The 72,089-nt window shown below is 41.4% G+C and overlaps 2 protein-coding genes across 3 annotated transcripts; one reads left to right on the forward strand and one right to left on the reverse strand.

Annotated features, from left to right (window-relative positions):
• Positions 1 to 8,037: 8,037 nt before the first annotated feature.
• Positions 8,038 to 11,831, forward strand: LOC133916415 (scarecrow-like protein 9). 2 transcript variants are annotated; one of them, XM_062360073.1, is made up of 3 exons: positions 8,038 to 8,370; positions 8,950 to 11,298; positions 11,434 to 11,831. In XM_062360073.1, the coding sequence occupies exon 2, from the start codon at positions 8,986 to 8,988 to the stop codon at positions 11,185 to 11,187; it is 2,202 nt and encodes a 733-aa protein (XP_062216057.1). In that variant the 5' UTR covers positions 8,038 to 8,370; positions 8,950 to 8,985; the 3' UTR covers positions 11,188 to 11,298; positions 11,434 to 11,831. The 2 variants fall into 2 exon arrangements, with proteins under 2 accessions (XP_062216057.1, XP_062216056.1); XM_062360072.1 differs by lacking the exon at positions 8,038 to 8,370 and adding an exon at positions 8,395 to 8,664.
• A 29,851-nt stretch (positions 11,832 to 41,682) lies between these two features.
• On the reverse strand, positions 41,683 to 43,684 carry LOC133916416 (phosphate metabolism protein 8-like). Its single transcript, XM_062360074.1, has 8 exons — positions 43,529 to 43,684; positions 43,182 to 43,267; positions 42,982 to 43,047; positions 42,780 to 42,877; positions 42,551 to 42,676; positions 42,196 to 42,465; positions 42,021 to 42,086; positions 41,683 to 41,909 (listed from the first exon to the last, which is right to left on the reverse strand). The coding sequence occupies exons 2-8, from the start codon at positions 43,240 to 43,242 to the stop codon at positions 41,754 to 41,756; spliced, it is 843 nt and encodes a 280-aa protein (XP_062216058.1). The 5' UTR covers positions 43,243 to 43,267; positions 43,529 to 43,684; the 3' UTR covers positions 41,683 to 41,753.
• Between the last annotated feature and the right edge of the window lie 28,405 nt (positions 43,685 to 72,089).

Consider the following 72,089-nt stretch of genomic DNA (forward strand, 5'->3'; position numbering starts at 1 on the left):
TTTTGGATAAAGATGCAAAATGGTCGATTACAACTCAAAGTACAAAAAATAAAGATTAAATAGGAGTAACAGGAGGAGAAAAGAGGGAGACAAAAACCTTCAAAGACCTAGAAACAATTCAAACTTCAAATCAATAAGATACTAGAGAGTCTCAGGTGAAACCGAACAAAATCACCAGATCTACTGTGCATGCAGTAAGGTTGAGTCTATTATGTACGCACAGTAGCTAGCCAGCTCTTATAACAAAACTAAGTCATCAGTGACGAGTTGGAATATAACCCGTTACCGATAACAATCATAAATGATGTGTCATAACATGACCCGTCACTTATGACTGCTACAGGGAGACTCGTCACTTATGAACATGACCCGTCACTTATGACTGTTCTAAGGAGACCTGTCACTTATGACTGGTGTAGAGAGACCCATCACTTATGACCAGATAATAAGTGACGGGTGTAATTATGATCCTTCACCAATGTGATAAGTGATGAGTAATATTATGACTCATACTGATAACCTATTATCAGTGACCTATCAATGTCCGATCTCAACCTAAGACTACATAAGTGACAAGTCATATAATGACCCATCACAAAATTGTGTCTCATTTGTCTGTTTTTCACGTAGTGAACCTGGGAACCTTGACTTGAGCTCTGACCACACATGGGCAGCGTGTGAGCTACCATGGGCTCGCTCCTAGTCCTAGCCCCAAATAAGCTATGCATCACGTGATGCAGAGCATCACACGATGCAGGGCATCACACGTTGCACATGAATCAACCTAACCCACTAGGGCACCTGATTCTGGGAGTTCTGTGGGGATGCTCCCTCAGGGACTAGGGCTGTCAGTGAGCCAAGCTCAAGCAATCTTGCATTATCAGGCTCAATAAAAGATCAAGCCAAGCTCGAACAAGCTTATGATGGTGGCTGAGCTTGAGGACAGGCTAGAGCTTGGCTCGAGTCAAGCTCGAGTGAGCTCGAGTTCGGCTCATTTAAGCTCGATAACAGGAGAAACCTCAAGTAGGTTTTATCGTCTTGGTTATTTGTTGTGACGTGGTCATCTAGATATGCTTGAGGATGACCTTTCCCTATTGGTCATTGCAACGTCTCCTTGGGCCTTTGAGATACAAAAAGAAAATTAAGGTCATATAGACTTGGTAAGGTGATAAACTAAAATAAAAATTGCAATATTCATTAACTCGATCCTTATCGAGCCTTATCGAGTTCGAGCTCATGAGGCTCGTGAGCCTTGGCCCAGGCTCAAGTTTGGCTCATTTTGAGATGGATTCGAGCTCAAAACAAGCCTATAATGAGTCGAACTCGAGTAGCTCGCGAGCTTCGAGCTTTTTTTGACAGCCGTACAAGGGACAAATAGGGTGTAGACAAGAAAACATCATCCGATGCCAATTTCCACGTTAAATAGTAACATAGCTAGTGCATCTCAAATCTGCAAAAAGAGAAAAAAAAACATTATGCCACACTAATCAAATATCAGCCTCGCTGTAATCATGTACTCATCATGTGGGATCATGTATGATGAAAAATTGGATTAGTGTTGAAATTGTCAAAAAAAATAGTGGTTTAATATTATGGCATAAGTGATATATGGATGTGATGCTAATATATTGATTGGATATGCCCGTGGTTGCATATTAATATTTGTGATTTTGGTATATGCAATAAACTCACGTGAGTAGTGCTGTGTGGATTGATGTGAGTCAAGTTTGGATAAACTTGTGCTTAGAATTGGTTATTTTGTTTGTTCATGTGCATGTGTGTCCTGAGGGCGAACTTGGTCGGTGACATTGACCGGGACTAGATTTAAGGAGGAACTAAGGTAAAGGCGGCAAAGAGGTCATGCGGGAAGATCGAGCTAAAGAACGATGCACGTTAAGATGATCATACTATGGCACGTACGTGGAAAATATATGAGCTATGGTGTGGTAGAAATGAATCGCACCATGAGAAATATATAGGAGATACATGATCTATGTGAAAGTGCATCTAGACCCCCTATGTGGATTTTGGATAATTGATGACAAGCGATTAAGAGACTAATGAAGTTTAATAAGTTTATGAACATGTATTAGTCCCATGAAAAAGTTAAAATACGCTAGGAACCCTCAAAAAGGAAAAGAGAAGTAACATGTGTTTACTCAATAGATTTAAATTTATTTTAATTTGAATTTGAGTATATGTATGTTGTACTACCAAGAGGGATACGTATAGATTATCTTGAGGATGTCTCAGTGCACAAAGTACCCATATAACCTAAAGATGAGAGACACAAAACACCCCACGAACACTGGAAATCTCTAAGCTATTTTCTATATCCAGATGTTCCGGGTGCAATTCGGAACATCCGGGTTGCTGAAACCTCCGGATGGGGCTCCGGGCAAGGGTGCTTGGTCTGGTTTTTCAAACCAACCCAAAAGTTTCAGTTTGATTCGGAAGTTCCAGGTAGCCGGAACCTCCAGATTAATTTCGGATTGGGGTTCTCGGGTGCTCTTAGTGTATGGATCTGGAATTCAGATGGGTTCGGAACTTCCGGAACCTGGTGATCTTAATCCGGACCTTCCAGATGGAGTTTCGGGTTGGGGTCCTCTGTGTTGTGTTCTTGTGTCAACCCGAAAGTTCTAGGTTATACTCAGATGTTGATTTAAACCATAAAGTTGTGTAACGGCTAGTTTTGGGGGGTTGGGTATAAATACCCCCTCATCCCCTTTCACTCATTTGCTACTGACCTACCACGATACAAGAACACTCTAAGCCATTCAATAGCTCTTCTAACTCCCTTTGTCTTCAATTCTTGCAAGAATTTGAGAATTGGGTTGAGAGACTGAGATTGAGTGCTAGTGAGCTTCACTCTCACCTTTGAGCACTTAAGTTCTTCGTCGAGCCGATTGATCCCATGCTTGTTACTCTTGGAGCTTTGAGCTCCTAGATGGCTAGGCGTCGCTTGTGAGAACCCAAGCTTGTGGTGCGCCACAAGATCTTCTGTGGAGGCTTCTCCTCGCCTCTGCAAGGGAATAAGACATTGAGTAAGCTCAAGCTTGCTCTTGGTGGTTGCTTGGTGAGAAAAAAGAGTTGAAAGAGACCTAACTCTTTGGAGCTCCTCAACGGAGACGTAGGAACCTCTTTGGAGGGGTCCGAACTTCAGAAAACAAATTTGTGTCTCCTTTGCTTACTCGTATTCATTCTTATGTGTATTGACTTTTGGGCGATTTGCCTTGATCTCGTGGTTGTGAGTTTGTAGCTGTAGGTGAATGGTGGAAAAGTCTCAGAGACATCATTTGAAACATATGGTAATACTTAGAATCAATTAGATTTGCTTAGGTATACTTGAATTTTGAATTCGTGCTTTGTAGCTGGAATCCGGGTTGAGCTCAGAAGTTCCGGTACCCCAGAAGTTCCGGATTGAACCCCGAAGTTCTGGACTGAATTTAATCCGTTGTGGAGTGTTAATTTTCAGGAACACCTATTCACCCCCTCTCTCTGAGCGACATCTCGACCCTTCAATTGGCATCAGAGTCTAATCTCCTACAAGGCTTCACTGTTTGGATAAATTGAAGATGTCGGCATCCGGGGAGACAAGTCTGAAAAGCCCGAAGAGTTCTAAGGATGATTCTTCAAAGTTGGGCGACGATAAGAACAAGGGAGTAGAAATCGGTTTTAACTATGATAAATTAAATGCATCTCATTCTTATATTTCTGTGCCATCCAAGCATGCATCATATTTTGATGGCACGTATTACGCTGCTTGGAGGCACAAGATGAAATTTCATCTAATATATCTTAATCCAAGTGTTTAGAGAATTGTTTTCATAGGTTTTGAGCTACCTGATGAAGACATAGAGCTCACTCCCGAATAAGAGCAAAACCTCCACCGCAATGCACAAGCCGCAAGCATGCTACTTAATGCCTTGAGTCCCGAGGAGTTCAACAAGGTGGATGGACTTAAAGAGACCAAAACAATATGTGGCACACTCCAAGTAGCACATGAAGGCACCACAAGTGTGAGAGAATCAAGAATAGAGCTCTTAGAAGGTAAATTGGGAAGATTTATGATGGAAGATGATGAAACCCCCTAAGAGATGTATGATCGCATGATGGTGCTTTTGAACAATATTTAAGGGTTTGAAAGTGATGAGCTAGACGACCACAAGGTGGTAAGAAAATTGTTGAGAGCTTTCGCACCAAGGAATCCCATCTTGGAAACACTCATCCATGAAAGAAGGGACTACAAGAGACTCATGCCAAGTAATGTGCTTGGAAGAATTCTTGCTCATGAGCTCATGGAGGAGGAAGCTATGGAAGTAAAAAACCTTGTCAAGCAAATCTCATGCTCCAAAAACAAAGATGTTGCATTGAAGGTAAGCAAGATCAAGCAAGATGAAGAATCTAGTTCAAATGAAGAAGAGAGCTCTGATGATGAAGAAATTGCTTTCTTTGTGAAGAAATTCAATAAAGTCTTGAAGAAGGGTGGCTATAGCAAGTACAAGAAAGACAAGTCCAATAGAATATAATCCAGGAGAGTTTGCTATGAGTATAGCGAGGTTGGCCATTTTATAGCCGAATGTCCTAACAAGAAGAGGAACAAGAACAAGGAAGAGAAGAAGAGCAAGTTTTATAAGGAGAACAAGCTCAAGACCCACAAGAAGATCTATTTGGGTCAAGCTCATATCAGCGAGGAGTGGGACTCAAACGACTCTGACTCCAATGATAAAAGGGTCACCACAATCGCCATCTGCTCCACTCCACCGACAAGTTTAGTTTTTGGTGACATAAGCAACGACGACGACACACCCATTTGTCTTATAGCGAAAGGGCGCAAGGTAAAATCATAATTCAAGCTCTTAGATAGCGATAGCGATAGTGATAGTGGTTGTGAAAACTTGCTAAAATATTTAAGTAAAAATTCCATAATTAAAATGAAAGAACTAATAGAGACAATAGAGAGGCAAGAGAAGATTCTCGACAAGCAAAAGGACTTACTTATCCTTGAAAAGAAGAAAAACCTTAAACTCAAGAAGCTCATTGCTAAAGAAAAGGGGAAGGTTGGGGAGTTGACCAAGCAATTAAGGTTGGCCAATAAATCTATTGCTAGTGTAAAGAGTAGCGATGCTATACTTCAAGAGAATTTTAAATGTTTGGATGAAACTCATAAAACTCTTGAAGTGCAATTTTATGCCATTAGGAATAGTGTTTCCTCCTCTAATGATGTAGCTTTCTTCTCTAATGCTTCCACTAGTTAAGGTCGCTCTCGTTGCTATAATATTGATACAAATGCTTGTGCTACTAATGCTCAATCTTTGCAAGTATTACAAAAGAAAAATGAAAGGCTAAATGTCTTGGTGAAATATGGATGCATCAAGACTTATCAATCTAAGGATAAAAATAGAGAACTCATCTAGAGTTTGGGATTTCATGCAATCATTGTAGGGATGTTGTATAGATGTATCTTGTGAACTCATCTATATGATGAAGATCGTATTTCGTAAGTCGATGGGTTGTTGATTTGATTTTTCTCTTTGTTCATCATTCTTGTCTTCCAGGTTTTGGTTTTAGAAGATCTTTTGGTTTAAATTAATTTGTCTTAATTTGATCCATCCAAAATCACCCTAGAGCATCTAGGTAAGGTTCTAAAAAATTTAAATGGTTGAATTTTCGTAATTCTGGCATAATCGTGAAATTAGGGTTTAATTAATTTTCATCAACACTGCCATAGTCTGCTTGCGAGGGTCATAACACTAGATCTAGGAATCCGATTGACCTTATTCTTATTGAGTTAGTTTCTAACATTATATAGCTTCTACTGTTAAAATTTGAGGGCAATCGGACGTACAACTCTTTCTATATATCATTTTTAGTGACATAGTAGTGGTTTGTCTAGGACAGAATACGAGAATAATTTGGAATTTTTTACTAAGGTGATTTAAATTTTAAATTTGTCTTCTACCATCATTCACCATATTTTATTGCAATATTAGGGTATGTTTGGTTGGAGAACAAATTTGGATGAAATATGACCATCCATGTTTTGTTACATACGGTGATCCAATTTCTTCTTTGCTAGTATGGATAGAGCGACCTAATTTTTTATTTGCTCGGATGGATAGAACTTAGATGTGATCAGTCAAAATTTTATAGGATCCTCTTATAATATATTTAGTTTTTCATCAAAATATAATCATATGAGATCTTGTTTTGTTGATTTAATTGCAATGAATACAATAGTATAATTGGATCACAAATCGGATAAATAGTTTAGGAGATAATATCATTTAAAGTGCAACCAGAATATACTATATCAGTATGGATAAAACTCATCTAGAATATGGATGGCTTCATTCGGCCAATTTCATAGAATGGATTAATGTAGCATATGAGGAGAATATTCTCTTTAGGTGGTTATCGGAGTATTGAGTAAGGGGTCATCATAGCTAACGAACCCCACGAGGGATATGCCAACCAACAGAGGATATTTTCTGAACCGTGGCCTATGGTGCGACCAGGTCCAAGCTCGTACGATCAGCGCAAGACTTGCGCGACCAGCCTCTTTGCGACATTATGAGATCCCACGACCAGCTCTTGCTGATCATAGAGCCGATCCTTACCTAACCCATCTAATCATATTTATTACTATCTACTCAAGTGTTTTTCTTCCATAGGCATCTCATCATGTGAATAAAGTCATGGTCGGCGTAGTTGGGCATTGTCTCGTCCCATAGCATTAAATACTACGAATGGAGCCTTACGGGCCGACGTAGCACCGCACGGCTGACGAGACTGGGTCTGCAGAACGGCCAGGCAAGTGGATAGTTTTGTAGGTAGACTCGCGGGACGTAGTGACATGACACCTTGATAAACGATCTTACAGCGCATGGCGATGGGGCAGGCCGGGCGACCAGGGGAGCCAGGTGTGGAGGCGTTCTGCGGTTTGGACAGTCACTCAAAGCTCTTAGGGTAAGTTAGGCTCACCCGGTTCTCACGGATATGATCCAAAAGTAGAATATCTAGCTACGTATGAGGTTTGCTAATCATGATCCACTTGTAAGTTCTCTATACTATATAAAGAGAGGAGGATCCGGTTTGTAAATTCACACGTATTCATGATAAAATACACAGGATGTATGGTTGTTATCCTTTAAGAGGTCTAAATCTGGATAACTCTGATGTTTTTGAGTTTAGTACACATCGACGAACACACACCTTAAACGTTGTTCACGCATCCTTCAACCGGTATACCTTAGAATTATTGCCAGAGATTAACCACTCGATAGTGGTCATCCCATTCAATTTGCCCTCTAACCAAACACACCAACAAACTGAATGATCATCTCATATCAAAAATATCCCTCCTACCAAAAAAATAGGTCCTACACATCACCCCTCGATCCCTGCTAACTAAGAAAAAAATAGGATAACAGTGGCATCAACTAACTACGATTCACATGCACCACACATCTTTAAAGGATACAACTTGATATAAATTTGAGAGGTATCCCTCCTACCAAACACGAGTAATAAGTCTTACAGATCACCCTCCGTCCTTGCTAACTAGGATATCAGATGCATCCACCACTGACCTTCTCGTGTGCCACACATCTTTGGCTGGTACTACTTGCCGTGGATTTGCGGTGACCGGTCGTCGCATTAGGAAGGCGCCGCTTGAATTCAGAATAAAATACTCGCTAAACCCACATGCCACCGTGTCGCTCATACTGAACCTGTCCTTTTCAGTAGGAGTAAGACGCTGATTTTCTAAAACAAAAAAGAGGAGTAAGACGCTAATTTTCTCAAAAAAAAAGTAGTAAGACGCTAACGTGCTAGCACCAGCGCTCGCTACGTGCCAGATGAGACCCGCCCGAGGCGATCAGATAACCAAATTTTCTACAGCCGCAAATCACCGTCGGAGCCGGCGGGGCCCACCGGTGGCGCGCCGAGGTGGCGCGCCGTCACTGGACCGCGGCGCCGCTCCGCTTTCGTTTTCTTTGCTCCCGACCCAATCCTTCCCGCACCCGCCGATGGACCGAGGGCTGTGATCGCGCCACGCCACCCCCGGCCGGGCCCCGAGAAGGCTCGGGTGTCCCCGCTTTTCTAATCCCAGCACACGGAGAGAGAGCGAGCTCGCGCCCATCTCCGCATTATTCTTTTTGGATTTGCTCCATCCTCCACGCCCGTGTCCATCGCGAGCTGCATCACATCATCGCCCACGCCCAGCCAGACCCATCAGTAGCGGCGCCGGCGCCGGCGCCATCACCAGCCGCAGCGCAGCCGGAGGCGCCCCCCCCCCCCCTCCCAGCGCGCGGATTACACGCGCTTCCGGGGCTGCTCGTCCTCGTCGGCGTCTCCTGTCAAGTTAAGGTCAGCTTCGTCTTGGTCTTGCTCGTGTTGTGTCGCTTCTTTACTTTGCCGGTCAAGCTAAGCAAAATAGAGAGCTGGGTCTTCGGGTGGATTCTGGTGCCCTGATCTCTATGATCCGAGGAGGAGAGGTGCTGTGATCGGTTCTTGGTAATAGTCCCACGCCGAATATGTGTTGGTTTTAGCCTTTTAGAAGGGGATGGGGACGAGTGAGGAGGATCTGCTTTTTTTCTTGATGTGGTAGTGTGGATCATGCAGCTCAAGGGTGCTTTTCATTATCTTCTTGTGATCAGAGAGGTATGAACATCACGAGAGTCCCTTCCGACTTTATCCGCCATGATTTAGCACCGATTGATCCGTATCTCTAATTGGTTGTTCATTCATTGAGGAATCAGTTAGTTCCTGATTTTATCGGTGAATTCAAATATCAAACATATGTGTGGTTATTAAGCAAGATCCATCACTGCACTTACAGATCGCTAGCATTTGTAGGATTTATAGTTGACGAGTATTTGTGTGGATTTATATTTGTTTGCCTTGCCAAAGGTGACAATTTGTGACTGACTGCAAAAGGTGAAACAGGTCTTCCGGCGAGGTTTCTTGAATCGAAGACCATCAATGGGTCTGGATAATACGTATGGCGAGCTATCTGGCATGTTCTGTGGAGGCCTGTCTTATGATGGTTGCACAGACCACAGCAGTCCGAGTGATTATTCCAGGTTCACTTATCCGCAGCCTGCGGTCGTGCCCCAGATGGCCGCAGAACCCAGTTCCAATCCTTCTTCCACTGTCTCGAGGGCCAACACAGAAACCGACAATCCGGAGGATTGGGAGTTCATCTCAGATGAGTCCCTCAACTATATTAGCCGGATGCTCATGGAGGAGGATATTGATGAGAAAGTTAGCATGTACCAGGAGGAGTCAGTGGCACTCCGTGCTGCTGCAAAGCCGTTCTATGACATTCTTGGGCACAAGTTTCCACCGTCTCCTGACCGGCAGCTGATCCAATGGTCCATAGACAGCCCCAGTGAGAGTGGCAATAGCAGCCATGCTCAGTCCCTGGCGAGTACTGTTACTAGCAGCAGTATTGGTGGTGCGGTGGATAGCAATCAGCGCCATGACATTGGAAGTGGTGGGCAGTTGGAAGCTTATCGAGGCTTATGTGGTCAGTCTTCTCAGCCGCTGGTTGGTCCATCAAGTGGTGCTTGCAGTGCAGCGGATGTGCTAGAAGAACCTTTGATAACGAATGGACGGATTCCTGAGTATTTGTTTGAGAGCCTTCCAACTTGGGATTTCAGGAGAGGTGTCGAGGAAGCACGGAAGTTTCTTCCTTGTAATAATAAGCTAGCCATTGATTTAGAAACTACTGGAGTTGCAAGACCCCAAGAAGCAAGGAAAGAAGTTTCTTTCAATGCCCGAAAGGCAGAGGTGTTGAATGCCAAGAAAAACAGACAGAGTGAAGACCTTGACCTGATAGAAGGACGGAGCATTAAACAGTCCGCATTTTGTTCTGATGAGCCTGATTGGATCGAGATGTTTGATGATTTGCTTCGACAAACAGAGAAGAAGGCCACTGATCTGCGAGAGATGATGCGTAATGAAGCCTCAAAAAATTCTCAGGTCACCCAGACGAAAGGCACAAGTGGGCCACGGCCACGGGGAAGGAAGCCAACAAAGAAGGACGTGGTGGACCTTAGGACCCTCCTCATCCACTGTGCACAGGCTGTGGCAGCAGATGACCGCCGAACGGCTAACGAGTTGTTAAAGCAAATAAGGCAGCATTCCAAGCCAGATGGTGATGGTGCCCAGAGGCTGGCACATTGTTTTGCAGATGGTCTCGAGGCTCGCTTGGCCGGCACAGGGAGTCAGCTTTACCATAAGCTTGTGGCGAAACGTACAACTGCTTCTGACATGCTCAAAGCCTACCATCTTTACCTTGCAGCATGCCCGTTCAAGAGGCTTTCACATTTCCTGTCCAATCAAACAATCTTGAGTATGATAAAAAATGCATCAAAGGTGCATATAATTGACTTTGGCATTTACTTTGGCCTCCAATGGCCATGCCTAATTAGGCGGCTCTCCAAGGAAGGCAGTCCACCAGTACTGCGCATCACTGGAATTGATGTGCCTCAGCCAGGCTTCCGTCCTACCGAGCGAATTGAAGAGACTGGGCAGCGGCTTGCAGAATATGCTAAGAAGCTTAATGTCCCTTTTGAGTACCGGGGAATAGCATCAAAGTGGGAAACCATCCGTGCTGAGGATCTCAAAGTTGGCAAGGACGAAGTGGTGATTGTTAATTGCCTGTACCGGTTCAGAAACCTTATTGACGAAACAGTTGCTGTAGACAGCCCTAGGAATAGGGTGCTCAACACCATAAGGCAAGTAAATCCAGCAATCTTCATCCATGGAATTGTGAATGGGTCATACAGTGTTCCCTTCTTCATCACACGTTTTCGTGAGGCATTGTTCCATTTCTCTGCATTGTTTGACATGCTAGAGACAACGGTCCCGCGGAACGATGCCCAGCGTGCACTTATCGAGAGGGACCTGTTCGGTCGAGAAGCACTCAATGTCATTGCATGTGAAGGCTCAGACAGAGTCGAGAGACCGGAGACATACAAACAGTGGCAGGTGAGGAACCTCAGGGCTGGTTTTGTTCAGTCTCCACTAAACCAAGAAATTGTGATGAAAGCCAAGGACAAAGTGAAAGACATTTATCACAAGGACTTCGTCATAGATGAAGACAGTGGATGGCTCCTGCAAGGCTGGAAAGGAAGGATAATCTATGCCATAACTACATGGAAACCTAACAATAGTTAGGTTCTTGATCTGCAGTCTGCACATCTCCTATTCTATTTTTGGAGGCAACTAACGCACAGTCATGCTGTATTCTAGTGTTTGGAGCTTGACCAGCAAACCTGTGTGCTCAAGGTAAGCAGTGAGCATAACTTCGAGGCAACATTATATAAATTGATGGTGCAAATACCATATATTTAGGTAACATGGGTCTAACAGACCTGTTTCGGAGCATAATCGCGACAATGACCTGAAATATTTTGTCTCCAGGAAATGGCTTGAAGAACGAACAAAGTGATTGTTGCATTGCACCAGATCGACATGGGAGCTTTGTATGAGTTCAGCGTCAATGACATCTTTCTAGCCAATACTGGGATAAACTGGAGGAAATGAGCAGTTGCTGACCTCTCCCTTGGCCGTGATAGCACCACTTTATTTAATTCGTAGTTTTCTTCTTTCCAGTTACTTCTATGACCATCCTATTAGCAATAACCAAATCGCAGCTCCTATATTAGTTAATGAGCTAGCCACCTACCTACTACTTTAAGTTTTGTATTTTTGACTTTCTTGTATCCATCCATGTTAGTAAACATGAGTTGGGTTCAGCACCAATAAATCAAATATTCCCCATGAGTGAGCATGAAGCATCTACATTTGTTCTGTGAAAATGGCAGGTGCCGTTTGTGTGCACTTCAGTTAGTATCTAAGGAAATGCTTTGCCTGTGATCAGTCCATTCTTTATTTCTTTTATTCTATCTTTTTTTTGTCAGTGAGTATAGAAAAGAGTCCTTAAACTTCAGTGGAGCACTAGTTTTGAGAATATTAATAAAAAGCAGTGCTACACATCTACATGGTACTTACTTTTCTTTCTAGGCAACTAGTGAATGGTGACACCACAAGGACATGATATCACTGGATTTGCAACCACTATCGCTGTATCGCATATATTCATTCAATAATGCTTTCTTTTGGCTGATCTTTTCTTGGTTGCAACCTGATCTCTTGTTGGCCAGCTTGTTCTTGGGTTGACTTTTAAGAACTGCATGATAGTTGTTTTACAGTTCTATATTTTCTGTTTAACTGAAATATTTGTGTTGGCTATATTGCTGTCAACAGTATTCTAACCCTTTTTCCAAATAAATAGAGTTGGAGTAAAATGTAGTGGAAACAAGGCCAATCTGGTTGCAATGCTTAGAAAAAAAAAATGCTAGATTTGCATTACTTTGAAGGCCTTTCCTGAACTCACATTGTCCTCATCATTGACCAAAATTGATTGCCATGTTGAAGATGACAACTTCATGTCTCAGGAGAAACTCGAGGCAAACCTAGCAGACCCTGTTTGCATCTTGTTAGGAGGTCCAGGGTTCTATGAAAGCTTCTTCCAAGTTGACTGTCTTCTAGGTTCAAGTGGCACAAAGCTGTCTAGAGCCTGTTGTCTGAATCGTCACGGTGCCCACGCTTTTCCTTGTATGCTTTTTTTTTCCTCGCCTCATTCTTGAAATGGAGATGAGAGCTGGGGGACCGTGATCGCAGCCGCGAGGTCAATTCGAGGCGACACAGGACGGGCCGTGCATGCGAGCCGGGGAAAGGAAGGTAAAGGCGATGGGGACATGGAACCAACGGAGAGAGGCTTGTGAGCTGAAAGAAGCTCGCCGTGATGATGGTTCTCCCGTGTGTAAGATCTGAGGTGTTGTTTTCCCCATCTGTGATTCCTTGGTGTAAAGGGAAAGCAGCAGACATGAGAGGCCCATGTTCTTCCCCCATCATCGCACATATGTGTCAGTTAATTACTTGGTTGATTTATTTGCATTTGACGTGAACCAGGAAGTCTAGCTGCCATGTCACCTAATATCGATCGATCGATAGTAAAAAGAACGAAATCTACATATTTTCGAGGGTTTGCAAACAAGAAAATAAGATGGTCCGACTGATTATAGATAATATTAGACTGATTATAGATGATATTAATATAAGGTCGTATGAACTGTTTTTAGGGTGAGACGTAAAATCTATGTTTATATCTTTTGTATTGTAGGTCTCAAAGTTATTGAAGTTGTTCGTTAACTGTAATTAGACATTGTTATTCTTATTCTCTTAATTAATTAATTTACGCATAACTTCTACCCTTGCCCAAAAAAAATCTAGAGGGAGTCGTTTCGTCCTCTTTTCAGTTTCTAAGGGCACGATCGATCAGGATGAGGACTGACGAGTTAGCGAGCCGATTTATTACAAGCACGGGAAGGGTGAACGCTACAGAAGCCCCGCGTTAACAGCGGGCTTGGGCTGCGAAGACTCTGGAAGTCTGGATGTCACGCCGCTGGACGGGGGTTTTTTTTTTCTCCTATTTTTTGTCATATTTTTCTCCTATTTTTACATTTTAATTTCTGAAATAGGAGGTTCGAGATAGATTTCATGTACTATAGGCGAGGTCATTACTATATATAATATAAGATTTCTCCCTCAATTATATTTACTCGAGCTTCTCCATCTGTTATTATACCTTAGGAAGTAGAAAGTGTAGTAATTCCCATTGCACTCAAAACCTTAGAAATTTTTTGATAGTTAGCATAAATTCGTAAGCTAGGTTAGCTGATACGTATTAAAAAGGTTCTAGTTCTATATATATTTTTTTTCTAGTCTTTCTCTTTCTATGTCACAAACTTAAAACTAAGTAAGTATATGTTACTTTCTTGTCCGAACACTTACAATAAAATCGCCGTATAAGTATTTTAATAATATTTTTGGTAATATTTGTAGATACTACTCGAGCAGTTCTTTTTTTATTTATATATGTATTTCTGAGAAACTAAGTTGAAATATGTCTTGATTTGCATGTGATGAATCATTGATAACATTGGATTTGAAATAATTTTAATTGGTATGAGCTCGTTTGTGTGTGATCTTATTTATGGAAAACTAAAAATTGAATTGGAGCAGACTGTTTCAGAGTTCAGGAAATTATACCTCACTAAAACATCCGATATGTGAGTTTTTACTATACCAGATAGTCCGATATTATGGTTAAGTGAGCACTGGAATATTTTCAGTATCGAAGCAGAAATAGAAGCAAATATAGGATGGTCCGATGATGAACTTAGAGAGCGTCAGAGTATTTTCTTCAAAGAGGAGATTTTGGTACTAAGTTTGAATATGTATACCGGATGGTCCGATGCTGAATTTGTGAATATCGGAGAATGCGCCGGATCTTTTGTTGCAGAGAGGTTGCAGGAGGGTAGTTCAGTGGATTGATACACGTCGGATTATTCGGTGATGGACATGAGATCACAGGAAGCTTCTATAGGACTTTTTCTTGCATAGAGCAAAATTTTCCTAAAACAGATAGTGCTACAACTCACTGAATGGTCCGGTGTTCGGGAGCAGAACACACTGGAACATCCGATGTTCACGTTTTCTACAGGATGTGCTCTGAATTGAAGTTTTTAATTTTGTAATAACCTGGAGATGTTTTGGAGTGTAGAGAAATGTATTTGCTTGTTTCATGGTGTGCAGGTGATGGATGCAACTTAGCGGTCGACGGCGGATGATCGAGGCTAAGCAGGTGCTTAGTGTCGGACGATCAAGGAGGGTATGGCGGAGTCAAGAGTGATCCTAGCTGTACACATGGAGGTTAAGTAAAGCATCGTAGGATGAAGATGGCATGTTGACAAAGTTAAGCGAAGGGAATGCTAATGCAAGTAACAAGGCGGCCCGAGGGATCGAAAGTGGGAGAGACTTGTCGGCGGTCAAGATCGCAAGATAGAGGACACACGTCATCATCGAAGCTCCTGCTTCAGGTGGAAGCAACTGTCGGCTAGTCACGCTTTGAGAAGCATGCTAGGATTTCACGGTTTGGCCTCAAAACCGTGGAATGACTGAAGGAGTACATGGCACCATCGCGAAGCTTGCGTCAAGATGAAGCTAAGTCGTAAAGGCATTGTGGCCGTCCGATGAATGGAGAAGAAAATAGACTAAAATACCCAAGGTGGTAGGTAAGAGTATATTGCAAGATATTGGTATTTTGGGAAAAGTTAGGAAACTTAAGGGTCAAGTTTTCTAAGCCTATAAATAAAGGAGTAGGACTATATGAGAGGATGAACTAGCCATTTGAGCCTCTTGTGCTACTCATATGAGAGCATTGTGTTAGGGTTTTAGAGGAGAGAATGATGAGTTTTAGCTATAATATGTGAGATTTTTGAGAGAAAAATCTTTATAATCCACCTAAAATAGGTTTGATATCTTTGAGTAATAAAGTTCATTTTTGTTACATATGCTTGAATTCCTCTCCTTCTAGTTTTCCTCTCTTGATTCACTTGCCTTGTGTGCAAGTTTTTTTCTTTTTGGTGTTGATTTTTGTTTTACTTTTTGAGCTAAAATTTTAACACCTTGGAAGGTTGTTCTTCTTGATGCTAAAGGCATAAAATTCATCCAGTGTTCATCTTTTGTTCCTTGAGTGATCTTTTCTCAAGATTCAACCTTTATATGGGGATGATTCATAGATTGGTTTGCTATGGAACCTAGTGTTCGATTCCAATCATGAGACCCACCTTTTTGTTGAATCTTCAAGTTTGGTTTTTGATTTTTCTCAAAAACTCCAGACTCTCTGGTCCCATCTTTGGACTCTCTGGTCGCTTCTCCACGGTCTCCGGACTTTCTGGGTAGGTACAGTTTTTCCACTGTGTGTTTGTATTGCGTTATGTTATGATTCTCTTTTAGAGGTGCGTTGGGTGATCAAATAGGAGAAGACCATCAATTTCGTAAGAAATCTATTGAGGCACCTATTCACCCCCCTCTAGTCGTCACTCTCGTTCCTACAATTGGTATCAGAGCCGGTTTGATCACTTATTGATCTTAACCAGCTTTGTGATCCATAGGCGACATGAAGAGAAGTGGAAATATTTTGCTATTTGATGGCCGTAATTTTTCGTACTGGAATGTGCGCATTGAGGCTTATCTTTTAAGCCAAAGAAGTGTAATATGGGAAGTAGTTGATTTCAACTACGAGATCCCTATTGCTCACACGAGTTAGGTTCAAATCAAACTGTATGAGGTCAACAAAAAGGCTAGAAATATTTTGTTCACTAACCTGAGTCAGAATGAGTTTGATAATGTTCAACACCTTTGTACTGTCCGAGAGATCTGGAATACTCTAAGTGTCTTTTATGAAGGCACTAATCAGATTAAGGCTAGACGCCAAAGCACATACAATCAAAAATACTAAATATTTGTGCAAGGCCCTGGAGAGTCTTTAGATACGATGTTTGCTCGCTTTGATGAGATTGTTAGCAATCTTTGATCAACTTGTATTTTACCCTATTCTGACCACGAGAGAGCGATCAAGCTTCTATATGCTCTTGATCGTAACATATGGGAAGTGAAGATCTCAAACATTGAAGAGTCTCCAAGTTACGACACATTGACTTGTGATGAGCTCTTCAACAAGCTCAGGTCCACCGAGATAGCTAAGGTAGCTTGGATCGGTCTCGGAAATCCCCTGTCTCAGAACATGGTGTTGGTTTCTGATCTGATGGTGGCAAACAGTCTATAGCTAGCTTTTCTTGTGCTAACATTTCATCGAGTGGGTTTGCTTTATCTTCCTTGGTTTCGGTCACAGAGGAGCAGGTGGATACGCTGGATGATGAGAACCTTGCGCTAATTTGAAGAAGTTCATCCACTTCTACAACAATCACCGAGACCGGAGGAGGGGTGGTTCTCGTGCCTGCTTTGAGTGTGGTGATACTACCCACATTAAGGCAGACTGCCCCAAGCTCAATAAGAGGGAGGATGACGACCATGACTACAACAAGCACAAAAAGAAGAACAAGAAACCCTTCTTCAAGAAGAACTACGACAAAATGGCCAAGAAGGCGACCAAGGCGGCTTCTAGGGCATTCATGGTGGCTCCCAGAGAGATCAACACCTCTTCCAGCGAGGAGGAAAGTTCGGAGGAGGATGAACCGCAAGTAAAGAACAAGAAGAAGGCTAAGGACTTCACCGACCTCTGCTTCATGGCGGACGACAACAACGACGACAGCGACCCTGAGCTGGATCCTTCCAAGGTATTTCCTTCCTATGACCAACTTTCCATCCAAGTCGATACCTTGAATGATGCTCTCGTTAGCCAGGATAGGTTACTTAAGAAAGCTATGGTGAGTTGAAGGATCTTAGCCTAAGTATGAGTTTGTCTCTACTGAACTTGTATTGCTTAAGTCTAGACCCGACGTTGAGGAGTGTGAGAGTTGCCTAATTGTCATGGCTGAACTTGCTGAGCTTTGTAATGTGCATGCTCAAGTCACTAGTCGACTTGAGAGTGCCGAGAAGAAGCTCTTTAAGGAGCAGTGTAGGTCTACTCTCTTAGGTGCTTGAAAGAATTGCCCTTTTTGCAAAGGATGTTGAATTGAAAGACAAGTGCCTGAAGTAGCTAGAGTCTAGATTGGAGAGTGCTAGGAGTTCTAATGATGTGCCGTTAAATTGTTCCACCTGCACCATCTTTTAGGACAAACTCAGTTGGGTTAGAGAGCACGTTCAAAAGCTTTTGACTGAGAATGAGTACCTCATTTCTCTGGTGGGGAAGTTCTCATAGGGCAAAGGAAAAATAAATTTGATCTTGGCCAAGACCAAGATATGTGCTGACAAGGTGGGTTTGGCTCTTGGGTTGGGTTTTAAGAGGATGGCTTACAGTGGGGAGAGTAAAACTATGTTCACCACACCTACTACCCTAGAAGCTGAGAAGTGCAAAATCAATGTCACACCATAACTCATCAAGTAACTCATTCCTCAACCCACAAAGAAGAAACCTGCACCACAACTCAAGAGAGCCCTACAACCTAAGATGAGAGAGCCTGTGAGAGAGCCCTGAGTGATCGGCAGATGAGTTCCTGATAGACGCTACCACTACACCTACAGCCAGAGAGAGTGTCATTTGGTTGGATTTTGCTTTCACTATAGGAGAGATGAGCGGTGTGAGTGGGAGTAGAGTACTCGAGACATGTACCGCCCCTCTGTTAGTGTACATGAGCCTTTTTCTCGATTCCACTCACGAGTCCCTAGTGCTTTCAGTCTCTTCCTAGAGGTGTTACGCAGCGTGGATTTTGCCATAACTCATATGGTTTTGGTCCACGTGTAAGAGGCTTTGAGTCCCAGCACTTTGGTGAACCTCATTTTCCTCATCGTGGTACTCACTCTCAGCGTACTAGACCTATTTTACCTGCACCTACTTTTACCACTTCAGGGCGGATGACCCAGTACTAGATTCTCAAGAGGTTTTTGCCTAACTCCAGTACTAAGCCATCCACCTATTATTCTTCTCATATGTAGGTGGTAGGCGGAGGCCTAGAGAACAAGTGGCTCATTGACTCTGGTTGTTCGCGCCACATGGTTGAAGATTCATCATGGTTCTCCAGCCTCACCCCCATGAAGCGACACGAGTACATCACATTCGGGGATGATCGAAAAGGAAGGGTGAAAGTCAAAAGTATGGTAAGGGTGAATGATAGTTCCACTCTCAAGAATGTAGCTTTGGTGGAGCATCTGGAATACAACCTTCTCTCTGTATCTCAGTTGTTGGATGAGGACTTGGAAGTGCATTTCAAACGTGATACTTCTCGAGTTCTCGATTCTTTTGGTACTTTGATTTGCAAGATTTCTCGAGTTGTAAGAGTTTTTGGAGTTGATTTTTCTGAGTCTCTTGGTTCTTCTCGTTATTTGATTGCTCAACCTTCTTCAGAGCTTTGGATGTAGTATAGGAGACTAGGACACATGAGCTTTTATTTGTTTACTCTTTTGAGTGCACTAGGCTTGATAAGAGGATTGTCCAAGCTCAAATTTGAGAAGAATCTTGTTTGTGCTCCTTGTTGGTATAAGAAGATAGTTGCTGCTTCCCACCCATCAGTCAATCTATTGATGATTGGATGACCAGGAGAACTTCTCCATATGGACATTATTGGTCCTTCTCGGGTTCGTTCGGCGGGTGAAAAGTGGTATGTTCTTGTCATTATTGATGATTTCTCTCGCTACTTTTGGGTCTTCTTTCTTATGAGTAAGGATGAAGTATTCTCATACTTTCGAAGCTTAATTTTGTGATTGTTCAAGGAACTCAATGGTGCATTGAAAGCAATTCGTAGTGATAATGCCACCGAGTTTAAAAATTATCTCTTTGATGCTTTCTGTCTTGAGTATGCCATTGAGCATCAGCTTTCTGCCCCACGCGTTCCTCACAAAATGGCGTGGTTGAGAGAAAGAACAGGACTTTGGTTGAGATGGCTATGATGATACTCAATGAGAATATGGCTCCTAGAAAGTTTTGAGCTGAGACCATTAGCATAGCGTGTTACATCTCAAATCGGATTTTCTTGCGTTCGATCTTGAATTTGACTTCTTATGAGTTGCGCTTCGGAAGGAAGCCAAAGATTTAGCGTTTGAGAGTTTTTGGGTATCGGTGCTTCATCCTAAAACGTGACAATCTTGACAAGTTCGAGTCGCGTTCTTCCGATGACATTTCTTAGAGTATTCGCTTTATAGTCATGCTTACAAGGTTTACAATCTTGACACTAACACCATCATAGAATCCTGTGATGTGACTTTTGATGAGTCAACCCCCTGTGCTAGTTCTGTCCCTGAGTGTGCAGGTGATCAGGAGATAAGCGAGAGCATCTTTGTAGATGGAGACCTTCCAGCTCTTGGTGATGACGAGGATGACCAACTACTTCCCTCGACCACACATGCTCCAAAACTGGCTCCTGCTTCTTCTACTCCAGCAGAGAATCCTGCAGTCTCTACTTCCACTTCAACTTTCGAGTCTTCACCAGCAGTGTTTGAGGGGAGGTACACTCACAACGTGATGCCCCTTAACACATTTAGCAGCAATACCCTCCATAGACGATGATCGGTGGCATCAATGAGAGGGTAACGAGTTCTAAATCTTCTTCTCATGCTTATTTTACTGATTCTGTATTTGTTGCTTCTTTTGAGCCCCATGATGTTGAACATGGTTTATTTGATTCAAGTTGGGTCAATGTCATGCATGAAGAGCTTGAAAATTTTGAGAGAAACCAAGTTTGGGTCCTTATAGAGCCACCCCCTAATGTTCACACCATAGGAACCAAATGGGTTTTCAAAAACAAACAGGGGGAGGATGGATCTGTAATGAGATACAAGGCTAAACTAGTAGCTTAGAGTTTTACTTAGGTAGAGGGGATAGACTTTAGAGATACCTTTGTACCCGTAGCTAGGCTACAAGCCATTAGGATCATTCTTGCATTTGCGGCATCCAAGAGTTTCAAGTTGTATCAAATAGATATCAAGAGTGCTTTCCTAAATGGTTTCAAAATAGGTCAATGTTAGGTAACCCCTAGGCTTTGGGTACCCTAAATACCCACATGGAGTTTACAAACTTAGAAAAGCTTTGTGTGGGTTTAAGCAGGCACCAAGAGCTTGGTATGATAGGCTTAGATCTTTCTTTCTAGAGTATGGGTATGTGATGGGGTCAGCTGATAAAGCTTTGTTCACTCTCAGGCATGATAATGATTTCTTAGTTGTTTAGATATATATGGATAATATTATTTTTTGTGGCTCTTCTCATGTACTTTTGGCCAAGTTTGCAGAAACTATGGGTAGGGAGTTCGAGATGTTGATGATGGGCGAGCTCAACTTCTTCCTTTGACTTCAAATCAAGCAATTCAAGCAATTCAAGTAAGGTACATTTGTCCATTAGACGAAATACACCAAGGATTTGCTGAAAAGGTTCGACATGAGTAATGTGCACAGCCCTTGGCAACACCGATGGCTACCTCAACCGTGCTTGATCTAGATGAAGATGGCTAGAGGTGGATCAGCAGGAGTGCAGGAGTATGATTGGCTCTCTCCTGTACTTGATGATGACAATACCCGACATCCACTTCGTCGTTTGCTTCTGTGCTTGCTTCCAGCCCTCACCGAGGATGTCTCACCGCCAAGCAGTGAAACGCATTTTGAGGTACCTCAAGCACACTGTTGAGTATGGGTTTTGGTTTTCAGCTTCCTCTTCGCTTTCTATTTGAGATTTTTTGGATACGGATTTTGCTGGTTTGATAGAAAAAGTACCTCTGGTACTTGTCACTTATTCGGTACTTCTCTTGTGTGTTGGTCTTCTCGTAAATAGTCTAGTATTATGCAGTCTACTACTAAAGCTAAATATGTAGCTATTGCTCACAGATTTTGTGGATGATTGCTACTTTGAGAGATTTTGTGTTGAATTTTAGGATTGTGCCTCTTCTATGTGACAACATTAGTGCCATAAGCTTAGCCAATAACCCAGTTCAACACTCTAGAACCAAACACATAGATGTGACATTTCACTTTCTAAGAGACCACAATGAGAAGGAAGATATTAAGTTGAGGTACATAGATACCTAACAACAGCTAGCTGATATATTCACCAAGCCTCTAGATATTACAAGATTTGCCTATTTGAGAGGTGAGCTTGGTGTGTGCCATCCCTATAGCATTGTGTGAGGGGGTTGTCTTTTGTACATATTCCATCTTACTTTTGTTGCATTTGCATTACATTTTATTATGTAAAATAATCATAATAGTTGAACTTTGACTTATATATTTTTAGTATTTTCGATTGCTAGACTTGAATTTAGACTAAGTTAAGTAGTTGTGTGGAACAATCTTTTAATCTTAGGCTCTTTTGATGCTTTGACATGATACATTTCATGTAAGCTTGCTTTCCTTAAGATGAAACTTGATAATTTTATGAATCATATAGGCTATAAAATGCTACATTCTTGATCACCATGTTCATAATTACTTAGACTTAGTCAATGCTTGTGTTAAGGCTAGTTTGATGAATATCTTGCTCCAGGTCTTCTTGATTCAAGATAGTGGATTGAGCAATATTGCACTATATTTTCTGTCTTTATTAAATATTTAGCTCATGATAGAAACTTAGGGGAACATGTGTTCCTTGTGTCGCAAAGGCACTACTTAACTTGATCATGTGACCATCTTGATAACTTATGCAAATTGAATAATCATGAAAAATCAAGTCTCTTGTGCTAAAATGTGATCAAATACGGTTGTCTTGAAGTCTCAAGGTGTTTGTCGTACCCAGTCGCACGACACTTTGTTTGAATAAGAGGCAACTTGAGTATAAAATAAAATTCAAAAAAAATGTGTTTAACTGTTTAAATCTTTTTAACCATTGGATCAATCTAAGTTTTAGTTTTATATGTGAGCGTTTGCAAAGCTTACTATCATGAACACTTGTTTTGCTTAGTTTGAGGTTAAAATTGGCTAGTTCTTATTACTTGTATTGCCTCAACACAATGGATGCTTATGTGGTGGTCACTTTGAAAATGATCCAGCTATGTGAAATTAAATGCGCCAACCAATTCTTCGAGTTTAACATGTCAAGCATCATGATCTTATGTCACTATCTCTTTTTGAGCCTCTATGCAACTGTGTGCTCTATGTTCTACCTCCCAGAACCCTTTGACATTTCTAGCACTCATAAATGCTTTGTGGTATACTTGTAAAAGCTCATTTAGGATTGCATGTTCATAATGTTTTATCCTTGATGTTTATATTGCCAAAGGGGGAGAGCATATGCACAAAGATGAGAATATGCATAAATATATTTCAAAGGAAGAGAAATGCGAAAATTTGCAACAAACCTCAAAGAAAAATAAAAAAAATGTGCATTCATCAAGGGAAAGTATTTGTTTTTGAGTTCTTGAGTTTTTCTTACTCTTTTGCGGTTTGTCTTTGACTCTCTTCGGCCTTTTGCAATATTTCTTATACCAAGTGACATGGTTTTTTCTCTTTTTTGAGTTTTGGTCACTTGGACGTTTTTCAATTCTTCAAACCCAAATATTTGTGTTTTGAGGGTTGTCAACGCACTCATCAGGGGGGGATTAAGAAACCAAGTTGAAATGTGCCTTGGTTTGCATGTGATGAGTCATTGACAATGTTAGATTTGAAATAATTTTTGTTGGCGTGAGCTTGTTTGTGTCTGATCTTGTTCATAGCTAACCAAAGTTTGAATTGGAGCAGACGTTTCAGAGTCTAGGAAATTATGCCACACCGGAACTTTCGGTGTGTGGGTTTTTTACCACACTGGATAGTCTGGTGTTACGGTGAAGTGAACACCGAAGCATTTTCAGTGCTGAAGCATAAATGGAAGCAAACATCAGATGGTCCAGTGATAGACTTAGAGACTGCCAGAGTATTTCATGTGGAGAGGAGATTTTTGGTGCCAAGTTTGAATATGTACGCCGAATGGTTCGGTGCTGAGTTTGTGAACACCGGAGAATGCGTCAAACCTTTTGTTGCAGAGAGGTTACGGAAGGGTGTTTCGGTGGATTGGCACATGCCGGATTATCCAATGATGGACATGAGATCATCGGAAGCTTCCACCGGACCTTTTCTTGTAGAGAGGAAAAATTTTCTGGAACAGATAGTGTTACACTCACCGCATGGTCTAGTGTACAGGAGCAGAACACACTGGAACATCCGGTGTTCATGTTTTCTTCATGATGTACTCTGAGTTGAAGTTTTTGATTTTGTGCTAACCTGGAGATGTTTTGGAGTGTGGATAAATGTGTTTGCTTGTTTCATAGTGTGTAAGTGATGGATGCAACTTGGCGGTCGATGACGGGTGATCAGGGCTAAGCGGGTGCTTAGTGTTGAACAATCAAGGAGGGCCGAGTGGAGTTAAGGGTGATCCTAGTTGTACACATGGAGGTCAAGCAAAACATGAAACAGAGGATGAAGATGGCTTGTTGATAAAGTCAAGAGAAGGAGACGCCGATGCAAGTGATAAGGCGGCCCGATGGATCGGAAATGGGAGAGACTTGCCAAACTTTAAGATCGTAAGATGGAGGACACGTGTCATCATCGGAGCGCTTGCTTCAAGTGGAAGCAAGTGACAGCTAGTCACGCTTTGAGAAGCGTACTTGGGTTTCACGGTTTGGCCTCAAAACCGTAGGAGGACTGGAGAAGTATGTAGTACCATGGCGAAACTTGCGTCGAGGCGAAGCTAAGTCATAAAGACGTCGTAGCCGTCCTATGAATTAAGAAGGAAATAGACTAAAATACCCTCGGTGGTAGATAGAATCGTACTACACAAGAGAGGTATTTTGGGAAAAAGTTAGAAAACTTTGGGGTCAAGTTTTATAGACCTATAAATAGAAGAGTAGGGCTATGTGAGAGTATAAACCAACCATTTGTGCCCCTTGTACCACTCATATGAGAGCATTATGCTAGGGTTTAAAAGGAGAGAATGATGAGTTCTTAGTCTATCTAATAGTGAGAGTTTTGAGAGGAAAATCTTTATAATCCGTCTAAAATAGGACCGACCTCATTGAGTAATTATGTTCATTTTGTTACATATGCTTGAATTCCCTTTCTTCTACTTTCCCTCTCTTGATTCCCTTGCCTTATATGTAAGTTTTTTTCTTTTCGGTATTGATTTTCGTTTTACTTTTTCAGTTAAAATGTTAACACATTAGGAGGTTGTTCTTCTTGATGCTAAAAGGCATAAAATTCACATACACTTGCATGTGTTATAGGATCTTGAATTCCCTTGCCTTTATACCATCATCTTGAAAATCTTCTTCACCCAATGTTCATCTTTTGTTCCTTGAGTAATCTTTTCTCAAGATTCAACCTTCGTGTGGGAATGAGTCATGGATTGGTTTGTTGTGAAACCTAGTATTCGATTCTAACCATGAGACCCTCCATTTGTTGAATCTTCAAGTTTGGTTTTTATTTTTCTCGAAAACTCCAGACTCTATGATCCCATCTCCGGACACTCTAGAAACTTCGGACTCTCCAGTCCCTTCTGCACAGTCTCTGAACTTTCTGGGTAGGTGTAGCTTTTCCGCTACGTGTTTGTGTTACGTTCTGTTGTGATTATCTTTTAGAGGTGCGTTGGGTGATCAAATAGTAGAAAGACATCAATTTCGTAAGAAGTCTATTAAGGTGCCTATTCACCTCCTCTAGTCGTCTCTCTCATTCCTACAATTTCTTATAGAGGTTAGTAAATCAGCAATAGTGTCCTTGCCCATAAGACTCTAATTCTAGGTTTCTCCTAATTTTTCTATAATCATCATGTTTTCCTTTTTCTTTTACTTTTGAATTTTAAAGCATATATGTGAGACACAATCTACAAATTTTTTTTCTTTGGTCTATATCTTGTGTGCTAGTATTTATAATACTTTAGAAGCTAATAAAACTATTCTAGTAAAAGTCAATTCCCTAAATTCATCGACAATCGTGCCAAAAACTTGAGTTCCTTTTGGATTTCCTTTTGATCAATGATAACTATTGCATTGTCATCATAGCGTATTATTATACCATCTTCGCATTTGAATTTTTTACATGTATGTACAATTACAGCTCAAATTACTTCGGATCTTTCTAGAGGCTTTTGGGGCACCGCGTCTTTGATTATAGCAACAATAATGTAACAGCCCAATTTCTCAAAATCAATCAAGCCAAAAAAAACTTTTCCCAAAAGAAATAAAAGGGTTTTTCAAAATTAAATAAAATTCCTAAGTGTGTATATGTGCTTTATCCATGTATATAAATATATGTAAATATGTGTGTTATGTGTATAAATACATATATACATTGAGGGCTATTTTTCTATAAAAAGAATATTTTTAGATATATATGTGTATATATTGATTACTTGATTGATTGTTGATTTTGTGAGCTATATATATATGTGTAGTATATACCTTGTATGTATATATATACATGAGTAAAATAATTTTGAAAAAAAAACTGTTAAGAATGAAAAGTCTGAAGCCATCTCTCTTTCTCTCCCTCTCTCGGTTTCAGCTCGGTCCAGCCCGCCATCATCTCCCTCTCCTCTCTTCTTTTCTCTGCACTGCAGCCCAGCCCATCAATACAGCCCGCCCGACCGTCCCCTACCTCCAACTCCCTCTTCCCACTCTCTCACGCACCACCATGTGCGCCAATGCCGCCGTGTCGAAGCAGAAGAACAAACACCCAGCCACCCAATGCAATTACCAGAGCATCCAGAAGCTCAAGCCAGGATCAATTTTGATAGAGCCCGAGCCAATCACGCGTTGTGCACTTGAGTTCATCCACCGGCCACCCTAAATCCCAACCAAATTCGCGAGTTAGAGATAGAGATAGACTTTGGATCAAAACAAGGAAGTTTCCAGAGCCTATATGCGTGCTTTTTGCCCATGAGATAGAGTCCTGAGTGTGTTTGAACCGCAGGAATCGAGTTCGAATAGCTGCCGCCGCCTCTCTTTCAAATCCAACTCAAATTCGAGATAAGGAGGCCGCCTGCCTATATATATGTGACCCTAGATCCTCCCCAGATCATCCCAAAGCTTTCGCCAAACTTTTCATCTAGAGATCGACGTCCAGAGCCCTCGCCGACGAGTTCCAAAGCTCCAAGCCGCTGCCTACTATTGCTAGCCTCAACCACGCACCACCGACGACCACCCATAGCCCTGTTGTGTTCGCAAGGTTCCGGAGTCCGAGTTCTGTCGCTCATCGGAATAGCAGAAGGCTGACGACGTGTTTCCGGTCGGATTTCAATGCGTCGCCGCCGACTGGGAAGTCACCACCGCTGTTGTCTACGCTCGGGAGAGGAAGAAGCAAGATGAGTCATCCGATCGATAGCCAATTACTGAGATTAGAAAATCCTCATACCCCTTCGGTAGCCAATCATGAAGCACCACGTGTCTCACATAATCCCAGTCAGCCTTCTGGCCACGTCATTCGCCAAGTCAGTCAGCCGCGTCAGTAATTTTGCTTACGTGTCATGCCACGTCGGTCCTAGTGCCCAGTCAGCAAGCCCAGTCAGTTTTTTCTTATCTTTTAATTGTTTTAATTGTTCTGATGATGTCATAATAGTTAAATATTGAGTAATAAATAGTTTCAGTATAAAAATAATTATGAAAAAAATATAACCAATAGGAAATTAATTTCTAAAATATTTTATAATGTTTAATAGGTTTATTTAATTCTATGTAATGGTTTTAAATAGTTTTATAACTCAAATAAATGCTAGAAAATTTCAAAAAAAATCATAGGAAATCATAGATGGATTTGGAAATCCTAGAAAACCCCTAGAAAAATAAATTCATTTATAGATAATCTTTTTAGTCCTGTTCTAATCTTTGGAAAATCATAACTCGTAAACCATAGCTCCGTTTTAACCCGTTCTTTCGTTGAATTGTCCGAAATAGTGTAATCTTGTGATGATGATATTTGTTGTGTGATGTTTGATTCTTTTTGGATCTTGGTGTTTATGTTGTTGTTTTTCTGCATATGTTGTGAATAGATGCGAACGTTTCGGAGGAACTAGAAGGTCAGCATGATCAAGATTTTGAAGACCCAACTGAGTTCAGTGAAAGCAAGGTGTGTTCTTGATCAATTTTATTCCAGTTTTACAAATGTTTTGTTTTATAAACATGCATGCTAATAAATTATTGGGAATCCCAAGAGTTAGGCTTTATCTTAGTTTTCTCTTATCATCCTTGTCGCATTAGTATGATTTTGGGTTATGGATGAGTAGATAATGCTTAGCCTTGCTTTGGGATGGTAAACATGATTAATGCTTTACTAACTTGATAGCGGTCTTATGCAACAATGATAAAATATGATGGTATAACTTTTGTAGCAGCATGGTATAGGGATTTGAACATGTGGTATGATGGGATGTATGGTTTTGAAAAGTGGTAGTCTTACTCAAATCTAAGGACCGGTTCGTGGGGTGACCTTTCTGTGTTTATAGTACAACCACAAACTTGGAATGGGACGGGCCTAGCCAAGTAATTTGCTTACTCTCAATATAGTGTAGACCAAACAGAAGAGCGATGAATGGACGATGTCTTGGGATCTGAAAGAAGCAAGAGGGGGCTACCGTTGTTGAGGTGAAATCACGCGACAGTGAAACCTTAGAGGGTAGACATGTGCTGAGAGGGAGCATTATAAAGGCTTTGTAGTGGATTCCTAGCACACACCTCGGTAGTGTGTAAGAGTTATCCATCGGCCAACGGATGCTCGGCAAAACGGGATGATACGTCTTGTGGGTAAAGTACAACCTCTGTAGAGTTAAAACTGAATATTCAGCTGTGCTCACGGTCATGAGCGGCACTGAAAACCTACCATGATTATAACTGGATGTTTTCATTAGTCAGGTCAACTGTGATGGTGGGAATCATAGTTGAGAGTGGTCAATCATAGTGGTGGAAACTATGATTGAGGGTTCAAACTTAGTGGATGGAACTGGAACTTTGGTTGAGGTGTTGGTTAGTGGGTTAAGTCAAGATGGATGGAGATTTTGAGGTGGTTGGTTATTCACTTAATTATATTTGATTTTCAAATATTTTTACTTAAATATTTATTTATGCAAGTGAGCCATATAGCCTTATCCTTGTCAAGCCTTCATATGCATACTATTTCTTCACAACTTGTTAAGTACGATAAGTGCTCACTCTTACTATCCCCAAACACTCAGTTGGAGAAGGTACCGAGGATACGCTGAAGGTGGATCATTCTAAGTTGCTTTCTACATTGATGATGCTTGTGGGAGAGTTGTAAAGGATTAGAGTTTTCGTAGTTCGTTTAGTTCCGCTGCAGTTTATTTGGTTCTTCGACCCTTGAAGGTCACTTCTGTAAGACGGTTAATTCGATTAAGTCTGGATATTGTAATGATTATCATCAATGAAGTCACTATGTGTTAGGATTGATTTCTGGGCTCAACATATAGATGAGATTGTTTTGTTTCTTGAATCGGTCTTGACAAATAACATCACCAATACGAGCATATCGTTGATTACCAGCAACTCCTATGACTCGAAATACACATCAATTTTCAAGCTCCACTGTTATCTGCTACATTTAAAAGGGTCTGAGGTTGAATCATATTATTTTGATTTTAATTTGTTATTTCAGTGCAAAAGAATGAAAGAAATATTGTCTTTCTAGAAAGAAAAAACTGGGTTTTTTTTATCTTTAACACTCCTTTTTGGGTTCCATATCCCTAATCGAAGAAATTGACTTCTTATGGGCATTTTATTGGTAGCTATGGAGATAGCTACTCTAGCTACAGTTTTGAATACTCCACTCATTTCATAAAGTATCTGACCTGGTTCAACAACTGCTACATAATATTCGGAGATCCCTTTCCCAACCCATATGTGCTTTTTGTGGGTCTTATTGTAACCGCCTGTCAGAAAATATACGTGCCCATAGTTTTCCACCACGACGTGCATATTGTGTCATTGCTCTTCGTCCTGCTTCTGTCTGTCTCGCTATGATTCAAGAGGGTTCAAGTACTTGAAGAACATATCTACCAAAACAAATACGATTACCTTGGTAGAATTTTCCCTTCATTCTTCCTTTATGTTGTTTATGGAATTTAGTTCTTTTGGGGTTATAGTCAATAGCTCTTTCTTAGTTCCATCTCTACTGCAAAACTAAACATGAGAGTTTCTTCTCATCCAGCTCCTCGCAAATGAAATGAGAAAGCGTGCAAATTTCTCTAATTCAATAATATTCAAAGATACTACAGATAGATACACATCAATATATAGTAGAAAAAGTTAGGTATTTTTTATTTTGAATTTCTTAAAATAGAAAAAATATATAGTTAAGAAAGAATATATAGAATATATTCAAATTCTATTTATTTCAAATTTTATATTTCTATATGATGTAATCTTTCTCTTTTATAGGGAATCTCTTTATTTTTACTCTTATTGAATTGTGGTAAAATATTATAATCCAATAAAGATTTTGCGGCCGAATATTTACTCTTTCCTATCTTATTTGTTAATTTATAATCTTACCAAATAAAGCAAATTTTTGGTTTGTTCCACCATCCCACCCAATGAAGTATTAGGATTCTTTTCAACAAATCCTATGCAATTATAAGTTTTATCGTTCCTACAACTTCTCCTTTAATAGTTAGGCTTGAATCCTGCATAGAGCTTCCAAAAAATTTCTTTCTAAGTCAATTTTCTCATTTTTATTAACCCCGGTCGCTCCTTATTATTGCTTTATTTTTTGTTTTTTTTTAAGTTACGATTTCGAATTCTCTTTTTATTTTTATTATTTTATTATATTGATGCTTTATCACATTGCCTTTTATGATGTAATTCATAGACCATACATATTAGAATCCTATATCTTTCGTATTCTTCTTTCTTCTATATATCATCCCTCCTTTTATCCACATCCCTTTAGTTTTGCTTCACAACTTAGAATCTAATTTTTTTCTCTACTACTTAAAAAATCATGTAGTGCTTTCTTTCTGTAGCCTGTCTCCACGTCCTGTAGACTAACCTTAAATTCCATAAAAATTATCCGTAGCCTATCTCCATATCCTGTAAACTAATCTTAAATTTTATAAAAATTATCCACCTCATATCACTCGATAAATACTTGATTTTCTCCCATCCCACGCCCTCTGCGTGAGTCCCACATCATGCTCTGCTCTGAGTGAGTCATATGCGCTCCCCGCAGCTTCACGCATCTTTCTGCATAGGTCCCGTGCACTCTCCTACATTTGACGTGCAAAACACGTACAGCATATTAGTAGAGAAAAAAATGCAGTTGCTACAATCATACGATAGATCTACTCATTTATGGAAACGACCCAATTGCGGCGCACGGCCTGGTCAATCCAAGCTAGCAACTAGCCCCAAAGCATGTGTATGCTCAATGCATAGCCTTGGTGATCGCCCATGTGGGCTTTCTTCTTTAAGACCGGAACATTGGGGAAGTCAGATTGGGCCCAATGCAATGCTACCTTCTCTCTGCAAAAGCACCTTCTGGTACAAACGAGCAAGCAGCCAAGGTTAGCAATATTTATTTCAATTTTAGCGTGGATACCTTAAATTGTGCAAGTATTTTGAAACTAGTATGGTGGATGGCCACCGATGTTAACTTCATTTGTAGCCATTATCTTGCCAGGCTTGTTTATCTGACTTCCCCATCTAGAGTAAATTATCTTCTGCACGTTCTTTGGGTGATAGGTTTAGAAATCGATGATTGGTTAAGACTCTTTGGCAAGGGATCTTTAGTTTGGGACTTTTTTTTCCCATTGATCTAACCTGACGCAACATTCCAACAACCATGTGGTTCGTGTGCAAATTCGTCTGGAGTTATACAAGCTTCAAGCATGATCATTCCACGGTGTCATCAGCTGGGGCTATGCTTATCCGACCAATCAACAAATTCCAGGGCGCGATGATTGCATGACTGGTGACAGTTGAAACGACAGAACAAAGCCGAGCCCAATGGAACCAGCGGCAAACCACAAATCTTCTTCGCCCTTTCGATGGCCGCAATTATGCGAGAGGAGATCGCTGGTAGACCAACGAAGCCCCACCTGACTTCTTCCCAGAATTTTTTTTAATAATATTATTTAACTAAAAAATTATTTAAAAAATTCAAAATAAGAAAGCCGCAAAAATATGTGCTAATCGACACTTTAGTTGCCGACTAGTCACCTACCGATAATCAGAGTACTGACTAATCCCTTGTCGATAACTAGATAGCTGACATGTAATTTCTAGAAACATGTCAGTATTCCAATTATCGATAGGTCATATGTTCCGTGATAATATTCAAGAAAATATTAATAATTTTTTTTATATAATCTTACATAGAGATGATCTTTATATGAAAATTGTACATATCGACAATACCTACAAATATGTAGTTAAACACTTTTCATTTGAATCTATTTAGATGCTAAAAAAGTGTTTATAAATTTCATATTGGAAAACTAGATTTAAAATTTCTAGCCACTTTTTGGATATCTAAACGGTTTTAAATGGAAGAGTGTTCAATTGCAAAATTGTAGAGATGATAGATAGATACAATTTTTATATAACTACCATCTTCATACGAGATCATATAAAAAAGTTATTAATTTTTATTTGAATATCGTCTACAAGATACATCATTTGTCGGTAACTAGGGTGCCGACATGTCTCTACATGTGTGCCAAATAGAATGTGAACTAGTCAGTAATTGAAGTACCAATTGACACATATTTCTATAAATTTTATATTTTAAATAATATTTTTATAATTTTTTAATAAAATAATATTATTTCAAAATAAAATTCTTCTTCCTATGGGGCAGCTTGCTAGCCTTCATCCCGCACGTACCACTCCTCTAGTCTCTCATCTCCATCAGAATTAATCCATGGATGATTTCGCCGAGTACTAAACAATGATCCGGGAGCACACTCACACCACGAGTTTCTTTGGGGATAAGCGCTGAGCTGGATTCTGAATCTGATAGCTTCTAACCCTTCTATCATAAATGCTTATTACTTTTGATTTTTTTTATTTTTGATGTGCAACTTTTATAATTATTTTTTATTAAAATATTATGAAATTATTTCTATACGTATAATTTTTTATATTTTTAAACTAAATATTTTAAAATTATTAATGATCAAAATTTTAACAATTTGATCAAATCAAAACGATAAGTATTTATAATAGGATAGACTGGGCTCCCCTCCGACAATGTTTTCTTGTACAGGGTACGCACCTAGCCCACTCCAGTTGTCTCTTAGTTGCCTGCCTTCTAGCACTATAATTCTTCTGTCGCCATCAGGGCTTCAAATCATTTGCCTGCCGAGTAAATCGCAGGGGAACCACTCATTTTCGTGAACACTCCTGGTTCAGAGTTTTGAGTTTAAGTTCATCAGTGTTTTTCAGTGAGCGACAATGCATATATAATCCAGCTCAGCTCTGGTTATCTTAACGGAGCAGTAATTGTGAACAATTCACACCTGAAAATAATCGGCAATAAGTAAAAGGAAAAGGATTAAAATACGAGGATTCGCAGGATGAAGAAGAATGGAGTAATCTTCGATAAATCTGTACAGGTGCAGAAAGTTGTCCTAAATAAGAACAGAAAGTCCTTTCATAAACGCACTAATTTTCCGTATGATCGATTAGAGATCGTGTGGACGGTGGCCGATGAAAGGTGGAACTCAACAAATTAATGTATGAGATACTGAGCTGGACAGCGACCCCCTCCATCTGCCATACATGATATGCTAAACATCTACTAAGTTCGCCCCCTCGACGGCATTAATAATTATTTCTAGTTTAGCAGCTACTTGTAATTAAATCTCCTTTTGAGCGCACGTACGCTTTCTGCCCACCGAGCTAAGACAGTCTCCAAGGAAAGAAAACAAAGGCAAGAAATAAATGTAGGATGGATAAACACTAATACGGAAATCTGAGATGGTGAATAACTGCGGAATCTAAAATCAAAATTTAATGGTTAACAATTCACTCTGATAAAAAATCTAACTTAACCTCAATATTCCATGTTATGAACCCGAAAGTAGACCATGATAGATGATGATGAGAATTGATTAAACCCTAGTTTTTGAGATTAAAAAATAATTATAAAGGATTAACCAATGAACACTAACCTCTTAAGGAGGTTTTGTATGAATCAAACCAAGAATAATCACGTTAAAACAAGAAATCCATTGAAAATAAAGATAGACATACAAATGAAGAACAAAGAGGAAGAACGGGATCATCAATACACAAACTTATAAAAGCCTGATCTTTTATTGCATAGATGAGTTCACAAGATATTTCTGAAAAGCATCCTTACAAGAATTCACCATGAAATCCCAAACCCTACATGAGTTCCTCGCTTCTCCCTCTCTGTAGATCAGAAGTCGTCCACACTAGTGTCTCTCTCTTTCTAGAATTAATCTCTAGGCTTTCCTCTGGATCTTGGTATCTCTCCCGGTCGTGACCCTTTCTTTATATGGCGTCCAAGGCTTGGAATACAAGAAATACAAGTAAAAAATGACTTAATTTGATCGAACCACCTCCATCTATCAAATCACGTCATGCACTCAGTCAAACCGCAGTCTGCGGTCAGATTGATGCCTCTAGTTGGTTAGACCGCATGCCTTCTCAACACGCCCCTCCAACATACATTGCCTCCATATGCTTTGTTCTCGATCAAACCGCATCATACACCCGATCAATCCGCAGCTCGTGATTAGACCGATGCGTCTAGTTGGTTAGACTGCACGCCTTCTCAACACGCCCCTCCAATGCACGTTGCCTCTATATGTTTGTTCTCTAGCCTAAACGTCCCACATGACCTTCTTGATTATTAGAATTTTAGTTTCTCACTGAACCTAGTTCCAAATCTCAGTTCTGATCCTGTTGTCGACCACGTTCACCCTCAAGACATACATGCACATCAACAACTACAAAATCACGTATGAGTACAAGTTCTTCTCAACATAATTCAAGATTAGTCCATACAACTAAAGGATCAAAATAGCAGCCTAGAGGGGGGGGGGGTGAATAGGTGCTTTTTAAAATAAACTAAAATAGATATGCAAAAGCAGGTCAAATGTTCCGACAGTATCGGATATTCTGATTGTATGACTAGAACTTCCGATTTAACCGAATCTAAACCCTAACTGGAAATTCAAGTGAGGCTTAGCAATCCTATATGATGCTAGTTGCAATGAAATATGAAACTACTCAATTTCAGATAGAGCTAGCAACAACAAGGTATTCCTCAAGATAAAGTATGAATTGCTCGAAATTGTATAAATATGAAGAAATAACCGAAAGCGGAGACAAGTCGAATTTGTCCTCAAAGTTCAGATCCTTAAGGAGATCCTACGTCTCTGTTGAGGGCTCAGTCACATTTGAGCCTGGTCTCTCTCAACCTTTTCCTCCTGAGGTTACACAAAGCACTCCTCGATTTCTTTTGGTATTTCTTCCCTTCGAAGGCAAAATCCGGTATTCATAAACTTCTCACGACACATGACAAGTGAATCGTGGTTTGTGAGTGACTCCTAACCATCTAAGAGACCTTAATCTCCAAAAGTAACAAATACTCACGAAGAAAGCTTGGAGATGAACGCTAGTGCTCAAAGATTACAAAGCTTCTCACTAACACTCAATCCCTATTCTCAAATCTCTCACATAAGATTGAATCACTTAGAAAGGAGAGAGGAGAGGTAAAGTGTTTCTCTAGATTTCTTTGGGGAGAGGATGTGGTATATATAGAGATTCCTAAAAACTAGTTGTTATGAGCACTTACAATCCACATTGGAACTTTGGATTCACGCGATAGGAACATCCGATGTTGGTAAAATAACATCTTCGGACTTCTCTACCCAACCAAGATCTGGAAGATTTAACATATCAGAACTTTCGACTTCATTAAACAAAACCTTCAACATTGCATTCATCTTCATAGTACAACATTCCTATACTCAATGCAAAACAAAATGCTATAATTGTAGGAATAACCAAATACCTTATTCTTTATTCATTTTGAGGTTTCATCAACATCGTTTAGTTTTTATCATTGGAATTTTTACCTATTTAAATATTCATTAAACATATTAGTTCTTTGATCATTTATCATCAGTCATCAAAACCCACACAGAGGACCTAAATTCACTTTCAACAATATCATTCATATTAGCGTATTACATCCATATTAAAACCACAACTACACTATCATGAATGTATCCAAGCAACAATTAGTAACCATTATACTAAATCACTTTGCCAATTTTATGACTAATCCAATTTTTTATCCCTCGTGATCTCACACCAAAACTTACAAATCAGTGGTACTGCAGTGCTGCTGCAAAGCTGAACGCGGTGGCGACAGCGACGCGGCCGTCAGTCCCATCGATGATTCGATGGGGGCAAAACACACACCCACACACAGAACGAGGACGGCGCGCGGGGCCCAAAGGTGTGCGACGACCGAGCACTCTCGGCGGCCGTGCGTGCGAGGCCGGCCGGCCGGCTGTTGTTTCGCCACTGCTACGCCGCACGTTGAGGCGCGGCCACAAAGAGACGATGCGGGAGGGGACGAGACGACGTGCGCGCACTTTGCACGCTGACGAGCGGAGGGGGCGCAACGGACGAGCACGAGCACCGCAGAGTTAACACTGTTTTTATGCACTCCTGATTCTCTTTCCACTCGTTTGCATGCGTTGGTGGGTGCAGTGAAAACAAGGGAGCCTCATGTCGCCGGATCCCGTCTCTTTCACTCCATAGGCACGTAATAAGTAGCCGGTACCTCCTCTCCGTCCGTTTGTGCTTGGGCTCTGTCTGGCACATCAAATGAGGATCAAGGTGCCGAGTGCAAACCGTGGTTAGTTCTAGTTAACTCCATCGGCTCGTCCGAGTTAAATTAGTCCTGCAGGAAAGTTGCGATATTAATGAGCTGGTGTGAACTAGGAGTTCTTTAATCTTCTTCGTGTGTACACCATGATATATTTGTGGGGCTTGTTTTAGACAGCAGCGTGCGTTCATCCGTTGACATGCGGCAGAGTCAAGTTTCCGTGTTAGCAACTGGACATTTTTATTTTCTGATGAAACTGCCGTGTCACTCCATACAAAATAATTGTTTGACTGTGATGAGCTGCTTATGTAAAGCTCGCGGTTAGGGGACAACCTAAAACATTATATGTTTCGTGGACCGTAGACTAATAAGCATGAGAAAGTAGAATTTAGTCGCAGCTATCTTTCTCTCGATGTCTTTCTTCAAAAAAAAAAAAAACTTTCTCTCGAGGTCTCATACATAGAAAGAAAGATTAGCGAAATGCATTGCATTACAGCGAGAAAGATAACTGAAGAAGCAAACCGAGGAACGGCCGGGAGTCCACATTGCCCGTATATGTAATCGACTAATCCACATCAGCTGTGTAGCATTACGCTTCTCGTCATCATTTTACTCCATTCTTTTTTTTTATCTACATGTCTGATACGGAGGATCACAGAGTGGTGTCACATTTTTCTTAGCTGGCATTAGTTTCGTGCAGCTAAGTAGTCATTACGAGCATGCCGTGTGGTGTCCTTCTTTGTCCTTCGTTTGCTTTTCTTAATTGACAGTCCGCGTGTTGATCGAACAGGTAACCTAAGCACCCAACAGCTAGGACGGCGTACCAATATATTGGGTATGAACACCATGGGCTCACCAGTAGATAGAACAGGTTTAGGTCTCTTGGATTTGCCAGGACATATATGCTGATGGGTCCCTTTTCACATTTCTTGTGATTCTCTCTATTAATCCAATGCCACCAAGTTCTCCTGTATGTTCGAGATTAATAAAAAAGCATCCCATGTGATTCACGCTGATGCTTAGTCCTGCTCCGACTTCTGTTATGACGCACCACTACAAGAGTAACGATTTAGAAATTTAAATACCGAGGTGTTGGCAGCTAACTTCACATCCATGTGTACATACTCACCAATTGGACTGTAATGATATGCATTTATGGTTTTTGAAGGTCAAGCAGATACTTAAATATTAGCAATTTTTTTAGAAGTAGTACTACTTCGGTGGTTACCGGAAGCAATTAACACGATGGTTCCTTGTCACATCTCCAGTTCTCCTGATGTCACTGGCTGGCAATTACATGTTGTTTGCACGCTGCAGGTCGCCGTTAATTATTGGGCGATAGACCTATAAAATAACAAGGAGTGGCTTGACGAAGTAGCACTGGAAAGGGAGCTCATGTTGTTCATTCCCGCGACCTTGTCTTCCTTCACAACTTGCGCACTAAATATTGCTCCTTTTAAGCACCTAGTCCTAATCTTTTAACAAGTGGAAGGCTAGATGCCTCGTCAGTCATGTCATTTGCCAATTAAGTACTGCAGGCCATTGTTGTCTGATTTCTGGCACCAGAAAGTGAGATATTTGGTCCTTTTGTGGCTCATCTTTAGTAGTACATAACAGAATTTTATCCTATGGATTACATTGAAATCCCTTGCTTGGCCCTTGTTTTTTTTTTTCAAAACTGAAAACACCTAGAAAATTTTGTCTCTGAAAAATACGTTACTCGATCCCTTGGAAGCTGAAACCGTCAGAGCAATTTCAGTCAAACTGTTGTTTCTTGGTAAGCTGTTTGCTCGATGGAATGGTATGCCCACACGGCAAGGCAAGTTGAGACAGATGTAAACGATATTAACTTAAATAATCTATTAATTACTGCATGAAATCGGGCAATTTCAGAGCAATCCACACTTTAACCCCCTCCAATTTCCTCTGTGTCACATCCTGTTTGTATTCTAGCTCCCAAGTCCGCGAGTGATGACAATGATGCTTTCACATGCTTCACGCACGGCCCCTTCCTTTTTTTTTCTTTTCTTCTTTACGTGTTACCTCCATTGCAGGTTAGATAGGTGAGTGTCGGATGCTTTCGAAGTTCAGACTGCACGTAGAACAAGCAGCAAGCCAAAGGCACAGAAAAAAAAAAAGCTTTGGGGCGAGAGTGTGACGTGTAGATGCCGTGATTCGGTGTTTATCATCTCGGAATGACCGTCTAGCACGGGTGCTGTAACTTCTGATAAGGAAATACTAGATACACCAGTTGTGGAATCATGTTCTCCAAATTTCTTTTGCGATTACAAGGACGGATGAAATCCTGCTCTCCTTTTAATGAACAGGCAACGCTCGTACCATCTGTTCTTTCTTTTAATATACAAAGGCACAAAGTTTTTGGCTTATCGAGAACGAACCGGCAGAATAACTAAATATTGTATTAATTAGAAAGATAAACTTAATGGGTTTAAAAATAATTTTACAGGGCTAACCAAACAAAACAAAACAAAAAAGATTGAGGGGAATCCGGCCATAGGATCCCACCGCCTAACAATTAGGTATATCCTCACAAAATGAGACGTCTAAGATGTCACGCGCCGGCAAAAAGGCTAGGCGGATGATTCATCTTTAATTTGTTGTACGATTTGGCTCGGTCGCTGCTCCCAGTGATCAAAAATCCACATGTTCATCTCCTTCTAGATTTCTCAGGAAACTAGCATAATAAGTGATCTGATTATTTTCCACGGTGTATTAGTGGTGTATGACAAATCTATCCACCAGGCATTGATTGATTCCGAGCAAGGCCATGATTTAGAGTCGATGACCGGTTGAGCCAAACAAAGTGACTAACTGGCACAAAACGTGTCTGAGAGTATATGCATTTGATGAGAAGATGGAAGCAAGTCTCTGAAGCCAACAGATACAGGACGTGGGTATGAGTGCATGGCCATCCTCTTCTAGCTAGGCGATCTGTAGTCTATAGCCTATTTTGGATGGCCAACAATGCAAACAGCTTGCACTTTGGAGGTGCCCAGGCCTTTCAGAAAAGAGAGTTGTAGTTGGCATCCATAGATCCCAAAATTGCATTTTGTAGGCAGATGCCGTGGTGTACTCCTTTCGAGTCGTAAGCTTCCAGACGATATTGTCTGGTACATTAGGCTGCAGAGACACATGATGCACAGCTTGCCAGATGAGGACGAGTTAGTGTATGTGTTGTTGACTTACAATTTGCTTGGTATCAACATCCTAAAACCACGAGCTATTCTCTTGCGCTTCTTGAAGGTGTTGATGCTTTACCTTGGCTGCCTTGTTAATCAGAGGAGCAAGGTCCATGGGCTAGTGGCCGTTAAACCAAGCTAAGTGCCAGAAGGAGATGGATTCCCCGTTTCCAATGACTACCTCCGTGGAGGGCACAAAGAGGAGTCTATCAGTGTAACTGCAAGGCGTTTCGGATCTGACCCACAGCTTGAGAGGAGATTTTCAGTCGTGCCACAACCATCATTGCCAAAGAGCCCTACCAAAAGCTGCTAACTGAAGAACACCAAGGTCATCTTTGCTTTTTGATCTGCAGACTCTGTCCCAATTAACTTTATAGCTTCCGCCCGATAGCGCTTTGCAGCCAGACCAGAGGAACTATCTTCAAGTGGAGTCAATGTCCCTCAGCATCCCTTTGGGAGCTTTGATGGCCACTAGGTAGTAGATCGACTGTGAAGAAATGACGGATTTCACCAGGTTTAATCGCCCGCTGGGAACAATATGTCTCCCTTTCCATGCCACCATCTTACCAGCTGATTTATCAACAAGTGGTTGTAGGTCCGACCTCTTTAGCCGTTGAGTGGAGAGCGGTAAGCAAGGTAGTTGATAAGGAAGTCCACAGGTACGGCCGGCAGATCGACAAGGACTTCATTCATGTTTATACCAGAGCACATGATCTTAATCACAGAAATTTTGGCAAAATTTGTCCTCAAGCCTGTTGTTTCCATGAAAGCATTTAGACCCCGTTTGGATCTCAAAATTGGGACCTCAAAATCGAAAGTGGAGTTGGGTTTTATCAATTTCTGCTGTTTAGATGTCCTCAGAATCTGATTTGAAATTGGAAGTTAATTTTCACAGAATTAGATAACAATTAGCCAGGCTCTCCACGATTCAGAGCTCCACCCCTCTGATTTGGGTGGAATAGGGCACTCTTCCTCTTCCTCCCCCGACCTCGACCTCGGTGACCGCCGAACTCCATCGCCGAACTGTGCCGTCAAGCACCACCTTTATTCCCCAACTCCGTCCCCAAGTCCCGAAGCCATGAGCTCACACCCTCCCCTGACGACGTCCCTCACTCCTACCCTAACGGACCACAAGAAGGTCACCGCCGAGCGCCACCACCACAAACGCCCTTCCACCTCCAACCCCAATGCCCCCAAGCTCCCAAAGCCAGCCTCAATGCTCATAGGAAAGCGCCTCAACCTCCATCGCTGTATCCTCACGTTGATCCTTGAGAACGACCTCGGCGAGGCAGCACTCCTCACCCACCACTCCATCTACTCCAACTGTCGCCCCACCGTCTTTACCTACAATACCATCCTTGCCGAGAACGACAAGCTCGACTAGGCGCTGGAGCTCAAGGATGGCATGCTCGAGCGTGGCCTTGTCGCGCCTGATCCCCAGGTGTACGCCTTCATAATGGGCGGCGATGGCTACATCGAAGGGTCCTAGATCTAGATCTAGAGTGTGCGGATTCAATTTTGGCAACCAAACAATACTTAGAATTGATTTTGTTTCATTTCCATTTCAGCAATTTCCTTCTAAACAAACAAAAGAATTGAATTACAGTCTATTTCCATTTTCACCTATATATTGATTTGAGGCCAATTCAATTCAAAACATGTCAATTCAGAGATCCAAACGGAGCCTTAGACTATTTGCCACAGCCGTGACATCCTTGGAGATCGGGGACGTAAAGACGACCGTGGCATCATCGTACATTGAAATACGCAAGTTTTTGGCTTATCAGGACGCGTCCTATGCTACACGATCCACGCGGGACATCCCCGATCTCCAGCCTTTTGGCAGTTTGGCTGCTTCAGCTCAACAGCTGCCATGAGTGTGACGTCTCAAGGAACAGGACGAATGGAAGCGAAATTTGGCACCAGTTCAGAGGAGCAGATGTGTTGCTCTTGCTGCTAACTCCATTGCTTGGGTTGATTAAGCATGAGAAACGTACAAGTAAACTCCATTTTCTTTATTACTTCTACTCGTAATTTATAAAGAAAGGTCTGACCGATACATATATATAATACTAGGACCACCCCCACCCCCCTTTACATGCTGAACCCCTTCTGTTGTCGGAAATTGTTGGTCCAGCCAATACTGAATTCCGACCGGAGACCACGAGTCTGTGCTGGGGTTTGGTGTATGACCGTGGAGGTCCGGATCTCGAGAAAGAGCGGCTGACGGTGCACCGGCGGAGGCGTGTTTTACGCGGTGACCGAGGTCTCGATCGCGACGCGGTCGGAGTAGAGCACGTCCTCTGCCTTCTCGGCCTCCTCCCACAGCTCCGGCAGGGCCGCCCTGATGTTGTGGATGCTCTCCAGCGCGTGGTCTGCGCCTTTCACCCGTTGCGACGTGCCAACCTGCAGTGTCCAGTATGTACTGTCTTAAGCCTTGAACTCTGCACGAATAGTATTGCTGCAGAAATGCCAGAAAGATTTATTTATTTTACACAAAGTTCAGAGACTACTTACCAGCACCGTGTGAAGGCCAATTCGCTTCCCGGCCTGGATGTTGCGCACGCTGTCGTCGAAGAAAATCTGCAGGGAATCAAGCAAGCTCCGCTTAGTGCATGGTCAAGCAGAAACAAAAATGTTGCAGCTATGAATGCAATTGCGTACGTTAGGCTGTCAGAGCTCAGAAACTTACAGCCTTGTGGGGGTTGACGTTGGCGATCCTGAGCGCCTCCTCCATGGCGTCGACGTTGGGCTTGCACAGGACGGGGGTCTTGGGCAGCTCGTTGGAGATGCCGGAACGGGCGAAGTGTCCGGCGATGTCGAAGATCTTGGGCTCCCCGTCGCACGGCGGCGGGCACGGCGCGTTCAGGGTCTCGAAGCAGATGATCCCCTCGAAGCAGTCCTCCAGGCCCAGCCTCTTGAGGGCTCTCACGGCGTGGACCTTGTCACCGTTGGTGAATATCTGAAACAACACATGTATCATTCATTCAGCAACTCAATCTTGCCGGGAGGAGGAGGAAGTTGTGCGATCTGAGCAGGAAGCTTACGAGTTTGCGGAAGCGCAGGTTCTTGAGAATGTGCTTGAGAACAGGGTCGGGCTTGATGTTCTTGTAGGGCAGCCTTCCATGAACGACGGCGTGGTACTCATCGTAATCGAAGCTGTAGCCAATCGCCTGGTGAATACAAAGGAATGGGAAAAAAGGATAAAACCTTTTAGTACACTGGATTACAGAACAGAAACAGTTGAAGGGATCAGGGAGCTAGCTGCATGTGTACCCTTAGGCCGGCCATCGTCGTGCCGTAGTTCTTGTAGAGCAGATTGCCCAAGGTTTCGATCTTGCTCTCCTCAATACCCAGTTTCTCAACCATGTAAGCTAGAGGGAATGACAAAAAAGCAAAAAAGCATTAGCATTTAGTTCACTGAAAATTCAGAGAGGAAACAGCAAGAGTAACAACAGTAGAAACCTCGAAACCTTACCTTCTATGTTCTTCTTGACATGACCTGCGATCCCGGAGCTCAGCGGGTAAAGAGTGTCGTCGAGGTCTGCAGGCAAGAACAGAGTCAGAGCCTTTGCATTCCGCGAAGAAGAGCAGAGAATGAACACGACAACAGTAAGAGGAAAAAAGAAGAAAGGGAATGGACGGCAACATTTTTGCAGGAAGCAAGTGGCAGCTTACCGAAGAGCAGGCAGTCGAACTTGGGCTCCTGGACCATGTGGCAGCGGTCTTCGAACTCCATGTCTCGGGCTGTGATGAAGAAAGAGCTGCAGAAACGAATCGAGAATTAGCAAGCTCGTCGATTACTACTCCCAAGAATTCAACCATGTTTTAAATCCCATATCAATTTTGTGTCATCATCTACACCCCTCAAAATTATATCATTTTTTTTCTGAACCCTGAAAATCGTAGCATCATTTCCAATCTACTGAAAACCCCGTCCTTTTCCCATCCTCGATACGGAGTTCATCACAGCTCTGAACCGAGCCACATTTGCAACGAATCCACGGCCAAGAACACGAGCGTACCTAGCAGCTCAAGGCTCGCGGACTGCAATGCAACAGCGCAGAGGCAGAGCCGAGGAGCAAAGGCTGCCAAGGCGAGACAGGTCTCGAGGCTTCACGAACTCTCCAAACCAAAGCCGAGAGAGATTGCGAGGCGGAGGGGGAGGAGAGGAGAAAGGGGTGGAGGGGTTTAAATAGGGCGAGCCATGGCATTCCCGATCGGAATTGTTGTATACGTGTACAATAATCATTCAGAGTTAGTTAGGTATTAGATTTGTAGCTGTATTAGTGGTACAAGCTATAATTAGAATAAAACTCATGTAATCTTAAAAGTAAGACTGTTGTTATAACTATGACGGTATAGTTATAAGTTTTTAAAGATGAGTGAGTAATATCGAAACTATGAGAAGAAGCACATATAGTTAGACCAGCCCTAACGGATTCTCTTCGGGGGAGCAAAATCCCGTCATGAAGGGATTTTCGTTTCCTTCAGCGCTCCAACGATTTTCGGTTCTCTTCGCGACAGGATTTTCAAGGTCATTCTCTTCAGGACGAGATTCTCTCTCATTTTCCTTAGCGATTCTTCTCGAAAGGAAGCTGTTGGAGAAGAGAGAATAAAAGGAATGAGAACAGGGAAAAGAACAAGATGAAGAAAATATAATTGGGATGGTCTTATGATCTAAAATATAAACTTCGGCTAAACCTTATTAATAAATATTATATATTTGATATCATATGTGATCTTAAATATATCATTTTATAGATCAATCATGGTTGCTAGCAGCTGACCGGTCCAATGGCGTGCCCTTGTCAATTCACTAACCCCAGTTGTTAATCGCCTCCGGGGCAGTGCCGCGCAGCTGCCTGTCGCCCCATGATTGGCCCTAACGAAAGACGGGGCAGTGGCTTTTTCCGCTCTCTCCCCGAACTGCCCCTCGATCCTTCTGGGAAATTTTGGGCTGGGGCGTGTTGCCCGGGGACGACGGGACAGGAATTTTGTTAGAAAATATACTTGGTACTTATCATATGCGTATAGTATTAGTATACGAGAGAAGAGACCAGAGAGAGCGCGTTGTACGAACGATGGCAATACGGATCCACATGACGCATTATACTATGAGAGGAAGTTGTTCATATTGCGACTAGATATAGAGTAGAGACATAAAGAGATTAGGAGAGTGTAAAATCTTATATTATTGATGAGAAAATTCATATATTTATACATGTTGAATAAATATGATAAAATAACATGCCTATTAGGAGATATTTTTTTCTTAATAGACATAATTTTTGTAGTTGACAATTAATTGATCACATGGTGTTTATTCTTAACAGTTTCTCTTGATCAATTATTTCAATTGTAAACTTTTCATTGAAAACTTTTCTAAAACTCTGTGAAAATATGAGGAGAAAATAATATATCGATATATCATTAAAACTCCTTTAAATCCTAATAAAAAAATATAAAGAGAAAATAATATAACATATATTGATTATTATCTCGTTATAAACTCATATGAGAAAGCTAAATAGAAAAAACTTCTCATGAGCTTAGAGCACAATAATTATGATCTATGGGTCATATTAAAACCCCCAAAAACCTCTTAAAAAAATAGAAGAAATAAGGTAGATATTGTCTTATTAAAAACCTTATATGAGAAAACGTCAAAGAAAAACTCATAAAAGAAAAAAGTATAATATAATAAGAACATGTTATTATCCAGGGATCATCTCCTATGAATATTGTAAATCTCATAGTCATCATAGACTAATTTCGTGAATACATTTTTAGAATGCAAAAGTTGGTAATGATTTAGTGAATAAATATACGAGATTATCACATGATTTAGTTTGCAAGATTTCTATCTTCCTATTATGAGGAATGAACAATTTTTAGATAATATGTTTGACTATATTGTATTTTATGTAACATGTTTGCATTTGAGCAATGCATGAGTGATTATCTTCATAGATAATAGTTGGTGATTCAATAGAACTAACATCACAGGATTGTTGTATGCGGTTTATCATTCTACGAAGTCATACATATGTATGTGATGTTTCAGAATGATAGATTGAAGTAGTCACTGAAATCTGTTTTGATGATTCCTATAAGAATGTTATATTACCATGGAATCAGTCCGTGAACCGACATTATATGGATCAGTTATATAGCCGGTGTCTCAGTATCCCACTATGGTTGTATCTAGATTTTTCTAATAGAATAAATCTAGATCTTTGATGTCATAAAGATATATGCGGATATCCTATTTGACTTTTACCTAATGACGTTGTTGGAGCTGCGCTATTTAAGCTAACAAGTTATTTGCAAATATAATAGCAGACCTGAAGATACATAAGATATATAACTTTTGGTCTAATATAATAGCACTTTGATGACACTAAGATATATAACTTTTGGTCTAATATCTTTTCATTATCAACCCAATATATGAATGCATCTTGATTCATATATAGGAGTTGAATAATCATGAGTGTTTTTATGGATATGATAGTCCAATATCATTTGGATATTGGTGGATTGATGGATAAATATGCATAAGGGAATATGATCAAGTTATAGACTTAAGCGAAATTTGGTTTTACCCAAACCTTTATCTCAAATTCCATCTATCGATGATTGCATGCTTTGTCATGTGTGGTTTGGAGATGATATAAAATTCAATTGGGATTTTATTATAAACACATATATGCAATCATCGTAGTTGAAGTAACCCTTCTATGAAAGAAACTCATTTAGAAAGTTGTACCATAATTAACTTAACTGTTTGAAGTCATAAAATGACTTAAGTTGTACACAATATATATTTTGATTTGTACTAAGATTCAGAATATGAAGTCTATTGGGGACTTATATGTCCAAATTTATCCAATTCATTTGATCTGCCAATGATATTGAACATGGAAATGTAATTTTCATATATACCATGGTGTATGTAGTATCGTAATTAATGCTGAGTCTCTGTATGAACCCTTGTGCTACAAGTCTCGCTATTTCACCACCTTATGGAATAAAAATCCATTTCGTATCCTATAGGGAAAACATTTGAAGGTGTATGTATTATTTTTGTGAATATCTCTCTTTTGTGAGCGAGACTATCTCTGTTTGGATTACATCCTTCTATTGAGTTCAGTTCGAGTGTTTTCACACTCTACCATGGTATTAGGATCTGGATCATTTTGGATGTTGTTTGCAATTGTAGTGGAGAAGGTGTCGATATTTGTAGTCTTTAATTGATTCTATGGAATCAATATAGTGTGTGAAAATATTATCCTATTTAACTCCGTGTATTTTTTTTAAATAATAGAGTTAGGGTGTTCCAATCACCCAGCACCTGAATTTATATACATATTTGTGCTGGGCATTTAGATACTGAACATCCATAGACGTTTGGATAATAAATATCCATAAGGTATCTATCAACTTGATATTGATTTGTATTTATTATTTTGGAGGATGTTCTCCCCTGTTTCCGAGAATGCTTGTAAGAAATTTTTTTTCCTTGTGATCATACTTCTCTCCCTCTTATTTTGATTTGAGAGTTGAGTAGTTTTGTTAGGTATCTTCACTCTTTCTTGCATATTAATAATGGAAATCGGATTTGATGACACCTTTATGATGAGTAAACGTATTTGGCAAATTATTTGTAATATGTTGCAAATACATAATGTTCTGAGTAAGGGTTCAGATTTCTGGTACATGGATATAAGGACTGAATGTGAACTTATGTGACATTCTCTTATGATTTCTAGCATTCTTTATGTATTAATCTCCTCATAATACTGAAAATTATACTCAAAATGTTATGAGCATACAAGCAATGAATAAGTCCCTTGTGAGGGACTCGAGATATTATATGATTGACGGATAATTATACCTCATATGGATCCTCAATGCCCTTTGATATATGTTATAGGGTGGTGATATCAATACGTGCAGAATGTAACTGATTCGCATATGGAAAATACTTGGCTATGGCTAAATTTCCACATACTAACTGTAACGGAGGGAGCCGTATAATTGCAGTTAGATTAATATAATTTAATGACACAGTGTGTAAAGCCACATGTCATCGACAAGATGTTGACAAATTGCAATTTTATAGTTGGTCATGCAAATGATTTGATTCTCTTAATGAGAGATTCAACAATGGACATAAGATACTTAATGATGTAGTGCCTAAAACCAAACTATTCTATGTAAATAAATTTGATCTTGCGTCTAGGATTATTTACTCGCATAAGTGTGGTGCCTTATATATAAGGAACACATATGGGACTATTTTGGAGATGTATCAATAAACATTATAGAGTACCTAGATAATCTATAAAATTGTTGAATAGGGTCGCATGTATGTTCTTAAATATGTTCAAGAAATTGGATGGTGCATTATAAATTTTTAATGTAAGAGAGCTTTAAAATTAAATTTTCTGTGACACATATGGTGCACATAAATCTAAAGATTTTTAGAATTAATGTTGTGACCAATAGAATTATTAATAATTTTTTTCATCATCTTTAAGGTAGAGTGATCAAGTAAATTATGTATAGTCTTGATTTTATCAAAATAGAAAAAATATTTTGTAAGCAATGTGTGGTACAGGTTTGATGTATGTACAGTACAATCTAGATGGTATGTAGGAAAGCTTGCCATATACGTTATTTTGATTAAGAAGAGAAATTACTCTTTGTTGTCATCATGGGTTTCAATATGGAAATGATTTTACGGGTTGAATCGGGATATAATAGAGCATCATCAATTATGACTTGTGTATCCATAAGGAGAGTAATTATAGTACGACCGGAGCCAACAATCAATGTATCCCATCAATCGATTGTCAAAATATTTTCTTGTCTCTTAGTAAGAGTTTGAAAATATTCTTTTCCTAAATATAGAATTTGTGGTGCAACTGTCCACTAGGCATATTTCCCACCTCCATCAGATTAACTCCCATAGAATTCTATATATAAAAATGAAGAATTTAATATGAAATTCTTTATCAGATATATGGAATACATACAAGCTTTATGTGGTATCATAGTGCTGTTATAATATTATGATATACAATATATAATGAGGACAAACTATTTATTACAACAATGATAGATGTAGATAAGCTAATATATAAGGAGTTGAGAGACTAGTTAAAGTCTTCAAATATATGGTTTGAAGCATATTCGACGATCATATTCTCCGTGCTCATGGGGTCTTCTGGCTGCTGGAGAGCCTGGTTGGTATTTAGTTCTTGTGAACAACTAACCTCTTTATTATTGTCCGATTGAAGATTAAAGTGTGTTTCAAATCTTCTCCCTTAAGCAGGTCGGTTACATTCCACGCATTATAAGTACAAATTAACTAAATGTCTCAGGGTGCAGCATTTTTTATGGAGTGATTGTAGCATCCATACTTGTGAAAAATATTAGATTTGTCAAGTTTGGGTTTAAAATGTCTTTCCCCTACTCCGGTGCACGTGACCTCTACATTCTGTTGCGTCTATGATTACCTTTAAAGTTCGTTGGTTGGCATATATAAGAGCCATCGAACTTGTTATTATTCTAGATATTAGCATATACTTCAGGTAAAGGAGCATCGTCGATTGGACGCTAATGATGGTTCCTTAGAATGAGTTTATTATGTTTTTAGGTCTGAAGTAATATATGTATTAAGTTAGAATAAACTTATACATGTTGAATACGTATTGCGAGTAGATACAGAGTAGAGAGATACAGGGATCAAGAGAGTGTAAAATCTTGTGATCAATAGAATTATTAATAATTTTTTTCATCATCTTTAAGGTAGAGTGATCAAGTAAATTATGTATAGTCTTGATTTTATCAAAATAGAAAAAATATTTTGTAAGCAATGTGTGGTACAGGTTTGATGTATGTACAGTACAATCTAGATGGTATGTAGGAAAGCTTGCCATATACGTTATTTTGATTAAGAAGAGAAATTACTCTTTGTTGTCATCATGGGTTTCAATATGGAAATGATTTTACGGGTTGAATCGGGATATAATAGAGCATCATCAATTATGACTTGTGTATCCATAAGGAGAGTAATTGTAGTACGACCGGAGCCAACAATCAATGTATCCCATCAATCGATTGTCAAAATATTTTCTTGTCTCTTAGTAAGAGTTTGGAAATATTCTTTTCCTAAATATAGAATTTGTGGTGCAACTGTCCACTAGGCATATTTCCCACCTCCATCGGATTAACTCCCATAGAATTCTATATATAGAAATGAAGAATTTAATATGAAATTCTTTATCAGATATATGGAATACATACAAGCTTTATGTGGTATCATAGTGCTGTTATAATATTATGATATACAATATATAATGAGGACAAACTATTTATTACAACAATGATAGATGTAGATAAGCTAATATATAAGGAGTTGAGAGACTAGTTAAAGTCTTCAAATATATGGTTTGAAGTATATTCGACGATCATATTCTCCGTGCTCATGGGGTCTTCTGGCTGCTGGAGAGCCTGGTTGGTATTTAGTTCTTGTGAACAACTAACCTCTTTATTATTGTCCGATTGAAGATTAAAGTGTGTTTCAAATCTTCTCCCTTAAGCAGGTCGGTTACATCCCACGTATTATAAGTACAAATTAACTAAATGTCTCAGGGTGCAGTATTTTTTATGGAGTGATTGTAGCATCCACACTTGTGAAAAATATTAGATTTGTCAAGTTTGGGTTTAAAATGTCTTTCCCCTACTCCGGTGCACGTGACTTCTACATTCTGTTGCGTCTACGATTACCTTTAAAGTTCGTTGGTTGGCATATATAAGAGCCATCGAACTTGTTATTATTCTAGATATTAGCATACACTTCAGGTAAAGGAGCAGCGTCGATTGGACGCTAATGATGGTTCCTTAGAATGAGTTTATTATGTTTTTAGGTCTGAAGTAATATATGTATTAAGTTAGAATAAACTTATACATGTTGAATACGTATTGCGAGTAGATACAGAGTAGAGAGATACAGGGATCAAGAGAGTGTAAAATCTTGTATTCGTTGATAAGAACGTTTATATATTTATGTATGTTAAATGGATATGATAAAATGATATGTTTATTGAAGAGACATTCCTTTCTAATAGATATCACTCTTACGGTTGATATTTAAGTAGATATCACTCTTACAGTTAACAGTTTAAAATTTTTAATAGAGGAGACCTGATCGGGCATTGCCTCCCGGTGACGTGTGGCCTGAGGCAAATAATTTGGATCCCAAACTTGTTCCAAATTATATGGGCACGGCAACAATTATGTGATGCTAGTGATCACTAATGAGTCGATTAAATATGGATGACGTATAATTGAGCTGGCAACGAAGGGATCTTGAGAGAGAAATAGTTGTGCAAAATTATTAGGAAAAAATGGTAAAATGGGGAATTAGTACTTTAGTAGTACTGTAAATAACAAGGGGAGATACAGATGGTTGGCAGTAAACACCGTGGGAATATCCAGCCGGATAATCCTGAGATCGAGGATTTGTGTATCAAAAACCTGAAATGGTTGGATCAGAGAGCAAAAGGGGTTCTGTGGTTGTGTACGAGCAAGAAACTTGAGCCTCTTCTCTCCGAAAAGCAGATTTGTCCTCTTCAACTTCTCCTCCGCCACAAACAGTCTCCTTTTCTTTGACACGACTTCCCGTCCAACTTACCACTTGTCAAGATTTTCTTTTGAAACGTTCAATTGTCAGAATTTTCCATTGAGAATTTGAGGCCACGCTGGTCTTTTTCTTGATCGGCAGGAATTGGACCTGGCAGTAGAATGGAGCAGTGGTAGCTAGCAAGGTCAATGGGAAGTTGGGGACAGATTGCCACTGGCGCAAATCATTTGAGAGGCCAATTATTGGAGCAAATCATTTTGATAATGCTTGTGATGGTCCACGTGGCGCCGGAAAATCGCCATTTTCCCCTGGTGCAGTGGCCGACGCGTCGGACTGCCGGAGCCAAGCGGGGAGGGAGCACCGCGCAGCGCACGTACCATTTGCCGAGTGGCGCTGGTTGGGTGGGTTTGACATCAAGCGGCCGCGACAGCTCGGTAGTATGCGCGGCCGCGCCGGCACCACCCGTTTGCTCGCGTCGTGGACCATGGGATGTGACCGTGCCCCCGCGCGCTGTTAGTGCCCAGCGCCTCCGCAGGGCGTTTCGCCACGTGGTACGCCGCGGTGCTGGTGCCGTACTAGGCGCTTGGATTCGGCGTGTGACTGTCCCGTTTAGATATTTTTTCCCAGTTTTTTCTTAAAAAAATAAGAAGTTATTTAAACGGCTGATTTCTGTTCTTGATTTTTTTAAGTTGGCTGAGAAAGCTACTATATTGAAATAAACTAAAATTTAAGAAGCAGATTCTAGATAGTATTTTTGGTTTTTGGATAATTGAAAAACTAAAATTTTTATAATTTTTAGTCTCCAGGCCTTTCAGGAACGCCACCTCTCCTTTCTTACCAAAGAAAAACTCCAAATCAAAGGCTACCAATGCATCCCCAAGCAATTAGATGAGATAAGATTGCTAACATAACTTGGGTGATCTCGTTGATGCAAGAATCAAGACTCAAGGATCTTGAAGACGAAGGTATCATTCCTCATTGTAATTTGGCCAACTGGAAGCTAGTATTGGGTGAGGAATTCCCATCCTGTCAATTCGACTATGAGATTGTGGTTTTTGAGTCCTTTTTTCACTGTGGTTTCAATATTCCCTCTTCTAAGTTTCTTCTTAATGCACTCAATTGGTACCAAATCGAGCTTCGCCACCTATACCCAAACTCAATCACCATGCTTAGTGTTTTCGTTCATCTTTGCAAAGCCATCCTCTACATCAAGCTGAGTCTGAATCTTTTTCAATATTTCTACCATCTGAAGAAGAATGTTGAAATAAATGTGTTGGGGGTTGTGGTTTCCAACTACAGAACAAAATGAAGAATTCCTATATCATGGTTGCTCTGATCCCCTCCTGACAAAAAGATTGGAAAAAACTTTGATTTTATGTCTCCAATCCTAACCCCGTCGCCTCTCCCTTGGTCTATAGAGGTCTTCAACCCTGCCCAAATTTGTCCTGGTCGAAGAAGCACAGCGAACTCAACCATACTGCCTATTATGTCAAGAAGATTGGCGAACTTAGGCAGAGTGGCTTAACCAGGTGGCATGTGGCCAAAGACTTCATCAGTCGAAGGCTAAGCCCCTAGAAAGCGCAGGATCATTTCACTTGGGAATATGCTGTAGACAACGATAGCTCTGGGGACATGGCTAGATGTAAGACTTAGTTAGCCCTTAATTCTCTTTGCAGCAACAATTGATCTTTGTCGAGTGACTTCTTCCTTTCTTCAGCTCTGTCTTTACTGGACACCACTGCTCGATTAAACAAGCGGGTTGACGAGGAGGGACAACAATGCTCTATCCAGCCTTACTCCCTCAAGAATCCTCGACCACCGGTAAGAATTTGCTTGGATTAGGAGAGAGGCACTAATTATTGCTTATTCGACTTGACTTGTCTTTTTGATTTCAGATTCCAGACTTCCACTGATAAGACACTTCCTTTGGCACCAGCGACAAGAGGAATACACCGACTGGTCAAGAGGTCGAAGGGTCTCTTCGATCTAAGAGATCTTCTTTGTCATCCGACCAACCTACTCCCAAACACATGTGGGGGAAAATTCCATTGGTACTGAGATCGAGTCTTTCAATGAAAAATTGTTTATCTGCCTTTCTGGTTATCGAGCAAATGTATGGTCTAGATGGGTGGCCTTTTTTCAAGGAACAACAAGTGTAACCACTCAATCGCCTCCTCAAGAGACTTCCACATCTGATGACTTGACCAAAGAGGTAACTCGCCTTGAGTTATCGCCCTTTTATTGGTCATTATTTTTCAGTATTCACTCGATAAGTACAGGATGATGAATTACTATTATCTGATTTCTAACAAGTGATTGCTCCCTTGACTTCGTCTAATTCTCAGGCCATCCCTTCAACACAGCCAGCCCTAGTTGTGGGTTTGAAGTGGAGGAAAATAACCATTAAGAAATAGACTCTCTGCTCGATGACTGAATCGAGCGGAGAGTAAAACCGTAGCATTGAAAGTATGCGATGTAGCTCCCGACTCTCTGCTCGATGACTGAATCGAGTGGAGAGTAAAGCCGTAGCATCAAAAGTATGTGATGTACCTCCTGACTCTTTGTTTGATGTGTTAATCAAGACAGAGAGTAGAACTGTAGCATCAAAAGATATCTGGCATGGCCCCTGACTCTTCACTCAATAGCTAAGTTCGAGTAGAAAGTAGAGCATAGCACTTGCATTAAACAATATAACTTCTTGCTCTTTGGTTGACAAGATAGTTAAATAGAGAGTGAAGTATAAGCACAAAAATATACGATGTAGTCCCCAACTCTCCGCTCGATGACTGAATCGAGCGGAGAGTAAAGCATAAGCATCGACTCCTTCTTCTCGACCACATGCTCAAAGGCGTTATCCCCCAAGCATATGACTGCAATTTTATCGCAGTCATCATATGAATCCGATCAATCGGGTAAGTGAGTATTAAAAACCCACTCCCGTTTGTGCTCGTTTTCATCGCAATCTTTGATTTGACGCATCATTATGACACCGCACCTCTCTTTGTAGAGATTAAACAAGTCATAACGTCTCAGTGATGCCTTGGCTTCTGCCAAATGTGTCGTGCGACCGAGGCGACCTTGTCATGTCAGACCCTGATTTTCAAATTTTTAAAATTTTCCAATATTAGTTGATATATCAAATAATTAGAATAGGAAAAATCCTAATTTCTAAATTCAAATTAAAATTTGAATTAAGGTTATTCATTGTTTGATGCATTCATGCTGAATAATAGGCATATAGGTTTTCTTTGGATTTTCCTTGGATTTTATTTGAGCTCTTTTGGAGCTTACTAGAATTTATTAAGTTAAATCTAATTTTCAAGATTTCAAAATGTTTTCATAAGATCAAAAAAATTTATTTGGTTTCTAAAGGTGTTTAAATGCTTGATGAATTCTCCTAGGATTTTTCTTGCTCTTGGAATTCCTAAATAAAATCCTAAACCTATTCTAATCCAAGCCCATCTATTTTCCTCTCTCCCTGGTCCAACTCGACCTCTTCTCCCTTCTGCCTAGTCCCTGCCAGCAGCCAGCCCGTCAGCGCGTCGCCTCGAACAGCCTTGCACCAACGCCGCTCGGGCCTTCTGCCAGCCCGCACCAAAGACGCCCCGCATCCGATCCGCCTTTGCCCGCTGTCTTCGTCTTCGTTCCGGACTCACCCCACGCCATCATGTGCGAAACGAACATCATCGCTGCCCTAGAGTCTTTAACCGCCCCGAGCCTTTTTCGCCGCCTATAAAGTCCCTCGTCGCCCCTCTGTGTTTTCCATCAAGCGAAACCGCCGCCTCCCGAGCCAACTCGCCAAGATATGGAGCCACCGCCGCCTTTGTCTACCTCACCGCCATGTCGTTCTGTTGCTGCTCTGACCCTACCGAGCTGCCTAGAAGAACCGTCACCGCCCACCAAAGCTCGTGCTGCCATTGCCTTTCCTTCCCGGTCACCGGAACACCGCCGCCGCCGAATACCCGAGGGTCGCCGCTGCTCCTTCCGTCGCTAGCTCGTCTCACTGCTTCACCGATGTCTTCGAGGCCTGAGGTGAGATCCCCGTCCGGCCCTGATACTATTCCGCCGCTCATCGACGCTTCCCGTGCATGATAGCTCATGATCGGTCATCCTTCGGCGAGACCGCCGCCGGGCCTGAGCTTCCACCGCCGTGCTGCTATCTCCGCTCTTGCCGCCGGCCATCCCAACCCTCCCTAAACTCCCTCAGCCGCCCGATCTATGATCGAGGGTTCGGATTAGATCCAAAAATAACCTTACGCCTGCCAATCAGACGATGCCATGTGTCCACATAATCCTAGTCATCCAACCTTGCCACCTCATCCTTCCATGTCAACATCCTTGATGATGTGTCAACCCACGTGTAAAGCCGCATCAGCCTTTTTGCCCAGTCATCGTGTCCTGTCAGCAAATTAAGGATTTCCAGTACAAAAGTAATCTCAAAATTCCAAGAAAATGGCAATTTTACAATTAAGCCCTTCAAATTTTCTACCTATCTTGTTATTGATTAGTCCCAAATCTTTTTTATAATTGCAAATAGGTCCCTCTATTTTTACAAAAAGGTCCCTAAACTTTCTGTTTATTCAAAATTAGTCCTTTTCTTTTTCAGAATTAACCTTAAATTGTTTTAGCCATAACTTCTTCGTTTTAGCTCCGATTTGAGTGATTCTTGCACTCAAATTTTTCTAAAATCATGATCTATCCAATCTTTCAAGTATCAATCCTCACATATTTATAGTAGTTTTCTCTCATTAATATCTAGATCCTTACAACATGAAGATATTATTTTGATTAGTAAATTTATGGTTGTCACAATGTATAAATCCTGGCCAGATCTACCAGTTATTGTATCGCAAATATGAGTTTATGATATTAAAATAATATATTTATTTTGTAGGTCACACATGTTAATGAATCAGTCAATCTTTTCTATCATTTCATGTGAAACCTAAACCCTAGTTCCTATATCTTTTTTCTTTCTTCAAGAGAAATCCAATCTATTGTGTTCTTCTTGTCCAACCCAATTGAAGATCTCAGTCTATCATTCTATTTCTATTGTTTTTGCAATTCAGAGTTTATTTGGTGTTTATTCGGTGTTGCATTTGTTGTTTGATAGAATTCGTAATTAGTCGATAATGCTTTGTATCTGTTCGATGGACTTCAAGACCAAGATTTCGACAACACTGAGCAGCATTGGGTAAAAGACAAGTGTTCTTGATCATCTTGTTCCTATGTCTTTAAATGTTTTGTTTTACAAATTGCATGCCGTGTCTATTAATCTGACGGGTAGTCACCTATGTTAGGGTTTTCTCTAGTTTTTCTCTTATCATCCTTTGGAACCTAGATGAGTTATAGTTAGGTATCTTTTATGGCTAGAAGTGCTTAGACATACTTTTGGGATGTTGGAAAGTGTCATATACTTGATTAAGGAACTTATGCAACAATGGTCGTTAATGTGTTAATGGTCTAGCAACATGGAACCTTAGGCCTTGAGCAAAGTGGTTTTAGTGGTTGTCATGGTTATGTTGTTGGTTTAGTGTTTGCTCAAGTAACCTAAGTAAGGACCGGTTCGTGGAGCGACAACCCAAGAAGTAACGTACCAACTACGAGGTTAATATGGGTAAGGCGTGACATACTAGTTAGAGTCTATCCAATGTGTATTGTGTCAGCACAATAGGGGGCTTCTGGGTAGGAGTTAGACTCGTGGAAACTCTAGCAGTGAAACCTAGTGGGAAGATGCATACTGGATTAGGCTCTGGTTAGTGGAAAATGTCATTAAGTGATTTCTTAGTGGCGTACCACTAGCGTGTGTTAAGTGTTTCACGAACACAATAACATAGTTTTCACTGACTCGTGGGGAAAGCTGGACAACCTCTGCAGAGTGTAAAAACTATTATAACAACCGTGCACGCAATTATAGGAGACTTGAATCCTCACATGTTTAGTGGGTTGTGGTTATGAGTTTGGTTGTAGTTTTAGTTATAGTATAGGGAGTACTAGACGGTTATGTATGCAAGGTGGGGAGCCTTGCATGAATCCCCCTACATGGCGCGCCAACTGTCAAAGATTTGTTCATGATAATGTATCCGTTATTAGATTAGGGTACCTTCGAGATTGAGCACAAAACAATACATGCGATGTAGGTACCCTAATCTAATAACGCAAGTACAAGCAATACCCGACTAAAGTAATACCTTATGTCCTGTATGGATGTTGATGTATATGTATTCTCTCAAGTACAAGCAAGATGACTAGACTTATTACAAGGAGTAGATCGTATCTAAACTAAATTAGAGTTGAAGTCGTCGAGTATTTCTTATGGTCTTGGTGCTTGTGTCAAGTTGAGTTGTGTTGAACTGCTCTAGGTTGTCGAAGTTGTGCTGTTTTTGTAGAAGTTGTCCTTTCAAGGGTTCGGTTCCTTGCCTTATATAGGTCCTAGCACTGTCTGAATCCTACCGTAATCGATAAGAAGTCCTCCATCTTGTCGATCAAAACAAAATAGTTAAATTCAGTGTGAATACTAATCGTACTCGAGTCGGTTAACACGATTGAAGCCATTGTCTGTGCTGTGATGATTTCGTTGTCCCAAAAACTTGTTAGTTCATGTGAAGTTCCCGAAATATTTGGTGTCCCCGGTGAGGTCAAGGGATGGAGATATCAGACATGTTGTGTGGTTGACTTGAGGCGACTCTGCACCCGCACCCTGCGCATTGACAGGTGAACCCATGCGCCATTGATGTGGGTCCACTGGTCAGTACATTCTACAACAGTGCTTGTGTAATCGTGTTGCTACCAATTTTTTTGTCGAGGTTTTCCATCTACAGAGCTACTTATACTAGAAGTACATGTACTGCTATGCAAGGCAGGCTATGTGCAACGAGTGACGGTTTAAAACACAAGAATTTTGCATGAATTTCAAGAAACAATTTGGTTCCCGCACGAATCATTAAAATTCCCCATGTTCAAAGTAGAGCCTAAAACTTTTTTTCTAAGACTAGAAGTAGAGGTGTCTTTTAAGGCTATAAATCGCATGATAGTCGATAGGGTGAAGATTCAACCAAAAACCATTAAACAAAACAATAATACTAGAATAGATGATGATCAGTTCGAGTCAAGTAAGGACGAGATGGAAGATGCTTGGGATGACCCTCTTCTGTCACACTTAGTAAATGAAATTATAGAGGTAGATATGGATAAGGCGGAGCCTGGAAACTTAATATGCGACCTTAAGACTACACCTAGAAAATCCAAATCACACACTTCTAAGAAAAAATGTCATGTGAGCCGGTCACTGATAAAAGACAAGAGAAATAAAAAACCAACTCATGTCACATGAAAGCAATTTTTGGAATAGCAAAGGTCTTTGTGACTTGGCTAAATTCCGTTATATCTCTAAATGTGCTCGCGACCACAGATTGGATTTCCTCACCCTTCTAGAGACGCGGAAGGGTGAGGTGAATGCCGGGTTCCTTAGTCGCCTGTCTGTGGGGTCTGGATCTCCCTTGGCATTGTTTACCTCCTTGTGATAGATACGATGGCATCTTGTTTGGGGTAAATCTGGGTACATAAGAGATCATTCACATTTCAGATGGGGAATTTTAGGTTAAATTCTACATCTGCAATAAGGTAGATTCTTTCAAATGAACTCTCGTGGTAGTCTATGCCCCAGTCCAAGCTGAACTAAAGGCCAATTTTCTTGAGGAACTTATCAATGTTTATCACCATAACCCTCACCCCTTGCTGATAGGTAGGGATTTTAACATTCTGAGGCATCAACAGGACAAAAAAAAATGATAGGTTCTCAAATTGGTGGCCTTTCCTGTTTAATGTAGTCATGGACAGTTTAGACCTAAGGAAAATCGATTTAACAGGCCACCAATACACATGAGAAGAACAATCATCCAAATCCTACGTTTGAGAAATTGGACCATGTATTGATGACCAACCCACTGGTCACCATCTGTGCCCTTGAAAGTACAGATGCATAGTATCGTACTCTATTCTCCTGTATAACTATGACTCGAATCCTCAAAGGGGGCACATGTCATTTAAGCTAAAACTGGGATGGCTAGCTCGCAAGGACTTTGCAAATCGGGTAAATGAGGTATGGTGCTGACCGTCTAGGGGACGAATGTTCATGCAAAAGTGCACAAACAAACCTAGCTCTATGTGGCGACACCTCAGAGGCTGGGCCACACACACTAGTAGAACATATAAACAACAAAAGAAACAACTCTTGGAAACAATTGATGAACTTGACAAAGTTTTCAAGATACGAGCTCTATCAGACTCTGAAATTAACCTAAAAAATTAGGCCAATGAAGAGTTGGTCAAAGTCCCATGGGAGGAGAAGACAAAATGGTACCAAAGAGCCAAGATTAATCATATGCTCCAAGGAGACAATAATACACGATATTTTCCACATGATTACAAATAGCAAACATAGGAAACAACATATCTTTTGCATGGATCAGGAAGAATCACTATTAATGAATTACATAATAATATAAAAAATATTCAAGCTACATGGGACTAGTAACTTATCTATGATAGAGTCATGGACAGATAACATCAATCAGGTGTCCGATGTTGAAATCAACATTATCACAACCCCTTTCACATAAAAGGAAGTGCGGGACACCATGTTCTAAATCGAATATAATAAAGTTTCTAGCCCCGATGGTTTCCCGATGAATTTCTACCAAGCTTTCAGGAACGTCATTAAGGATGACATGATGACAATGTTCCATGAACTGAACTCTGGGGAACTTGCGCTACATAGCCTTAACTACCGGGTTATCACCCTTCTACCAAAAATCAAAGAAAATCAAAGAAGCTTCAGCAGTACAAACCAATATGTTTATTAAATGTTAGCTTCAAAATTTTCATAAAAGTGGCCACCAATCGCATAAATAGCATCACAGATTGAATAATTTGGCCCACTGAAATGGCTTTTATGTGTGGATGAAGCATACTAGAAAGGGTTTTCCTTCTACATGAGACTATACATGAACTGCACTGAAAGAAGTTGAGTGGGGTACTACTTCAAATAGACTTTGAGAAGGCCTAGGACAAAGTTCATTAGCCATTCCTACTATAATCCCTCTGGATGAAAGGCTTCTCGCCTAAATGGTGTTCATGGGAGGATATATTCATTACATGGGGGAGTGTAGCAATCAAAGTTAATGATACTACCAGTCTGTACTTCGAAATAAAGAAAGGATTACGCCAAGTGGATCCGTTCTCTCTAATCATGTTTAATATTATCACGGACATGTTAACAGTTCTGATCGAGAGGGCCAAAATGCCCATCAAATTGAGGGATATTGCTACATCTTATAGAAGATGGCTTATCTATTCTCCAATATGCTAATGATATAATCCTTCTTACGGAACACGATCTGAAAAGGCTAAAAACATGAAACTCTTGCTAGTTTTTTTTTTGAGAAAATCTCTAGGCTTAAGATCAACTTCCACATAAGTGAATTGTTTTGCTTCGGCGAGGCACATAATACTGCAGAATAGTATGCAGATTTGTTTGGATGTGCCAAGGGTGAGCTCCCCTTACTCTATATGGGAATCCCAATACACTATTATAAACTTTAAAACTCGGACTAGAAAGGAGTACAAGAACGATTTGAAAATAGGCTCAGTAGTTGGATAGGCAAGTATCTATCTGTAGGCTAGTTTGTCCTTCTTAACTCAATCCTTAGTAGCCTACCAACTTACATGATGTCTGTTTTCATAGTTCCACGAGGAGTATAAAAAGACTAGATTACGTTCGATCCAGATTCTACTGGTAAAGCGACAGTCATAAGAAAAAGTATTGTTTGGCGAAATAGAGTCTTGTGCCAACCTAAAAATCAAGGAGGCTTAGGGATACAAGATCTCAATATTCAGAATAACATGCTAATATGTAAATGGCTCTATAAACTAAGTAATAGATGAAGGAATCTGGCAAGACTTGCTATGAAATAAATATCTTGGATCAAAACCTTTATCACAAGTTACATGGAAACCATGTGTATGTCACTTTTGGACTGGTCGATGAAGGTAAAGCGACATTTATTTCACTTTGGTACCTTCAACATCAAAGACGGTTCTTAAATTAGATTATGACAAGATAAATGGTTAGGAAAGTCACATCTAAGTGACCAATATAACCCTTCGAATGTCTCCTTCTGACGGGATCTAATAGGCACAAAATTGATAGCGTGAAATGAGATACTCACACGCCTTATCAAATCACTTTAACACAAGAGTCTGATGAGTTTCACTGCAATTTGAATCCGACTAAAAAATTCTCAGTGAATTCTTTATATCGAGCTCTCAAGCACTGATGCACCTAGAATGAATAAGTATACGTGGAAACTAGAAATACCCTTAAAAGCTAAAGTTTTCCTATGTACCTATATAAAGTTGCACTATTAACTACATACAATTTAATCAAAAAATAATGGTAAGGGAGTTAAAAGTGTTGCTTTTGTTAAAAAAAAACAAGACAATTAAGGACCTCTTTTTTTTTCATTTTATGCGATTTGCATAGTCTATCATTCAAGTAGTTTCTAACATTTACCTACCGCGTAGTGTACCAAATCTGTTTGAAAACTAGATTTGTGGTCTTAGTAAATAATAGAAAGACAAAACAATGGTTGCGACGACTTTTTATTAGTCATTATGTCTACGTAGAAATTATATCTATTATATTCTTATTTGAGAAGAAAAAGGAGCTGCCATGTTCTCTCTTAAGGTCACAAAACTACCATATTAATCAAAAAAATAAAAGATCTAGACCACTCATTATTATGAATATCTAACGGTCTATATAAAATCAAAGAGTCTATATCAAATATGATTAATAAATAGCTAAATTCATAAACCAAATAGTCCATATAAAATACAATTAATAAATACCTAAATTTGTAATTAAAAATTATGAAAAATTATCCGATTGATTTTCATACGATTTGCGAAGCAAAATATCTAAATAAAGAGTTCAAATAACATAAAATTAATAATAATTAACATTGGGTTATAATAGAAAAAATAAGGATCCATGTCAAATGTAATCTTATAAAAAAATCAAATTATTATAAAAATAATATATCTAAATAAAGAGTCCATATAAAATATAATTAATCAATAGCTAAAATTCATAATGAAAAATAACACTCTAGACTTCAGCTTAATGCTCTGCCATAGCTCTTGACTTTGGTTTTGTTTATTGGCACCACTAGTCTCATGTATTTTGCTTTGGTTTTTGTTTCTCTTGTTTTGCTGTGTGCATCTAAGATGTGTGGAGACCCGAAGTAAACTATTATGTATTTAGCTAATAAGGCTTTCTTTAAAAAAAAAATAGATACTACGTACAAGTGTAGGTTTGTTTGGTGGTTCACTTTTGATATTGAATCCAAAGAAGAAGAAAAAATATCGAGAGCTGCTAGTTTAGTTTTAGGCTCTGCCTGTCTTACACGGCACCATCACGTCCTAATTCTCGTGAAACCTAGACACTTTAGGAACCGAAAGAAAGGTTAGGCGATATGTCATGCATGAAACCAACCTATAACCAGGCCAAGCGAACATCAAACCACCGCACCGCATCCAGCAATCAGCTGCAACGAAAGCACAAATATCTTCGGCCGCTAGTACAAACCAGTACCACGGACATAGCTGCGTATGATTCAAGCCCACCAGGCACCAGGCGCCAATTATTCTTCTGCTGTGCTGCCAGTGAGCTGCGACGCACACAACAACGGCAGGCGGGCATGCTTTGCCGTACTGCACTAGTAATGCATGCTGGACCAAACCATGCATACCAATGGGATCTTTTTTTCCTTTTCCCTGGGTAACCAATAATGTCAACATACCAGTGCTGCTGTGTTCCAAGATGCTGGCAAAACTTTAAGTTTTGCCTTTTGAAGACGAAAGGAAATACGAGTTGCCATTGTCAGAAAAGAAAGGGTCGTAGTCTAATACAGATATAATTTCGGGCGCAGCCTCTTGAACTTTAGTTTGGACACTTCTTGGGCAGAATTATTGGGAACTAAGATAAGAACGACTTGTGCTTGATTACTACTGATTCAAGGAAGCATCCTCGTCTCAATAATTCAGAGACAGCACATCAGGCTATAGCGTGCGGCCAGTGCTCTAGTGCTTGTGACTAAATCATTGGCAGGCATTTGTGCGTCGTTTGATCTCGTCGCCTCCGTTTTTCAGTAGTATAATTAATCGGCAGCACGCATCACATAAGCCTCCAGATGACTAGCATAATTAATCGGCAGCTTGAGGTGTGTTATACTGTCATTTCATCGGCCATCAAGTCGACCTGGCAGTAGTAGTATTGGTGTCCATTTTTGCTGCTTGGCGGGAAGCAAAAAATTACGATCTCTTTTGGTTCAAAGACGAAATGTTTGCACACTGATGAATTTGGCTGACTCGAAACTAGAACGACAAAACTGGGAATAGTTTTATTTACAAAAAAAAATGGGAATAGTGATTCACAGGCCGTCAAAAGCGTCCATCTCCTAGACGGTTGCTGGGCAACAATGACTTGGCTACAGCAAAAGCTAGAAAGAAAAGTACTCTCAAATCGACTAGGACAACAACACAGATTTCCCCGAGAAAATGAAATGCAGAATGGGTTACTCATGTCCCGCGTGTCTAAATCAAGTGTGGGAATCGCGAGTCCTTCATTGAGCGCATGCAAGCAGCTTGGCGCCAAGCCAGCTGCTCCTCCTACCTAGCATGGGCTGCTTCAGGTATGAACACACGAAATTCCTGCGGATTTCAGCAACAACCACACGGGCAGGTAACGCCGAGTAGACCGAAACAGTAAGGAAACGTGAAGAACTTGCAGTAATAGTAACGGTAATTAATACGCTAATACCGAGTGTGTGTATATATATACACTAATTAATACGCTAATACCGAGTGTGTTCATGCGATGCTATGGGTTCGCTGGCTGTGGCGTGCATCAATAATTTGACGACGATCATCGAGAGGGCACGCAACGTCGCTGGAAGTCATCCGCATACCGCTCTAGGTTTTGTTTATGCCAGTGATGGCAGCCCTGGTGTTGTTTATGAGGGTGGTCAAATCTATCTATTATCTTCATATTTAAGAAAGAAAAAAAATCACCATGTTCACTTTAATCTCATAGAATTACCAGTTAATAAAAAATCTAGATCACTTATTGTTATAAACATCTAACGACCTAGATTTAACCAAACAATTCTTATTAAATATAATTAATAATTAGTTAAATTCAAAATTAAAAATTATGAAAAATTAGTAGTTTTATTTACATACAGTTTGATAAACAAAATATCTAATTAAATAATCCAAATAAAATAAAAAATAGATTAATTTTTAATCAAAAATTATTCTAACAAAATATTACACCAAAACTAATCATCAACATGCTAGTTTTAAAGATCGGAAGATCGGAAGATCGGCTTGGTCTATTTGGGACTGTTCAATTACTGCAGCCCTTTGGGAAGTCTGGACAAGTATCTATTGGCCTATGGCGCTCACTTTTGTTCGCACTGGCACAATAATATTGTACTGCAGAAATGAAATTTCATATAGCTAATTGTTAGCCTCATGACCGGTACGGTGTCATCCATCAGTTGCATATAGTTTTGCATCGTCCTCTAGTTCAGATTCAACATTTGGATCAGGCGAGGATCCGACAAATGCGTCAAAACTAAGCGGGTTCCAGATTCAACTCATGTAAACTCCATCACATCAGTTTTCAGCTCCGGTCATGGACGAACCGTCTCGTCATTCTCAAGCCTTTTTTTGAATCGCAAGCTAGGTTGAGGACTGCGAGAATCGTATTAATAAGAAGAAGCCTGATGAGCTAAAAACAAGAGTTCCGAGCCGACGTGCTCGCAAACAGGAGGGAGGAGAGGAAGAGAAAAACACAAACCCCTCGGGAGGCTAATCTCGCAAGAAAAGACATCCCAAGTAGTGTGCCCCAGCGATGGCCAAGATGTTCACCTCCTCAAAGATCCGACTCATAATCATATTTACTGGCTGTTTTTTTGGTCAAAGATGTGCATGTTCCTCTCCTTCCAGATTCCTAGATGACTAGCATGATAAGTGATTTGAGGGCCTTCCTAGAGGTGAGGATCACAGAAGTGAGGGACATCCACCATCCATGGACAGAGAAGCAAGACATCCATAAATTAAGGCGAATGATTGATTGCTGATGGTTTGGACTCAAGATCCACCCGATGCGCCTGGAGAAAGAGCATTATACAACAAAGTGTAGGCCGGATTCTTTAAGTTGCTCACAAAGCGGATAGGTGGGAATGCAAGGTTAGTTTCTTCATGCAAAGCGATCCGTAGTTCAAAGCCTATTCTGGAGTGCCAGCTAGGCAAAAAAAATTGCAATTCAGCGACGCCACGCCTTCCAGATGAGGTGGTTGAAGTTAGTAGCAGTGAATCCATAGAACATAATGGAGTTAATGGAGGTGGGCGTGTAAGAACCCTGACTCAAGAAGTCCATGTGATGGAGTCCTAGGTGCCATGATGTAGGACCACTTCACTGGCAGCCTCCCAAAGCCAGATGAATTGGACTATGTGGCCGCAGGTAACCTGTTGATGGTTGGCCATATCCGTGACCCAATGTCTTTGGTGAATTGCACCCCAGAGCGAGGTGAGCTTCATTCTCGAGGCTACAAAGAGGAAAGGAGCGCAGACTCTAGGTCTAACATCCTTAGCCCATGCCAAGTCCCAAAAGGATATAGCCTCGCCATTATCAATATGGATGGTAGTGGTTGCCAGGAAGATCAGTTGATCCATCTTGTCGCATGGGACTTCGAAGCCAACCTAGGATTTCTCTAGCGCATTCCACTGTTATTAGAGCCATAATTGCTGCAGTGCTCTACTGAAGAGCTCCAATTGGAGGACACCATGGCTTCCAAGATTCTTTGGCATGCATACCCTTTTCCCTTTTCCAGTTCGCTTTGCATTTGCCACCCGAGATCGGCTTACATCCAGCCCATAGAAATTGCCTCCGTGCTTTGTCAATTTGTTGGAGGATTGACGTTGGGGTTTTGATTGCAAGCAAGAAGTGAATCGGTTGGGAGGTCATAACCGCTTTTAACTAGAGCTAGACGCCCTGAAGGTACCAAATTTTCCCCCTCCATGAAGCCATCCTCCTCACTACCTTGTCCACCATTGGTTGCAAGTCCACCACTTTAAGACTCCCCGTTGTAGTGGCAGACTAAGGTAGGTGATAGGGAATTTGGAGATAACCACCGAATGGACCGCGTGGAGGTCAATGTCTATGCATTGGATGGGAGCGATTGAGGTCTTGGTGAAATTGGTTACAAGCCCTATTGCCTCACTGAAGGAATGCAATATGGTGGCAAGTGTTACGACTTCGTTAGCTTTTGCTGCTATGAAAATCATAGCGCCGTCGGTGTACATGGAGACCCTTACCTTGTCAGTGTTTAGAGCTCTGCCTAGAGGACCGAGAAGCCTGCTTTGAGTGGCTAGAGCAAGCAGGTGCTGCAGCGAATCGATGGCAAGGGTGGACAACATGGGAGACAGGGGATCCCCTTTCCACAACCCCTTCTCATGTTTTTATGGGTATACCATGAACTCCATTGAGAACTACTCTCAATGAGGAGGACACTAGGAGGATTGAGACCAGGTCTCTCCATTTATGTGGGAACCCCAGGTTGGAAAGGAGGTCGAGGAGGTAGTCCTAACACACCAAGTCAAACGTTTTGGAGATGTCCAACTTGAATAGGAGCGTCAGAGTTTTACTCCTATGGAGGAACCTGGCAACGCTACAGACTGTCATGAAGTTGTCATGGATACAACATTGTCTGATGAAGGTGCTTTGGTAGGTAGAAACCAGCAAGTCAGGAAGAGGCGTAAGACGTAAAGCCGGGATTTTGGAAATAGGCTTGGCAATCGAGTGGATAAGGCTAAACGATATGTGGTCGGTGATCTCATCAGCCTCAGATTTTTTTTTAGGGAGGTAGAGATAATGTTCGCCAAGTTTATGAGATGGAGGCCAGAGGTGTGCAGCTCAAAAAAGCTCTGATGGTGCAGATCATCTCTGATTTGATGATGTCCCAACATGCCATGAAAAATTGGCTAGTGAAGTTGTTCAAACCGAAAGCCTTGTGCTGTGGAGAGAGTTTGATGGCAGAGAGAATCTCCTCCTCAGAAGATGTCCATCCAGCGAATCTAGATCATTACATTGGATTCCCATGATGTCCCAGTTTAGATAGACAGCCCTTGGCAGCAGCCTAATCATGGCACGACAAAATGCTACTGAACCACGATAGCCTTCTTCGCATAGGTCGTTGCCCAGCCATCAGCTATGCACAAGCACCAAATTTGGTTGCGTCTCCTCCGTGTATTCACTATGTTATGAAAGTATCTGGGGTTTGCGTCACCCTCCTTAAGGAAGGTGATTCTAGAGGCCTACCTTTTTCTGGCATGCTCGATAATAACTAGGGAAAGAACCTACTTTTTCAGCTGCGTCCTAAGCAGGTTCTCGCTTAAGGAGAGCTACATGCGCTCCTAGGCAGAATCGAGTCATAGGATGACCTCAAGCATCATTAAGTTGTAGCTTTGCACCAGAGAGGATGGACCTGCTCCAATGTCCAAGGCGAGAAGTTGTGTTACAGAGTTTCTGATCAAGGACGTGAAGAGGGTCTTGGTGCCCCAAATTGATAGCCCAGACCGAAGATACCATCTCCATGAAAGTCAGCAAAAGAGTCCAAAAATTCTCAAACTTGAATGTTCTGGGACGTTTAGGCCTGCTTTGGTTGGAGAGGAATAGGGGCAATGATCTGAGTGGGAGGAGGAAAGGGCTTGCAGGCTATGGGTGTCAAAAAGCGACTCCCATTTTGGGTTGCAGAGAAGTTTGTCTAGCCTGAATAGAGTGGGTTTGCATCGTCCATTTAACCAGGTAAACTTTCAGTTCTAAAGGCGGATGTCACAGAGGTGTCAGTGATTGAGAGCCCTTCTGAAAAGATGCATCTGCCGAAGTTGAAGGCTATTGTTGCTTGTGTTCGATGCCTTGTAGATGATGTTGAAATTGCCAGCCACCAGCCACGGAGTGCCCGTGGGAGGACAGAGTTGCCTAAGTTTCTGAAGGAAGGGCACTTTGAGAGAGCACCTCGTGGGACCGTAGACAAAGGTTAGCAAGAAGGAGGTTTGGAAGGGCTTGGAGGTTATGGTGGCAGTGATATGAAAAGCTCCCATGGAGATGTCACACACCTCAAGTAGACTCTCGTCCCAAAGGAGGAGGATCCCCCCCCCCCATGTGGCCATGGGGGCATGAAGTAGGGAGAAACTTATAACCAACAGTAGTCCCTCCCTCCTCCCATGTATCGCGCGGTTTGAGCATCAATGCCATGTAGCTTGGTCTCTTATAGACAGATAATGTGACATTTATTAAGTCTAAGGGAATGCGAGAGAAGGTCTCAATGGTATCCCGAAACCAAAACCCTAACATTCCAGGAAAGGATGGAGATGTCTAGGCTAATCATAAAGAATACGTCTGGAACACGGGAGCCATTGCGGTAGACATAACGACCGTAGAGACTAAATGTTATAGATAAATGGAGGGCCTCATGACCATTGTAGCGAATGTGAAAGTAAAAAAGTGGACCTCGAGTAGATCCCACATAGTATAGACCTAATGACATAGGGGGAGACCATAGCATGAAGTGAATACTAATAGTAGAGGGAGGGACATGCGAGGGTGGGCAAAGGTCTAAATTGTGGACCTCTACTAAAGTAGCCTCGCACACACATACAAAAGATCATCTAGTACATCCACCTGAGCGCAAAAGAGACCCACAACAAAACATGCAGAGGGGCACCATCCATCTGCGGGGCATAGCCGCTGCTGAGGATAGTTCCTCTAAAAGCTCAGGGCGTCCTTGTTGAGAATCACAAATGCAACTTCATAGAGGTGCTTCTCAGAGCCGATGAGATGGAGAAGCTCCATCAGGGCACCGATCACTAACTCTGGGAGGGAGCCATCATAAATGGTGATGTAGTCCTACATAGCTTCCTTCAAGGTCTTCGTGTTGTCAAGGAGACCCAGCTTGCAGCAGAGATGGATCTATGCACGTTGAGTGACTTGGAGTTGGTGCTTCTTGGACAGACGCTCATTCTGAAGCTGTCGGGAGGAGTCGTAAACGCGATGCGTCCACTTGAGCTTGGCTACCATAGCAGGTATAGATGGGGGAGAGGTCAATGCAGAGGGAAGAGGGCTGGCCTAGGGAACCTGAAAAGGATGATGATCAGCATCGCGCCTTCCAGGGACGCCACCACTTGATCCATGATGACTGGGTCCTTTTTTGCCCACCTGCATATCCCAAAGGAGGTGCGCAAAAGCCACACTCACTTTTACCAAAGTCCCACCCACTAAGGTGATTGTATCGCTGCAGAGATCTCACTGTGTGAGGTGCTGGTGGGTGGCGCTAAATCCACGAAGAGGGAAGCCGAGGACAGAACATGGTCATTCACCACCTCCAACCCATGTTCAAGCATTGCGTTGGCTGAGGTGTTCCAACTTTAGGTTAGGAACATTGCGCTCCTGACCTATTCGGGTGCATCCTTAGGGTCACTTGCACTGAAAACATACGCCGAGAAAGCAAAGATGAAGGCAGTGCTATGAATATGCAAGGAGGAAAGAGCAGGGAGGAAACTGTGGTTGTCGTGATGGACCAGGCCAAATATTCGACCACTTGTGTGGAGGACCGTGGAGACGCTCACTTCTTGTCCTGGTAGAGCTGGGGCCACCGAAGTTGTCCCTGGGAAAGGGTCGCATGACAGTTCCCCCACCGGTGACCGCATGTCAATAGGGGGTGCGGCCAGGACACCATCTGGTACATGCACACCATCGGGGCCCACTAAGGCCCAGCACGACTACTTGGGAGGTGCCGCGATATTGACCATCGACGTCAGACGGATAGCGGGCCTACTCGCGACCCGGTGCGGTAGTGCTGATGCCGCCAAAGAGGTCCTGAGGACCAGGCCGCTAGGCGGTTCCTGCACTAGATGCTGCTCACCATCAGCGACCATAGTAGGGATACCGCCCGGTGCTTGCAAACCGTCGAAGGCCACTGGGGGCTTGGCACATGCATCATAATGTAACTGGAGCAGGGCCACTGAAGCTTTGATGAAAGCAGTGCCTGATTGCGTGCCATGCATGACATGACGAGCCACCATGCCAATGAGGATGGTTCCCACATGGTGGAGGTCTTGGATGGTCATCACTGGAGGAACAGCGACTGCCAGCGGGCTGGTCATCCCACCCAGATCGTGAGTTGCATTCTTCGCCCGAAGCACTGCTCGATCGCGCGTTAGTGAAGGAAGGAACATGGTCTGGCCTCGGATTCTCGTCAATCTCCCCTCAGTACCACATGAACCTGTTTGTAAGTGAGTTGGCCAAAGATGTCGACGGTTGATCATGGAGAAAGATGGAGCAGTTAAGAAATCCTCCATCGTGTCGAGGTGAATAATCAGTCGGAACTTTGTGCCATACTGACACCTCTTAGAAGGAGTCGTGGAGACCTACAAGTGGGAAGAGGAGCCAGCTGCCGATTGGTCTATGAACGTCAGCCATATTACCTTGGGTATGTGGCTCGTGTTCGTCGTCCAAGACCAAAGGTTGACGATGCTTGTGTCGATGGGGTGGAGCATGTCCGACTCGATATGCTCCAGAGAGCATGTTCAGCCAAAGACGCACTCCATGATCTTTGGTGACCATGCATGGATGGGTATGCCCTCCAAGCAGAGGTGAACCCGAAAGAAGAATTCCACGCTCATCGCCTAAATGAGGCTATGCCACGGGCGCAAGTAGAGATGGGCGTCATTCCACTTGATGACCCTCATGCCCAACCGTTTGGCACAGTAGCGCTTGTACTCGAACTTGATCAGGAAGGGTTCCAGGTAGTGGCTGGAGACTGTGATCTCCCCACGATGAAGACAGAGGGCATCAAGGATGACGTCTTCGATTTGTTGGGTGCCGCCGCCAATAGGGAGGCTGAGAGCCCAAGGGACAAGCACGGAGCCCTGCGCGATCGAAGAAGAGGGGGATGAGGCACTCATCATCGTCCGACCGGAGGTTGGGGTCACTGAGGTGCACTATGGTGCGGTGTGGAGCATTGTTGTGTTGTGTAGGAGTTGCAACAGGTGGCACGACCGAGCAGCAGCAACAAGCCCGAGCCCTGTGCCCTGAACACCGGCAACGAAACCACCTCACGGGGTCACGACATGGTGGCATGGTGGTCGAAGGCCATGTAGCGGTAGCAAGCCCCTCTCAGCACCCGCGGGGCCATTTTAACGGGGGCATGGGGCGGGAGAGAGCGCGGGCTCTTGAAGGCGGGCAAAGGCAATGAATGCCTGTCACTTCTCCACCATCATCTGCACCGGACCAGAGTCCATTCGGGCTCCAGCGCGTCCGGCTCAAACGGATGCGATGGGATCACACGCGACGATGATAGGCGGGTGCCGGACCTTGAAGTGACCGGCTAGGGGGAGGCCGCCTAGACCCTTCATGATTACAGGGAGAGGATTGAGCTTGCCGCCAGAGAGGAGGAGAGGAGTGAAGTCCTCTGCGTAGGGACGCTACAGGGAGAGGCTCGAACTTGCTGCTGGAGAGGGAGAGAGGAGTGAAGTCCTCTGCATAGGGGCGTTGCAGGGCGAGTTGACCCAAGCACAGAGGAGAGGCAAGCCGAGCTATGGCGTAGGGAATCATGCCGATGGATTAAAGGGTGAGGAACCGAGCTGAGCGGAGTAAAGAAAGCTCTGCCAGCGGGAGAGTGGTTGGGAGAGTAATGGAGGTTGACCTGGGCGCACCACTTCCGCGTACGAGCAAGGAACGGTGCGAGATGCTGATGTGGTGGCAAATGAGCAACGGGAGACAGATCCGGGCATTGAAGGTG

This window comes from Phragmites australis, chromosome 4 (assembly GCF_958298935.1).
Source record: "Phragmites australis chromosome 4, lpPhrAust1.1, whole genome shotgun sequence".
Classification (NCBI taxonomy): domain Eukaryota; kingdom Viridiplantae; phylum Streptophyta; class Magnoliopsida; order Poales; family Poaceae; genus Phragmites; species Phragmites australis.

Coding starts and splice junctions, on each gene's coding strand:
- LOC133916415 (XM_062360072.1), top strand. CDS start 8,620: ATGCAGCTCAAGGGTGCTTTTCATTATCTTCTTGTGATCAGAGAG. Junction 8,665..8,949: donor ATCTTCTTGTGATCAGAGAG/GTATGAACATCA, acceptor AAGGTGAAACAG/GTCTTCCGGCGAGGTTTCTT.
- LOC133916416 (XM_062360074.1), bottom strand. CDS start 43,242: ATGGAGTTCGAAGACCGCTGCCACATGGTCCAGGAGCCCAAGTTCGAC. Junction 42,878..42,981: donor TGTCAAGAAGAACATAGAAG/GTAAGGTTTCGA, acceptor CATTCCCTCTAG/CTTACATGGTTGAGAAACTG. Junction 42,677..42,779: donor CGACGATGGCCGGCCTAAGG/GTACACATGCAG, acceptor TGTATTCACCAG/GCGATTGGCTACAGCTTCGA.